This window comes from Corylus avellana, chromosome 2, assembly GCF_965113065.1.
Source record: "Corylus avellana chromosome 2, dhCorAvel1.hap1.2, whole genome shotgun sequence".
In the NCBI taxonomy this organism is placed as follows: domain Eukaryota; kingdom Viridiplantae; phylum Streptophyta; class Magnoliopsida; order Fagales; family Betulaceae; genus Corylus; species Corylus avellana.
In genome coordinates, this window is record NC_142491.1 from 14,593,834 (window position 1) to 14,662,030 (window position 68,197).

General features: G+C 34.8%; 3 protein-coding genes and 1 pseudogene across 5 annotated transcripts; 2 read left to right on the plus strand and 2 right to left on the minus strand.

Moving 5' to 3' along the window:
• Positions 1-1,278: 1,278 nt before the first annotated feature.
• Positions 1,279-12,317, plus strand: LOC132171397 (uncharacterized; annotated as a pseudogene). The gene is made up of 6 exons (XR_015911309.1): positions 1,279-1,611; positions 1,762-1,864; positions 6,900-6,937; positions 7,250-7,423; positions 7,581-8,008; positions 11,575-12,317. The product of XR_015911309.1 is annotated as an uncharacterized LOC132171397 (transcript).
• A 3,082-nt stretch (positions 12,318-15,399) lies between these two features.
• On the minus strand, positions 15,400-24,840 carry LOC132167674 (protein SUPPRESSOR OF K(+) TRANSPORT GROWTH DEFECT 1). 2 transcript variants are annotated; one of them, XM_088512971.1, is made up of 9 exons: positions 24,752-24,840; positions 23,682-24,479; positions 22,518-22,623; positions 17,958-18,156; positions 16,733-16,801; positions 16,559-16,633; positions 16,333-16,431; positions 16,089-16,244; positions 15,400-15,686 (listed from the first exon to the last, which is right to left on the minus strand). In XM_088512971.1, exons 2-9 carry the CDS (start codon positions 24,145-24,147, stop codon positions 15,561-15,563), a joined length of 1,296 nt encoding a protein of 431 aa, XP_088369097.1. In that variant the 5' UTR covers positions 24,148-24,479; positions 24,752-24,840; the 3' UTR covers positions 15,400-15,560. The 2 variants fall into 2 exon arrangements, with proteins under 2 accessions (XP_088369097.1, XP_088369099.1); XM_088512973.1 differs by lacking the exon at positions 24,752-24,840 and having other exon boundaries at positions 23,682-24,530.
• An 11,858-nt stretch (positions 24,841-36,698) lies between these two features.
• LOC132171317 (disease resistance protein RUN1) lies at positions 36,699-45,521 on the minus strand. Its single transcript, XM_088512583.1, is given in 6 exon segments — positions 36,699-36,839; positions 38,353-38,799; positions 38,947-39,867; positions 39,974-40,249; positions 40,913-42,014; positions 44,998-45,521. Coding segments are annotated over 6 exon segments (3,411 nt in total).
• Positions 45,522-58,323: 12,802 nt separating this feature from the next.
• LOC148587389 (uncharacterized) lies at positions 58,324-65,957 on the plus strand. The gene is made up of 5 exons (XM_088512585.1): positions 58,324-58,689; positions 64,131-64,160; positions 64,240-64,341; positions 64,438-64,876; positions 65,917-65,957. The coding sequence occupies exons 1-5, from the start codon at positions 58,324-58,326 to the stop codon at positions 65,955-65,957; spliced, it is 978 nt and encodes a 325-aa protein (XP_088368711.1).
• The last annotated feature ends 2,240 nt before the right edge of the window (positions 65,958-68,197 follow it).

Here is a 68,197-nt window from a genome sequence, read left to right on the forward strand (position 1 = left end):
GAGGAGATATTTTGTTAAATCGGGTTATCATCGTTTAATTAAAGAGATTTTGTAGAGTTAACTGCTGAGCTGCTTGGGGCAACCAGCTATAATACCTTCTTTCTAAATAGTGGCTGGCAAGCACAATTGCTAATAATAAATTTGAAGGTTAGTCCTCAGGTACAATCGATTTAAACTTTAGGTAACGTAGTAGAAAATTTCGTGGAATAATATTTCTAATTATAAATAAGGATATAATTTTCTTTGGAATTGGGTTGAAGGAAGAATCTTCTTTCAACCCAATCTATAAAAATGACATGTGTCTATTTTTTTAATAGCATGTAAGATGCACATGACTTTTTAATAAAATTTATTCAAACCTTATCTATGCTATTAGAGGAAAACTTTGTCTTTTTTAGATGCTGCCATCCAAGTTCGAAGAATAAGGAGGGATAGCATATATCACTAAAGAGGCTATTAAAATTTAACGATGGTTCCTTTTATATATTACTTCTACAATTAAATGCTGCCATCCAAGTTTGAGCATGTTATAAAGACGACGTTCTAGATAGGAAGATACTTGTCTTGACGTGGCATGCTTCCTGTGATAGAGAATATTAGGAGATTTGATTTCATTGTAATTGATTGTAATCTTCTATAATCAGATTTGATGATAAATCAAATCCGATTGATTTTATTGTAATTAGATTTGATATTGGTAATCAAATTCCTTTGATTTGACATGCATCGTCACCTAACATATCGTCTTTTTTAATTACCAAACTTATCTACTTCAATTCTCCTATAAATAGGAGTACCATGTATTGTGAAAGAAATTAAGCAATAAGAGCATAATGTAGCCCTTTGGACTTTATCTGTGGACGTAGGTCGTTGACCGAACCACTTAAAATCTTTGTATCTCTTTTATTTAAATTCTGCTATTTATTTATTTTTCATTAGATTATTTCCGCATTTAATACTCATAGTATTATGAATTTCTTCATCTTGTACATACGTACGTATGTTGGTACAAATTGTGATGGCCTCTGTATATAGTGTATATTTTTAGTTAATACTGAAATTTAAAATCAACAGAAAGATCATCCTTTCCTTCCATTTCGTTCAATGACAACAAAGAGAAACTTGGCAGGGAGGGACAACAATGGACATTTTGATCAATATAAACAATTTGTTAACTATGTGCAACGTGGAGATTGGTACTATATAAGGGAGTTCCTTGTGGATTATCCCAACGCATTGAATGAGAAGATCACAGCTCAGGGCAAGACAGCTCTTCACATTGCCCTTGCTTCGGGACATGATGATATAGTGTGGAGAAGTTGGTAGATAAAATGTCGGGAGAAAGCTTGGAAATACAAGATAATGATGGTTGGACAGCTCTAGCTGAGACAGCTTTTGCTGGTAACTACCGGATGGCAAAGTGCATGCTTACAAAGAACAAGCACTTGGCCAGCATTGGAAACGTGGATGGACGTCTTCCGGTTGTTCTCGCTATTGAAGGTGGTTATAAAGAATTGGCTTGCTATCTCTATTCTCTCACTCCGCTGGAAGATCTAAAAGGCATCAGCGGTGCTACACTTTTTACGAAGGCTATATATACCCGGACGTTAGGTAATTAACAACTTCTCCTTTAACTATCCATTGATGGCCGTTACTTATGATTTTCTTTTTATTGTTTTTTGTACTTACGCTATTACAACACAACAGCTATTGCTATGAATTTATTCGAGGATATTGGTCTACATTTGGCTCTTGCTCAAGACAAAGAGAAGGTCTCCCCTTTGTATGCCTTGGCTTCTACACCTAACGCATTCCCAAGTGAAAATCAGCTTGTGTTTTGGAAACGATGGATCTACTCTCGTTAGTATCGCTCTCTTGTTTCTTTTCATTAAATTGCTCTGGTATTATGCATGCACACATAGAATATATATTAATTTAATTCTATAATTAGGATTACGTACGTTACATGTAACACCATCCAAATGTACAGATGTTGCCCCAAATATCCAAAATTGAACAAAATGTTTTCTGTAAAAGGTTTTACACCCAAACAAAATCTCTATCACACGTTTTATTAAAGTAATGATTATGTGATTAAATTTAATTATTCCTATCAACTTAAGCTTTTAGAATAACTAGTAATTTAAATCACCCCATCTAAATTAAATATTTCACGTGTTGGGTCTGACATGTGGAGAGTGTTAAAATAATGATTAAGTGATTAAATTTACATTTTCTTATCAACTTAAAATTTTAAGATAATTGGTAATTTAACACATTCTATTTAGAAAAAGAAAAAACGAATGCCCATTATTACCAGTACTGCACAGGATGAAGGGTAAAGAGGTACCGGTTTGAGGAATTGAGACACCGGTTTAAAATTCCCCAAAAATAATATTAACTTCATACTGTAAAATTAATTAAAACATTCTTATAATTTCACATGCTATTTTTTTTTTTTTTTTTGACAATTTCATATGCTATTAAATATAAAAGGATGTGATCACCAATTTTAACAGTACTACACGCATAAAACATGATTAAATTATTACTATTAGTACTCTTAACTTTTTAATTATCGACTTAATGTGAAGATTAAAACTTCTACATATATAAGTGAATCCAAATGCTGATGTTAAATAGAAAAACAAATTATATAAACTATTATTACCGGTTATTGTTGGGGCAATTAATCAGGATGTTTTAAGATATACTTGAAATTATAAACAAACTAAAAAATCTGCTTTTCACATGATCAGTAATGCTATATATATTTTGTATACATATGAGCACAACTTTGCACAAATCTAAAACTGAAATAACCGACTTGTTTTATACATCAAATTTGAAGAAAAAAAAACTATAAGATCAAACTAATCTATATAAAGAGTGGTTTCTCATTAATTTCTTTATCTCATCAATATAAGAAGGTAGCCTCATTACATTAAACACATACATGACGCCAGATAGAACTAAGATTATTTTGACAGCATATGATAACAGCTGAAATTAAGATTCATATATGAATTGAAGATTGAAAATGGAATTCAGGAAAAAAAAAATTACAAATATGGAAGAAAAACATCTTAATTCTCAAAATAAGCAAACAGAAAAATAACTCTTGAAAACCTGAAATTTAATTAATACATCAAAACTTAATTTCAAAAGAATATAGACCTGCCATTTATATAGGCTAAGTTTGAAAATACTTGGAGAAATATAAAGAAATAAAAATCCAAAAATATCTCTAAATTAACTCAGAGACAAAACAAATTAAATTCGCAAATAAATATCTGCAAATATTATGGATGATCGATCTTATTCCCAAAATATTCTTCAAATATTATATCTGATTCTTTGCATCAAAATAGTAATCACTGAATAAGATAAAAGTAAAACAAAAAGATGAAGCAGGCAAGAGCATGAATTGTAGTTCATATATATATATGCATTGCGTATCTTGTCAATAAGAAATTCACGAAACCTGAATTTATTTCGTAAAACGATGCCTTGCTCGCATTTGTGTTACCTTTCGAACACTGCACGTACAACATACATATACATATATAGGGTAGGATAGGGCCAAATATAAAATATATTTTATATAAGTTTTTCCAAAAAAGGTATATTTTTAATTTAAAATTACTTTAAAGAAAATTGCTCATGCGAGATTTACTAATTAATGCTACAATCAAATTCTTACTTCATTCACCCTTTTTGCTGAAAGGTATATGCATTACCCTGGCGGATATGTTACCTATGTATCGTTTGAAGAATATTATTGAAGAAGTAGAAAGGCGCCAAGGATCCGGTATGTTTTTGCCCAAAATTTCTCTCCCTTATGTTTGGGTGGTTAAAATGAGAATGGTAATTTTGGCAACTTCATTTTTTTCGTTGTGATAAAATAATAAAACAACAAACAGTAATCGAGTAACGACTTTTATTTTTTATGCTGGCAACATCAGCCCAAAAATTTCTTTGCTCCTCTACAAAATATTGAAAGAATTTGGGAAAAGATTAACATTTAAACATAAAATCAAAAAAACACTAACATGGCTCCGGTCATTGTTGTTTAATTAAGTGCTGAAATTGAAGAGCCAAATCTAAATATTTGCGAATATGTAGAATCTAGTGAATCTATAGAACCTAAGAATCCTCACACTACAAAAATGAATGGGATTAATGACGTGGCTTTAGTGACGTTTTTGGGCAAAAAAACATGAGAATTAATGATGTGGCATCTTGCCCCTTAAACTTTTATGGGCTAAAAATGGAATTTTTATTACACTATAGCATACCTAAAAAAACGTTACCATATCGCCGATTAGTGATGTGGTTTAGTGACTACTTCAAAATGATAGTAATTATTAAGACTAGAAAAGGGGATAGCGACGTGCCCCTTGTCCACACGTCACCACCAGTAAAAACGTCACTATCCTTTAAAAAATTATTAAAAAAAATTAAGGATACTAGTGGTGAACAAGGGGATAGTTACGTGCCCCTTGTTCACACGTCACCACTAGTAAAAACGTCACAAGAATACTTTTTGAAAAAAATACGACTAGTCAAAACCTCATCTAGTTATCTAACATACCTTACAAATAAAGTGAAACAAAACTTCAATTTAAACTTAAATATGCACAAGGGATAAAGCATAGGCAAAATGACTTACCTAACATAAGGTGAGATCATCACCACTCCCCCTCAAGGGGTGAATGGTATCATCCTTCCTAACCCAAACTTGAGAAATCTTAGGTCTAAACTTATGACTTTGCTCAAACTTATCTAGCCTAGATAGCACTTCTCTCATCATTATGACCAAACCCTCACTTTCTTTCCTAGAATAAGAATTTTCATTTATATGCACATGAGGTTTCAAATTAAAACAGTGAGGTCGAATGTGGCCCACTTTTCCACCGTGATGACATGTAGGGACAAACCTTTGAGAAGGTAATTTCCTAGGAGGATGCACGACTCTAGGTGTAGGGTACGATACATGAGACTCAATGTAGATTTTCTTACCTTTCTTACCTTGAGGAGTCGGAGCAACTACTTGCTTTTCTTCACTTGAAGATTCTTTTACTTTCACTGGTTTAACAAAAACAGTATTTGAAGTAGAAGCACGGTTAGAAGAGAAAGAAGCAGTTTTATCAAATCCTAAGCCAAATCTGTCACTAGAATGCTTTTGAATATGCAACATTTTACCAAGCTTTTCACTACCGAATTTACTCAAGTGATTTCTAGATGCAATCAGATCATTTTGAAGGGATTTATTTTTAGCAATTAACACATGATTTTCAGATTTGAGAGTATATCAAACAGCATGTGAATCATTCAAAGATTTCAACAAATTATCCCTTTCAAACTCAAGATTCTTAACATCCTTAACAATTTTCAAGTTAGTATTTCTAAGCATAGAAAACTTTTCCATTAAATTGTTAAAGGAGTTTTGAAGATCATTAACCCTATTTGATACATTATTAAAGGCAGACTGAACATCTGATTGATAAGAATCATCAGAATCATAGGATGCAACAAATGCCACATAATTAGGAGTTTCTTCCTCATCAGTGTCACTCAAAGTAATATTGAAAGCTTTTTGATCTTTTGACTTATTACTCTTGAGGTTAACACAATCCTTTCGCACATGACCATAGCCAGAACACTCATAACATTTTGGACCACGTGGGTTTATTTCATTTCTATCCTTAGTACTCTCCTTACATTAAACCTTAGACCTGGGCCTACTAAAAACACGTTTTTGGGCATAATAGGTACGGGGTGTCCGAACAGGCTAATGGGCTGTCCGGACAGGGCCTTGCGGAGCAAAAACAAAGTTTCTAGAACTGCTGTCTAGACAGGGGAAGGGCCTGTCCGGACATGGACTGCAGAGGGTGAAAATCAGCAATCTGGAAATTCCGTCAATCCTTGATCAACAACTTCGATTAATGAGTGTTTGTTGTCCAATTGAGCTGAAAGTTTACAGGGACGTTCATGACACATGAATCTACATTATGAACAGTGGAGATTTGATTTTGAGCATTGTATATTAGTGTTTGAGCCGTGAACAGTAGCCTCTACATTTTGGAACCAAATTGAGCCAACAAAGATACTAACAATAAGCAAGCTAAGAAACCCAAAGAGTTTCCTCACCTTTTTCGTAGCATCTTTTGGGTCCTCTTGAAATCCTTCCCCAGCATTTGAATCAATTGAAACAAAAACCTTCACTTGCAGAAAATTTTACAAGAAGAATGAAAGAAATAAACCACATCGGGAAAATAAAAATAGAACCCAACGTCCCTAGCTACGAAGGCGTTCTGGAGGGGAGGTGAGAAAATAAGAGGGAGAAAGAAGAAAGGGAGCTAGGCGTGAGAAAAAGGGAGTCCTGAGAAAATAAGAGGGATAAAGAAGAAAGAAAAAAAAAAAAAAAAGGAAAAAGGGATTCCTCTTTTCTTGGTATAAAAACAATTTAGTTCTCTAGTTGGATTCCTACCATGCTATGGTTCGTTGGTTGGTAGTAAGAAAAAGGCTCAATACCCATCACAGGATTAATTATTTTGGCCTTTCACTGGATCTCAGTTTCCCTTTATGTTCTAAGGCCAATAAGAGCATTGATCATCTTCTTCTTTCCTATCCTTTCTCTGCAACGGTTTCGTGATTTCTCTTTGCTAAGTATAATTTGCCTTACCCTTTTTCTTGTTGGGATGAACTATTGGCTCAGAGTCACTCCTTTGTCTGGCTTTGGATTTTCTACTTTCTATAAGTGGTTATGTGCTATTTGGGGAATTTCGGTTAGTATTTTTGGTGTGAGTTAGTGCTTTAATATGTTTTGTTCTCCCTGCGTGGAGTTTTCTTTGTTTGTTTGTTGTTTTTTGTTTGCCTTGATTGTCTCTTTGTAGTGCTCTAAGGCGCTGTGCTTCTTTTGTTTCTGTGGAGGGTTGGTTGGCTGTTCTTTTGTTGCTTTTCTTCCTCCCTTTGTTTATTCATATTCATTAAAAAACATAATTCAGTTCCGTTTCAAAACTCAAATCTGCCCCAAAAGTGCACTCTAAATCCATTGATAAGCCATCTCTGGCCGTGTAACTAAAAGTCTTTGGGTTTGTGTCTAATAACAAATTTGAGGCTAAAAACTCGACCACTACTGCTTAGAACTACACAAAATTTACTAATAAATGATAGGTAACTGGTGGTGCTTTTCTTGTCTAGAGAAGGAAGCCAATCATATTGTAGATTATAATGTTGATTGTAGATTTAGCTGAATCTACTGAGTTGCTTATTAATTACGTACATATAGTTTATTTTATTCTTCTTTACTCTATTTCTAGCAATAATTTTCTAATGCTGATAATTAAGTGTTCTTTTTACTTTGCAGTACAAGCTAAACTGGGCCAACTAGTGTCATCTCCCCTTAACCTAGTTTTCGGTATACTGCATCTACTCAATTAATCTCATTTTTCGATGAATTTTATGAATTTCTTTATTATGCTTTTTGTTTTTGTTTTTATTTTTTGTTTTTTTGTTTTTTCTGCTATATATAGCTGAATTTGCGAAATAATTATTTTGACAATTAATTTGCAAAGGAATCAAGGATTTATATGAAATGGCGTTGGCCAATTACCAGAACCGTTTACTTATGTTCTTCATGAGCGGTGTGATAACAAGTTCAAATGATGAAGATAGGAAGACTGGTTGCGTTTATATAGCTGTCTTCCGTGCTATCAAGGAAGGGAATTTTGAGTTTGTTTATGAAATAGTGAGAGAAAATCCAGATCTCTTGTGGTGCAAAGATGACGAAGGCAGAACCATATTTCCGAGTGCAGTCCTATATCGCCAAACTAAAATCTTTAGTCTAATATACGGGCTTCATGTGAAGCTCCCGAAGGTATACTCTCAAGATTGCTTCAACAACAATATATTACATATGGCAGGAATGTTAGAAACTTCTACCCAACTTAATCGCATCCAAGGTGCAGCATTGCAGATGCAACGAGAACTACAATGGTTTAAGGTAATTTTTCTCGCTTTATATTTCTTTGGTATACTAGCACTACTACCTATAATGTTCCAAATTCTAGAAATTTAGAAGGGAGAAAGGAGAGTTATGTCAAAATTTTTATTTTTAACGCCAATTGCATTTAGCCCATTTCTGATACGAGGTAGTTTTCTTCTCTTTTTTAGAGGGATCCGGATCCTCTCCGGTTGTGTTGGACTGGAGAGATTTCCAGTTAATGGCCAAAATGGCCCTAGGAAAAATCCAAAGGCCATTACACTACCACGTGTCCTACTATTGAAAAAATAATAAAATATTTGTAGCACCCACACCCCAATGACACACAATATTGTTTGCTTTTGGCTCCCCTCGAACCAGGCTTCCTAGGAAGTGACCTATCCTAGTACTACTCCAGCAGAAGCACACTTAACTGCGGAGTTCTAATGGGATCATGACCATCACGGCTTTAAAACACATTGTTGTCATTAATGGTGTAATATATATTTAAGCACATCCCCATCTCTATACCAGACGATGTGGGACGTCACAATATTATTTACTATTTGTAAAAAAATAAAATAATAAAATAATATAATAATATATATTTTTTGGGTTTTTTTATATATGGCCCTTGGGGTGGTAAGGGCCACTGTTTGGCCTGGGCAAACACCTCCCCCTTCCTCCCTCTCTCACATGTATTCACTGCCACCACCACTTGAGCTCCAGCCCAAATGAATCCCGCCGCCTCCGCTGCCACCACCATACCCCTTCCTCTTCACCACAAACCCTTCTCTCCCTCATCACCAGCCTCCTCTCCGTCCTCCTCCTCTCATCCCAACGACCTTGACTTGCTGCTCCGATCCGGGGTCCTCCACCAGTCAAACGCCATCGTTCTCTCTCACCCAGGTCCTTGCTCTTCCAAAGAAGACTTGGTGTTTTTCATCAGGGACCTTTTTACTAGATTGCAAATCGGTGGGATCGAGTTCAAGAACAAAGCAACCAATCAAAACAAATATCCAATCGTTCCGCCATCCCCAATCAAAACAAATCAACCTATTATCCAAACCGATCAAGAAACCTAATCAGAAAATTCAACCCTTTTAGAAAACCTAGTAGCAATCCCAATCACCCCCATCCAATCGGCAGTCACTGCCATTCAAAACCCAAACGAAAATTCAGTCCCCACAAAACCCGTTCTTTTGGCAAACCCAGCAAGCCACTCACCTCAAGCAGTGATTTTGTTTCACAAGCTGTCAGCAGTGTAAGTTCGGCAAATCCCCATCACCGGATTCTTCAACCACTGCCGCCAACAGTGTAGGGCTGTTAAAGGGTAGTTTGGGGAGTGATTTGGGTGTTGGGGTTGGAGAAGAGGAAGAAGAGGCCGGATCAGGGAAAGGGTGAAGAGAAGGGTGGCGAGTGAGAGGAAGAGACTGGGGACTGAGCGTAGAGGAGAAGCGATAACGGTGGGGTGTCCTTGAGAGCCATGTTTGTTTGATTTGATTGTTTTCTGTTGGTGATTGGATCTCTATTCCCTGCTGTTTGAATGGTTAGTTAGATTGATGAATGCTGACTATGGAGGGAGAGACGGTCGATTGCAGCATCAAGGATCCCACCGGTTGCAGCATCATGGACAAACGGTGGGCATTGTCACCCAAGGGCCATATCAAAAACCGAATGAAAAAAAAATTTTATTTTATTATTTATTTATTTTAAAAACATTAAATCATATTTTATTATTTGTTCAATGGGCGGGACAGTGACACAATTATAGCCCTAAGATTTCTCCTAGGGCCCTCTCCTAGAGAGGATCCAGGAGAAGGACCCTCTCTAATCCGTTTGGACCAGAGGGGATCCAGTCCTTTATAATGTACTTAGGTGGAAAAGTTTTACTTTTTCGTTGCAATTAGAAGTAGGAGTCTTTCAAATGGGCAGCTAAAAACCACTCTATATTCACTGTCCGCCCGTTTGTATGGGTTGTAGGCAGATTTTGAGCACCTAATTCCAAGTGAGTGGATACTCTATTTGCTATCTGCACATATGTGGGCAGATAGGGGAATATGGGTAGGCAGAGGTGGATTATCCACCTTTGCATACCCGCACATTATAAACAAAAATTGTTTGGTTTAATTAAATTAAAACATCATTTAGGGAAAACTAATAGGGAAATTAGTGGGTTTTATTCACAAATTAAAACTCCATGTGTACAACATAGAGGCTTATAGGTGTTATAGTTTCATCAGGTAGCCAGAGAGAACCGTACCACAACAGCATCAACATCAAGTTGACCAACAACTCCCACATAAATTTAGTTCATAGATTTTTTTTTTTTTTTTTCTGAAAAAAAAAAAACTTAAAATAGCCAAAAATTCATTGTGGATGTCACAGGCGTTTAGTACAAAAAAAAAAAAAAGGGCCCATAGCTATGCGGTTATGGGTGGATTTGGCAAAGTGTGGATGCGGATGCAGGTGCTAAAATTCGTTATCCACAATGTGCAAATGTAAATGATGAATAAAAGTATTATCAGCCCATATGATGCAGTTTACAACCCTAATTAGAGAAGTGCCTCAATTTTTTTTTTTTTTTTTTCCCTCTAATTAGGAGTACCTCATTTTAAATACCTTAAAATGTGTTCTTAATTTTATTTATGATTTAGTTGTCATTTTATGAAAGTTTGGGACAAAAGTGTCAATTAAACTACCTTGGAGTTATATTTGTCATGTGTGTGTTTACATAATAAACTACCCCTATTGGTTTTATCACCCACAACCACTTTGATCGATCCCTTCAATGATTAATCATATATATTCTATTTTCACTCAAATTTTCAGATTTTAAATCTATACAGCATGTATGAATCTTTGTATAATAGTTAATTTTACATAATTAATTGTACTTGTATTTTGTTTCATTTCTTTTATAAAATCTGTATATATGAATTTTTTTTTTTCTTTTTTGTTTATTATATAACATTAAAATCCTTGGCACATATTTAAATGTCCAATATACACTTAGACGAATAGGTACGTATATGTATGTATACATAGATAAATTACATCTAGCAAGCCAGCTACATGCATCATGTAATTAAATTTTGTTTAAGTTTAAAAAAACTTACAAAATGAACCGTCCTGAACAAATTGTTTAAGTTCGAAGGATGGAACATTGGGTTAAGGTTTGTGATTGACAAATTATAGGAAAAAAAAAAAAAAAAAAACTTAAAATTAAGTTTTTTAAGGGAAGATTGGGTTATTAACGTTGCATGAAACTTTGATGTACTTGAATAAAGGAGTCAAAAATGTTCCTTTGTGTATCTGTGCTTTGGTTAGGATTAAAAAAGTGAGATTTATTTCTTTGACCGTTTGGAAAGCAGAAAATTTTGAAGCTTTTGATTATGATATTTTTTTTGGAATGGTTGAGGCCAGGTTCAAAATAGTAATTGGAATTGTTGCATTTAAGTGGATGAACGGATCTTCATCAAATAAAATTGTTTTTGGAGTGAGGAAACATCACTCTTTGACTGACATACGATGTATATATCTTTTGGTAGCCTTTTTCCTTCTAATACTTTGATTAACAAATGCAGGAGGTGGAGAGTATTGTTAATCCCCAGCTTAAGGAAGCTTTAAACAATGATCGTTTGACTCCTCGAGAATTGTTTACCTGCGACCATAAGGACATGAGGAAAGCATGAGAGCAACAAATGAAGGATACAGCAAGTTCTTGTACAGTTGTAGGCGCTCTCATTGTCACCATTATGTTTGCTGCGGCCTTTACCATTCCAGGTGGCAACGACCAAGCCACAGGCTTGCCAATGTTCCGAAATGAAAAATTGTTTAAACTCTTCATAATATCTGATTCCCTATCGCTCTTTTCCTCAGCAACTTCAATATTGATGTTCCTAGCGATCCTAACATCGAGTTATGAAGAAGAAGATTTCCTCAAAGTCTTGCCAACAAAGATGATTATCGGACTTTTCACTCTTATCTTTTCTATAGCATTTATGATGGTAGCCTTCTGCGCCGCTCTTTTACTTATGTTACGTGGACAAACATGGTTTGTCAATCCGATCATTTTTTTGGCTAGTGTTCCAGTCACCTTGTTTGTATTGATGCAGTTCCCCCCTTTGATAGGCATGATCAGATCAACTTATGGATCGAGCATCTTTGATAGGAAAATGGAATATTGGTTTAATAATTCATTGTGGTAGTATGTTGTTTTGTATTCCATTAATATTTAGCATACCAGCCAAAACAGACATTTTTATTTATTTATTATTGGACAGATGATTGGTAAATTTTCAGCTACCTTATGTTGCTTAATCATTTTGTGATCTTTCTGGTTTTATCCATATTTTTAGTTCCACAAATAAGTCGTTGATCCATTATCCGTTGTAAATTTTTACTCTTTTTTATTTTTTTATTTTTATTTTATAATTTCTCCTGTTACTTTGATAAAGGATAAAATACATTTTGATACAGTAAATTACATCCATAACATGTCCACCCTAGTAGATGACCTTTAAAACCAAAAGAAGTGACCTTGGGTTCCAAGTTTGTTGGGTGTTCTCCTCTATAAATCATTCATACATTAATATTCATTATCACAAATAATAATAATAATAATAAATAAGGAAATGAACAACATATTTCCAAAATTTGACCTTTCATATGTCGGCTAAATGTATACTAGACCACTAAAAGTCATCGCTAAAGGTCTTTAAGTCATTGTTAATAAGTATGGCGGCTATCTCGTAGACAATCCACATTAGTGATGACTCATGTAGTCCTTGCTGATAATTCTTATTAGCAATGACAAAATTCATCACTTATATCTAGCTATGAATGTGTGTAACGTCTCAAAAATTAATTAATTAATTAAAATACTTAATTTGGAGTATTGCTTATAATACTTCCACACAAATTAACTTATGCACTAGATGATCATGAGTTTCTTCTGTCAGTATGTTTTCTTTTTTTTTTAGATATGTCATATGTGATTAACTAAAAGCATTTTTTTTAAATTGCTATATGAGTTTATTGTCTGAACAAGTATTTATTTTCACTCTTCAACCCCACCTTTTTTCTTTTTGTCCAAATCTTCAACCCCACTTGTTAGTACATATCTCCTAGACCCTGTTTCATTCTTTTGTTTTTATTTTATTTTTAAGGGGAGAGTGGGAATAGACCACAATTGCACCCATTGGTTAGAAATTTCATGTAAAAAGGCAGAGCACAAGAGAGAGAGAGGATGAGGAAGAACAAGCTTTTCTTGGCACCTACCAACTCTTTCCCCCGATCGATCACGAGCCATAAAAGCTCGAATTTAAGGTCTGTAAAGAGAATTTCTTTTCATTTATCTTCGAGTCCGAGCTTACAAATTAAGGCTTTTAGGATATCACTATCATTAGTAGCAACAAATTCTTAGATTCGGATTTTTCATTTCTGTATAAATTGAGGTAGATTTAAGGGTTTAATTGTTTAAATGGCCTACCACTAATCTCACAACAAGAAGAAATAAATGAAGCAATAGATTTTTGAGTATTGGGATATTTAGTCTTTGGTTGATTTTATTCTCGTTTTTCAGGTTTCATTGTATTGTGCAAGTATAAAGAAAAATCTGAGGTGTATTGGGCTGTTGCTCGTTTGATTGAATTTGAAGTTAAAAGGGTGTGATTGCATTTGAAACATCATCAGTCTTAGAAGGTTAAGCAGAACATTTGAGAATTGGGTTTTTGAATGCTGATTGAATAGAATAAATGTTGGGGCCCTGATAGCATATAAAATATTACAACTAAAAAAATAAACGGTAAGCAAAAGATGTATAGCAATTTTAAGGAAGCATTCGATAGCGTATGTGAAGCAAGCAGTTCAAGAAGATGACGCTAGGTGATAGCCATTTTCATTCCCCATTTAGTTGTTGATATTATTCATCATCTAATATTTTGCCTAAATTTTATAGGTAGTTTCCTGCTAATGTGCGTGTATCTATTTACAGGGAACAAAAAAAAAATGGTCAAATTTTAGATTTGAAATGCTTGTTGTTTGGTTCACATAGTTCTATCATTTCACTTTGTACGTTGTCTATATCTATCTGTTCTTGATTAGTGCTTTCTTGACATGTATTCTGGCAGTTACAATGCAACCTCCTAAAGAGGTACCCCTGATTTGCAGTGCAAGGACAAAATTCTTCTTCAAAGTGTGGTTGCCCCGGATGGTGCGACTACGAAAGACATAACCCGAGAAATGGTCTGATGGTTTTGCTGCTCTTGGGCTTCTTCCTTTTTGGCTGTTGTGGTGTTTTGGGTTGTTTTTCTTCCATGGACTCAGACTTGGTGTACTGTGTTTATTTATTTATTTATTTTAAAGTTTAACAAAGAGGATGGTAAGGTCGTGGAAGAGTTCAAGACGAGGGTCATTTACATTCCTGCTAACCCCCCATCACCTGTCCCTGAAGAACCTGAAGAACCTGAAGAAGATTCTTCTCCCAGGGCATCAGTGCTTGAGAATGGGCATCAAAATCGCTCATTGTTTGATGCTGTAAGTTTTATAGTCTGTTGACATGCATTTTATAGTGGGAAAAAAATTTCAATACATTAAAGCTTAAAAAAAATTAAAATATGCCCAAAACACTAAAAATTCAGTCTCAATTATTTTCGAAATCATTTAAAATATGCCCTAATAGAGACCTAAAGAAGGTAAAAAGGACTAAAATAGGCCCAAAAAGTCCATTATCTAATATCTGAATAGCAGAGTCTTCCTAGAGTCTTTCCAAATATGATGTGCCTTTTAAAATTACATCACTTTCTATGTTTTCATTCATTTGTTTCTTCAAATAAAGCTTTTTCACTCCCAACCAAAGTAACCAGCACACTACTCCCCCACGCAGATTACATTACTAGCATCCAAATCAAGTTCTGCTATAGAGAAGCTAATTTTGTGTCAGATTGCCTCATTAAATATGGAGCCTCATGTCCTAACTTTGATGCAGTACTACATCATTCATTATTGTATATCACTTCTATTTGCATATCATTCTATAACTTTTGCTTTTGTCTATTTATCTTAACATGTTGAACCGAAAACAAAAGGGAAACTTTAAATCGCATTAAACACAAACTCATGAACACCATCCACAACAAATCTAAGGGAGGAGTCAACTGCTTGCCGTAGAAGGGCAGCAGACTGACCCCTTTTCCCGTCTCAATTCTCTCTAATTTGTCAATAGGAATCATTCTGCCATTGGATTCCTTGGAAGATTGGTTATCTAAATTTAACAATGAACAGTTCTATAATCCATGTGAAAGTTCATTATTTCTCTCACAACATGGAGAAATATTAGCTTTTTCATAACTCCGGAAAATTTCATTATGATATTTAGTGGCTAACTAGAAGGTGATGGATACCCAAAATGGAAAAGAAAAATGGATGAGATTATTAACATTTGAAGTATAGCGGACGTTGTTCTCTTAACCTTACTGAATTTCCTATTTATAATCTATAAGGATATCTATATGACATACATTACCTGTACCGATAGTTAATCAGTCCTTTTTTCAACTGATTAAAGCAATCAGCCTTCCTCCCCAAACTCCTTAGTGAATCTCTCATGCACCTCAAGGTCTGCTTTACTTACAGTTGGCTTCTGTCTAGCAAGCACTTTATCAAAATCTGTTCTTGTGATTGGTGGTGGCTGGATCTGTTAATTCATCAATTAATCCCAGAAACAGTTACATTCAGGCCATTAAAGAAATTGATGAATGAAGCTAGAAAGTGCAACCTCAAATTAATTTTCCTCTAAAGAAGCCTATTTTAGTCAAAGAGAAAATCAGAAGGAAAAAAAAAAAAAAAGCATCAACGCTATTGAATGAGGAATATATCAGGTGGCATGCCCTTTTTTCTTTTTACTTCAAACCTATTTTCTAGAAAATTTCTAACTGCAAAAGTAAAAGGAACAATCTACATCTTCCAGAATCCTATATACTGCTACTCTGCACCAACATGATTACAGTGCTCAGTTTCTAGAATAATTTCTTGTCTTGAACTGTATGTACTATCCAATGAAAACCATGGAGTGCCCAAAATCTTTCCAAATCCATACCTTTGAAGCTAGGCCTTGGGCATCAAGTTCCGGCAAGGTAATCTGAACAGCTCCAGGTTGAGTAGGTTCACAAGGGATCCACATGCCATTAGAGGTATTTGTGAAGAATTTAGCATCACTGGTTTTCCGAACAGGTTCAAATAGTACATCCTTAACCTATCAAAAGAGAGTAGGCAGTAGCTGCCAGTTTTCAGCCATAAAATCACAGAGACATGCTGCCACCTAATATAAAACAGATACTTACACAAACTGATATATCTGAACCTGAAAACCCTTCTGTTTTGCAGGCCAAATGCTCAAAATCACTTTCAGTTAAGTTATGAGGAGTGTCCCCAAGATGCACCTGCTCAAATCAAAATCCCTGTGAGGATAATAAACAAATTATAAGCTACAAATGCATCAGTCACAATGAGTCTATAACCGTATTGCTCTGATTCTCCAAATGCAGTGCATTACGAAAACCATAATACCTTAAACATGTGCTGCCTTGCCTTCAAATCTGGAAGAGGGATATATATTCGCTTATCAAAACGACGCCGGATGGCCTGCGTTTAGTTTGCATTAGCCTCAACGATCTCAACCATAGAGCAATCAATATCATAAAGCCATAACCCACAAGGTCTGAAAGATGAGACTTTTCTCACCTGATCCAAAGCATAAGGTGTATTTGTGGCTGCAAGAACCAAAACTTTCTCATCATCATGGCCTACACCCTGAAATAAATTGAGGAAACTGATCATTTCAAGATTACAAGTGGATTCATGGAAGGAGTCCATCAATGTTTACCGAAAAATTCTCATTGAGATAGAATTATGAAAAGTATAAATAAAAATTAAGAACTAACGAGGTTAAAAGATAACAGTAATAGGGAACAAGAGGAAGGAGCTGTTGGACTTGAGATGATGCACAACGAAATACAAGAAAAGGTAGGAGTTTGATCACTAGTCATTACAAATGTGTAATGACTAAGTTATGTCTTTGAAGTTTGACGTGTTTGAAATTCTACTTATTTGAACATCCAAAACTTATACTGCTGAAAACCAAACTCACAAATTACCCTAAACTCCATGTCAGTGTGGAAGTTTATAAGCATGTGATAAGTTAACGGCTAGTGCTAGGGAGCCAAACAAATGAACCTAGAAAATTTACCAAACTGATGTGGCAAGAGTTTTTAAATTAAAAAATGCAATTCTCTCTCCCATGTCTGCCACTCACAGTCTGCCACTTCAGTTCGGAAAATTTTCTGGGTTCATTTATTTGGCTCCCTAATAGTCCTCTAAGTTAACACCTTACATAAAACTAGCTTGATTCTTTAAACTAAAAGACCTACACACTTACTATCATTATCACCTTCATAAAAGCATTTATTGCCACAATAAATTTACGGTCTATAATTTGTTTTATTGCCATAAATAATTGTCTATATAGGCCTATGTTGTAATTATATATATACATGATCACCAGCTTGTAGTTACTATATCATAAAACCATTGAAAAAAAATTATAAAATAGAATGAGAAAAAAAAAAATGCATACCTCCAGTTTATTTTACTGTAATTTTATGAATGAGAAAAAAAAAAATGCATAACTCCAGTTTATTTTACAGTAATTTTATGAAGACCATAGTTTTGTTCACAGACGTAAGGAGAGGCCAAGCAATTTTAGCTCCAAAAAGCTCTGCACACCTATACAAGGTCCTTCCTTCCATTAGAAATACAAATACGAATAAAGCTAGGCATACTAAAACAATAATTGGATCACTTTCCATATTGCATAAATTACTAAAACCAGGTCTAAGCATGTCAATGATACTATGTAAAAGTGAAGCTTCAAAAGCATTATCATCCACTTCCTGTGAATTCAAAATACCTGCATCTGTACAAGCAATTCCGTTTTGATACGTCGAGATGCTTCACTCTCATTGCCTTCACCCCGTTGACCACATAAGGAATCAATTTCGTCAATGAAGATTATGGAAGGAGCACTATCACGAGCCATTTGGAAAAGATTCGAGACTAGCTTTTCACTTTCACCCATCCATTTTGAAACAAGGTCTGATGAAGAAATACTGGGTATGGACAGTATCTAGCACTTGTCAATGTTGGCATTCCATCCATATAAAGACATTAAAAGCAAATACATCTACATCCATGGGCAATCTGTACATGAGAATGTAATAAATGTAGCCCTAAACTAGAAAGTTGAATCAGTGGAAGCAGAATGGGACGTATATAAATGGACTTGAAAATCCAAATGCAGACTCCATATTAGTTCAAGCAGCTTAATTTAATAATGCAGCAATTGCAATGAAAAGCATATGAAGCAGTCAACTGCCTAACATCGAATTACAAATATATATATATATATATGCAAATGACAAATATAAAATATTAAAAACTCAAGGATGTCCATGCTTACTGAAACTCAGATAATCTTAAATATCAGCAAGAACATAATCAATCCAAATTTCAAAACTTTTTCTCTCACATCTCAATTATTGAACACCAGGCCTTTATTAATGTTCTTATAATTCAATCTGATGAATTTGCAAAGTCATGGCCCGATGATGTAATTTGATTACCATCTTCTTGACTTCCACTTATACAATGATCTGAAAAATAAAGATTTAAGCTGACTGTAGAACACACAACACCATTTTTTTTTTTTTTTTGAAGTAGATAGAACACGCATCACTATTAAAAGTCTACTCGTCTCTTCATTCCAAATAGCCCTCATTACAGACAGAGTAGCTGTAATGGGTCTAAAATAGATAGATATTATAGCCCATTTCTATTACTAGATTAGTTGTTAGTTAGGCCTAGTAGTTAGGCCCAAGTAGTTAGAACTGAGTCTATATAAGACTCCTTAGATAATTGTAAAGGTATCAAAGAATTTGCAAAATGTTTATTGTGAACTTTGGAGGTTTAAGCATCCTAGAAATGCTTAGTTTTCTATAAACAGTTTCCATTTCCATCAATTCATCATTCATCTTGATCCTTTTCCATCCATTTCAGTTCAGTATAGTGTGTTAAAAGTGCAACACTGTTACAAGTGGTATTAGCGCCTCTCGTTTTTTGATTCAGAAAAACCAGATCCAACATGGCGCAAGATGCAGACGTATATCAATACAGGAATAAACTCAAAACAGATGTGAGCTGATATGGTTCCCCGTGAAGAGATACAGAGAAGTCAGAATGATAAATATAGTGCATTGGAGAAAAGCATACAGGAGCTGACTGCTACGTTCAAACAAAAGGGAGGTAATCAAGATAGCTTGCAGAAAATTTTTTAAGAAAGTCAAGATAGGTTGCTGAAATTTCTCAAGAAAGTCAAGATAGATTGCAGAAATTTTTTCAGAAAAGAGCCAAAAAAATAAATTTGCCTTTGAATGAGAAAGAAAGGATCAAAGATTCCGAGTTAATCCCTATGAATATCGAATCCATGGAGTTTGAGAAGAAACATCCAGTTTCTGAGGAGGTAGAGACCCAAGAAGAATTCAAGAAAGGAGCAGAGGAGTGTGACCAAACAAACCAAGAAGAAGAAGAAGAAGAAGAATCCGGTTGAAGATACGCATCGTTCGTTCAATGAAATTCATCAATGAAGCAAAATGGTGCTGAGCATCTCAGAATCTATCATAGTGAAGGTAATCGGCGTGTTAACTCCAAATTCAATTTGTAGTACCAACTTCTCGAAAGAATTATGCATCTTTAACACCAAATCTTTAAAGAATATTCAAGATAGAGTTGGGCTTTATCAAGATGAAGAGAACGTGTTTGACGAAAAAGAAGAAGAAGAAAACAAGATGATTCAAGAAATAGATCCAGTTGAAGCTACGCACAGTTTGTTCAATGAAATTCATCAATCAAGCAAAATGGTGTTGAGCATCTCGGAATCTACCGTAGTGAAAGTAATTGGCGTGTTAACTCCAAATTCAATTTGTAGTACCAACTTCTCAAAAGAATTGTGCATCTGTAACACCAAATCTTTAAAGAATTTTCAAGATAGAGTTGGGTTTATCAAGATGAAGAGAACGTGTTTGATGAAATGTTGGACCAAAAATTGGAGCCAAGGAGGAATATATTTTGGAAATATGAATGGTGGGTCTTTAAGACAAGGTGGAAAATAAAGGAAGTGGTGGGTTGGCTCATTGTCAGTGACTCTAATTCTGTGGCGAAGCAGCTCCCTGATCTGAATAAATTTTTTTTTTTCTCTCCAAGCATAGATGGCATTGGAAGAAAAGAAAGAAGGAAGAAAGGTGCAAGGCTGCGTGTGTGTAAGTCTGGCTAAAACTGTGAGTAGACTTTAGCAAAGAGGAGGAAAGTCAGACTTGGGTAATGGGTTCACGTGAGTTGGTGTGCATGCTTGGGAAGTTGAACAGTGCGAATACAGAGTAGTGTGTAGTCAGACTTCTGCTTAACCATACGATGATCGATGGGCTGGTGGCTTTGAAAAGAAATAGGTCGGCTGGCAGTGTAATGTGTTGATGACAGGTGTGTTTAGTGGTGACAAAATTTGTGGGCCTTTGGAAGCTGCAGTGTGCTAGGTGTGTAGCTATGTAGTTGAAGATAATGCTGGCTGTGTAATAAATTTTTTCTTGGCTTTGTTTACATTGGGAATTGACAAAGCATACTGAGCATGTGTAACATCAGTCTTGCTCAGAGTGAATTTAGTTTTAGAAAACGTGGACTTTCAAGTCAAGGGATAGCTGGGTTGTCAGCTCAACGGTCAAGATTTGGGCAGATCTTTTTCAATTTGCACACCTTGTGGGCAAGGTGTTTTAAAGGAGTGGGTAATGTAATGGGTCTAAAATAGACAGATATTATAGCCCATTTCTATTACTAGATTAGTTGTTAGTTAGGCCAAGTAGTTTTTTTTTTTTTTTTTTTTATAAGTAATATTGTATATATCAAAAAAAAGCGCAATGCACCTCTAAGTACACAAGAAAGTATACATAGGTAGCCCAACTTAAAACCCAAAGACAAAACCCAAGAAGACCCAACCCACAAAACCCAACTAGGCCTAGTAGTTAGGCCCAAGTAGTTAGAGCTGAGTCTATATAAGACTCCTTAGATAATTGTAAAGGTATCAAAGAATTTGTTGAATGTTCATTGTGAACTTTGGAGGTTTAAGCATCCTCGAAATGCTTAGTTTTCTATAAACAGTTTCCATTTCCATCAATTCATCATTCATCTTGTTCCTTTTCCATCCATTTCAGTCCATTACAGTATGTTAGAAGTACAACACTGTTACAGTAGCATGTCATACTGGTCCATTACTATGCCTAAGGAACAAACTTTTCCAACAAAAAAACAAATCAATAACCTTCAAAGCTATGCCCCATTGACCACCAATTAAAGAATAGGAGAAAGATCACAAATCTTGGGCAATAGAGCAATGAAGCAATATGAATACAATGCCATGCCAATTGCAGAAAGAAGCAGAGGAGAAGAGACAAACTCTCCAATCTCCATAAATTTCCTTTAATAGTTTAAAACTACTAAAAATATCATCTTTCAAAAGTATAAACAAGAGAAGGAACAAAGGAAATCTTTGTATTGCAAAACTTTGTGTATTTTTTTTATAAGTAATTGCAATTCCAAAAAAAAAAAGACTATTTTGAATGAAAGTGTACCACATTTTCAAATGATCACAGAATGTGGTTCACAAGGGTAGTAGTGTCTTATGCTAACTATACATCGAGAATAAACCTATAACTGCAGCATCAGTTTTAAACCATCAAGATTCACTATCCAGATCTACAATTTCCCAAATAAGAAAAAACAAAGACATTGTGTCCTTCCATTTGGATGAGAATATCAAGCTTTTCCTAATGATTTTCACGATCGTTCGGGTGGTCTCATTTTATTATCATAAAAGAAACGATAATGACTACACCATTTAAAGCAATTGGCTGGTATACCCATATGCAATCTAACATAATGCAAGGATACCATTTTCTTGGATGTCTAAATGATTCCAATTAACCGTTGGGGATCCTACTACTATCTTGGACAGTCATTGTGAATTATTAGTTGTCAGTGGGCCAAAAGACCAGGTAAATTTACAAGTACTATTCTTCCAAATATTAGTCAATTACATCTCAGTGCATTGCTTAATTTAAACTATCCAAAAATGAAATTGTGAAATATTATCAAAAACCAGGCATGAAAGATCAAGTGATCCTTAGATAAAGAAAATTAGAAATTATGCAGCAACACTCAGAAAACGAAAAGAAGAATTAACCTAGATGATCATATAGACGTCAATTAATGGCATTTGGAAACATCTCACTGGGCCAAGAAGAAAGGGATTGTAATATGAGATACACAAGGAGGTCAACCTAATTCAAATATACTTTCCCCTAAAAGACTAGCTCTTCTATCTACTACTTTAGTCCAGCTACTTGCTATGTATTGGTAAAAATAGTACCTGAAGAAAGTTGAGTCTGCTTCTGTTGCAACGGCCTTTGCTAAATAGGACTTCCCTGTTCCAGGTGGACCATATAGTAGAAAAGCCCTCCATGGTCGTCTCTTCCCTGAACAAGATACCAAATGAGTTTTCTCCCCTCTCTTTGCTAGATCAGATCATATGCAATTTTTAACAGCAAAAAGTATCATACAAGACACAATATTTACATTAGTGATTACAGAAGGAAATAATACAGAAATTAGCATGTAAGTAGATTGCTAGCTCATTCATCACTCTTTTAGATTCAATCATGAAAAATGATGTCTTTTTGAATCCTAATGCTAGAGAGTTCACATCCCATCTTCCATTCCATTGACATAAATTTCACTTTCAAGCAGACAGGTGGAAAAAAGCAGTGACTGCTAAACCCCTGTGCCTTATTTATAAGTGTGAATTCCGGGGAAACTTGATAGGCAAATAGTTTTTCTCGAATGGGTCTTAAAACTTATAATAACTCTTGTTATTTTCTTAAATGTATCTGCACAACTGGAAGATAGACTAATTGGATAATCAAACAATCAATGAAGCAATGGCAAATATAACTCTTAAAATGGTCCTTTTCAACCAGCTCTGACTTGGCTGCTTCTTTCCAGATCAGGATAAAGCCAATACTCGGAGCAATGACAGGTATTTAAAATCTCTTTCACAGCACAAAGAATTGTAATGCCTTACTGTTACTACTATACACAAACCCTCTTTTTGCTGGTTTGGTTCCTTTTTTTTTTTTTTTGTTTCTAGGAAAAGACAATCCAGAACTTAGAAGGATGCCAATCTTTTAATGGATTCAACTGAAAGAATATAAAATATCAGAGTTTTCTTGCACTGTTATACCTAAGAGAGAGAAAGGGAGAGAGCAATTGTATAATTTATGCGTACAGTTTCCATAGAAGCATTAAATAAACAAGAATTACTAGAAACTGAAAGTCAGATCAGCACACATTCTTGGTTAATTGATCGACTTGCATTTATATCACAAGTGGCATGTTTTCATAAGGATCAAGTTTTACTATAAACCCAACCACTCTCATTAACATTGAAAGCATAGCTGAAGAATTGAAGAATGGTTCAACCAGCAAACGAAAGCAGATAAGCCAAAACTTAAAACACAATGATTAAGGAACTAACCAGTAAAAAACTGGGGAAACTTAACAGGCAGAATGACAGCCTCTTGCAATGCCTGTTTGGCACTCTCAAGACCAGCCACGTCACTCCACTTCACATTCGGTTTCTCCCTAATTATCGCAGAATCAAGGCCAGCCCGGAGCTTTGCTAGCTCCGGATCGCTCCCTTCTTTCCCTTCTCCACCCTTCGACTTTGTCTTTGGTTGCGTAGCAGCTGCTACAGCACCATTAGGCCCATTTCCTCCACAATCAAGAATGGCCCTTATCTCCTCTGCCCTCCTCAAATATTCCATAAATTTCTGAGTTATCGCTTCCTTAATCTTTGGATTCTTCTCATACTTCAAATGGGTCCTGAAGTACTCTAATGCATTCATATAGAGGGGAAATGCCTTACTATAGTTTCCATCGTCATCTTCTTTAACTGCTTGCTTCACATACGCAATCGCATGCTCCTTAAAATTGCTATACATCTTTTGCTTACAACAAATGCATAGAAATGAAATCCTCAAAACAGAACTTTCAAGACACCATTCCTTCCTTCTAGAAACCGAAATCCAACACTAAGCTTGGCATTTCAACCATTTATTTTTTTTAGTTGTAATATTTATATGCAATCAAAAGCCCCAAAATTTATTCTATTCAGTCAGAATTCAAAAACCCAATTCTCAAATGTTCTTCTTAACCTTCTACGACTGATGAAGTTTCAAATGCAATCACACCCTTTTAACTTCAAATTCAATCAAACGAGCAACAGCCAAATACACCTCAGATTTTTCTTTATACTTGCACAATACAATGAAACCTGAAAAACGAGAATAAAATCAAAATGGTTCAAATCAACCAAAGACTAAATATCCCAATACTCAAAAAATCTATTGCTTCATTTATTTCTTGTTGTTGTGAGATTAGTTTTAGGCCATTTAAACAATTAAACCCTTAAATCTGCTTCAATTTATACAGAAATGAAAAATCCGAATCTAAGAATTTGTTGCTACTAATGATAGTGATATCCTAAAAGCCTTAATTTGTAAGCTCGGACTCGAAGATAAATGAAAAGAAATTCTCTTTACAGACCTTAAATTCAAGCTTTTATGGTTCGTGATCGATCGGGGGAAAGAGTTGGTAGGTGCCAAGAAAAGCTTGTTCTTCCTCATCCTCTCTCTCTCTCTTGTGCTCTGCCTTTTTACATGAAATTTCTAACCAATGGGTGCAATTGTGGTCTATTCCACATCCAGACTAGAGCTTGTTTGTTTGTCAAGGCTTTTTTTTTTTTTTTTTTTTTTTTCAAAAAGAAATTAAAATTAAATATTAACAAATAATTCAAAATTACTCTCATCTTAATATGTGAATTAGAATATTTTTTTCAAAATAATAAAAAAAAAAAAAGCAAAAAAAAAAAAAAAAATTCTCTTAAAGATATTAACAAACGAAATCGTGTTTTCTTTATTAACTAAGGGTCTATTTGGAATTACAAGTTTAATAAGTATGATTTTAAAAGTTGCGTTTTAAAATCATTACTTTTAAAGTGGCAAAGGTGTTTATTAAAACATATTAAAAAATATATTTTTTATCAAATATTTGTTATGCGAAATCGTGATTTTGGTTTGAATTTGCCATTTTCAAATAAGACTATAAATGTTAATCCAAATCGACCATTTAATTAAACAGCTCAAACCCCTCAACTGTAACCCTTTAATTTTATATTGAATTTGTATCAAGTTCACAAGTCATATAAAAAATTATCATCCATTATATCACATGATTAAATGAGAAATACAAATAAGTCTTAAAATATATATAAAAAAAAATTTCTACTTTGAAAATTGACATTTATATACAATGACAACAAAAATTGCAATTCAAACTAAAGTTGTAGAAAGAATCGTGGCCGTTGATCACTTGATTGTCATCTAGCGTACGGTTTCATAATTCCTAATATAGTAATTGTTCATTGGTTGTCTAATGGTGATAACTTGAAAAATCATTAAAAACAGAACAATTGTTTATCTTAAACACTGCCGGCTAGGATGAAGAAGATGGAGTTTCTTTAGTATTATTATTATTATTACTATTATTATTTTTTTTTTTTTCTGTTTCTGTTTCTTTATTAAAATTTCTCAAGATGTTTCCTCGAAAAATTCTTTGACTTTAAATTATAAATAAAAAAAAAAAAAAAAAAAAAAAAAAAAAAAAACCCGCACAATGATGCGGATTATATGCTAGTAATTATAATATAAAATACCATAGACAGTCCACAGATAGAAGTAAATAACAAGTGTGTCAGTTTTATCAAAAATTTGTACTACTTTAGTAGTAGTTTGGATGTCCATATATTTTTCATATCAATAATGTGCGCAATTTCTTTTCAATATATTTTGTGGTCAAAATTCAAATAAGGGGAAAGTCCACTTAACCCCCTCAAACTACCACTCAATTGACAATGTCCCCCCCAAACTTTCAATTGTGACAATGTCCCCCCCCCAAACTACCAAAAATTGTCAATGTTCCCCCCAATGACAAAATTACCCTTAGTAAAATTTAAAAAAAAAAAAAAAAAAAAAAAAAAAAAAAAAAACTAAAACTTCTAGAAAAAACCTAAAACTAACAAAAAAGAAAAGAAAAAAAAAATCCAAACGATGGCCAATTTTTTTTTTTTTTTTTTTTTTAAATCAATTTTATAAGAAAAAAATTTCGATTTTTTTTTATTTATAAAAATTGAAAATTTTCGTTTTTTTTTTTTTTTTTTTTAATTTTTATTTTATAATTTTATTTAAATAGAAATTTACGTTTAATAAAATGAAATTTTTTGTTTTTTAAAACTAAATAAAAAAATTAGTTTTTTTTTTAAGAATAAAAATTTCCGTTTAAAAAAAAAATAAAAAATTTTGTTTAAAATTTTTTTTTTTTTTTAAATATTATCTTTCAATTAAAATTTTTTGTTTTTTAAAAAATCAATTTTTTTTTTGACTTTATAGGAGTATTTTTGTATTATTGAGAAATCTATAGGGGCATTTTTGTCCTATAGCTAGTCTTGGGGGGGACATTGACAATGTTTTGGTACTTTGGGAGGGACATTGTCACAATTGAAAGTTTAGGGGGGACATTGTCAATTGAGTGGTAGTTTAAGGGGGGTATGTGGACTTTACCCTTCAAATAATTTTTTTTGTATAATTGTGCCGCAAGAGAAGTAATTAGGAAGAGGTTGAAGGAATATAATCTAATATCCTAGTCTCTGACATCCCTATCCTATACTAGATAATGCTTGCTTTTAAATCTGTATCATTCATACAGATGTACTGTAATTTGGCTTTATTCTTGTTCTGTGTATTAATTATTTGTTTTCAATATGAGTCTAACTTGTGTTTTGGATTGGTTTATAGCTAATTAAAATACGTAATGGAAGCAGCAGAAGCAAACACACAACCTAAACATACACATTCTCTTTTTAGTCTTACCCCTGATCAGCTTGTAATTTATAGAATTGATAACATTGGAACCACTTTGGCCATAAAGAATTTCTTGTTGATAGTTGTGGCGAACAATTTATGGTTCGCAAGATGTGTTTTGGAATGAATTATGAGAAGGTCTATGAATTTCTTGTTTCCCAAATGGATTTTTCTGAAAAGAGGTGGATGAATGATAGTAGCTCAACATTGCCACGTCGAACCAAGAGGGCTCATCAGCCCAACCCAAAATACTTGGCTCTTGAGAATGATACAGCTAAGCAAGGAGCAAGGGGTTACGTGGATAAGCAAGAGAATGATACAGCTAAGCAAGGAGCAAGGGGTTACGTGGATAAGCAAGAGGAGATAGCAGCCCAAGGTGTCAACATACAGGAAGTCGGTGTGCAGTAGCTAGAGTCCTAATTCTACTTTACTTTGTAGTAGTAATCCTAAGTCTAGACGTAATAGTTTTACTTCTACAATTAGGACTAGTTTTACAAGTAAGTCTTACAGTAGTCGGTTATTAAGTAGTATAAATAAGAGGTCTTTGTAAAGAACAAGGCATTGAGAATTATTAAGCTAAAGCTTATTTGTGGTTTATCTCCAGCCCCAATTGGAGTATTTGTGGTCTCTCCTACCCGAAAGGAGCTATTATATCTAGCATATTTTTGTTCTCTGTTGTTGGGTTCCATCAACTTGGTATCAGAGCTATGTCGACCAATAAGGAGCGTATTGAGAAACTAGAAGCTGATATTCTTGAGCTGAAGGAAGGAATGCAAAAGATGGCTACGGAGTCGCAAATCCAGGCATCTTTCCGTGAGATTAAGGAATTAATCTCCCAATCGGCATTGAAGGACAATAATGAGAAGGGTTCAACGTCTCACTCACCAGAAGGGAATGTTGGCCATTCTAGTGGGCCCAAGGTGACGAGTGGGGATAACCATTCATACATGCCGCGCCCAACCAAGTTGGATTTTCCTCGATATTCAGGAGATGATCCTACGGTTTGGTTGGATCGGGTGACGCAGTATTTTGACTATCAACGGACACCTGATGATCAAAGAGTAAGATTGGCGGCCTTTCACTTAGAAGGGGAAGCCAACCAATGGTGGCAATGGATGAAGAATGTGTATAGGGATGAACAACTTGCTATTACATGGGAAGGGTTCGAAAAGGAGATAATGATTCGTTTCGGTCCCACCGAAATAGAGGATTATGACGAGGCGTTATCAAGAATTCAACAACATGGGACGTTGAGAGAATATCAACGTGACTTTGAAAGATTAGCCAACAGAGTGGTTGGATGGCCTCAGAAGGCTCTTGTGGGAACCTTTCTTGGAGGGTTGAAGGACGAGATTGTGGATGTAGTTCGAATGTTTAAACCGCGAACTCTTCGTGATGCATTTGAGCTTGCCCGTATGAAGGATGACACAATTAATAAACACAGAAAGCATCAAAAAGGTGAGACACGACCTGCTCCTTTTACCAAACCTTCACATGTACCAAAGGCAACAAATCCAAGTTCTATGGCAAACACCAATTCACGATTCAACTCAACATCCAAGAAACTCTCTTGGGAAGAGATGCAAAAAAGAAGGGAGAAAGGACTTTGCTTTAGTTGTAATGAAAAATTTACTCCGGGCCATAGATGTCAAGTTCCACAGTCGTTTTTTATTGAAGCATATATACCAAATTCAGCTTTGGAAAACCATGATGCCGATGAGGAAGAGCTAGGCGATGAGTTGCTCAAAATTGACGAGGGACCATTAATCTCTCTCCATGCAATTTCAGGATGTACTGGGCCAAAGACCATGCGAGTGAAAGCCATGGTGGGTCAACGTGAGTTGATTATTTTGATTGATAGTGGGTCAACCCACAACTTTGTGGATCAAAAGCTTGCTCAAGCCCTCCATCTAGCTGTTACACCCATTGAAGAATTCATGGTCAAGGTGGCAAATGGGGAACGACTAGCCTGCAAGGAAAGGTATGATAATGTGTCAATCAAAATACAAGATTTTAAATTCTCTACCACATTATTTTCCTTACCATTACATGGACTAGATATAGTATTGGGCATCCAATGGCTTGAAAAGCTTGGGCCCGTGGTATGCAACTGGAAGGATATGACCATGGAATTCAAAATAAATAATCGTTCACTTACTCTGGCTGCCTATTCAACGGTCCCTACTCGAGAGGTTAACATGCAAGTCCTAGAACGTGAAATACAAGCTGGGGCAACATTGTTTGCTATTTGTCCTAAGGAGGGTCAAACTGCCACCAGAATCGTGGGACCTCCAGACTTGACAATCATGCTTAAGGAGTTTGGTCATTTAATGGAGGAATCAAAGGAGTTGCCGCCACCAAGAGAATTTGACCATCGAATTCCCATGAAGGAGGGAGCAATGCCGGTCAACGTGAGGCCTTACCGCTATGCCCACTTTCAAAAAAATGAAATTGAGCGGCAGGTAGCAGAGATGCTAAACACAGGCCTTATTCGTCCAAGCACAAGTCCGTTTTCTTCGCCAATCTTGCTAGTAAAAAAGAAAGATGGATCGTGGCGTTTTTGTACGGACTATCGGGCGTTGAATGCAGTAACCATTAAGGATCGGTTCCCAATTCCCACGGTCGATGACATGCTAGATGAGTTGCACGGGGCTATGTATTTTACTAAATTGGATCTGCGTGCGGGCTATCACCAAGTTCGAGTGCATCCCGACGACATCCATAAAACAGCATTCCGAACCCATAGCGGTCATTATGAATACTTAGTGATGCCATTTGGGTTATGTAATGCCCCATCCACATTTCAAGCTGCCATGAATGAGGTATTTAGACCTTACTTGAGAAAATTCTTGTTGGTATTCTTTGACGATATATTGGTCTATAGCAGAAAGTGGGAGGAACATCTGTTTCACCTGAGAATAGTCTTTCAAATTCTAAGTGAAAGGAAGTTCTTTGTGAAGCCTTCTAAATGTGTTTTTGGAGCACGAGAAGTGGATTATTTGGGTCACATTATTTCTCACGAAGGAGTGCGGGTGGATAATCGGAAGATAGAAGCAATGCAGTCATGGCCCAAGCCAAAAACCATCACAGAGCTTCGAGGGTTTTTGGGTCTTACTGGATATTACCGCAAATTTGTGCAAAATTATGGGCTCATAGCCGAACCCTTAACTAACCTTCTTAAAAAGGGGAATTTTCTGTGGAACCCAAAGGCAGAACAGGCTTTTGAAGAACTGAAACGAGCCATGATCACAACACCAGTTCTAGCTCTACCTAATTTTTCTGAGATTTTTGTTATAGAAACGGATGCATCAGATTATGGAATTGGAGCAGTTTTGGGTCAAAAGGGACGTCCTATTGCGTTCCTAAGTAAAGCCCTTGGCCCATCCAAAAAGAATTGGTCTGTATACTCTAAAGAAATGTTAGCTATTACAGAGGCAATCAAGTTGTGGCGATCATATTTATTGGGCCAACGATTTCAGATTCTAACGGATCAAAAAAGCTTGAAGTTTCTATTAGAACAACGTGTTGTTACCCCGGAACAGCAAAAGTGGGTCTCGAAACTAGTGGGCTTTGAATATGAGATTATTTATCGGCCAGGGAAGACCAATGCGGTAGCAGATGCATTATCGCGAAGGGTTGACAGCCCTATGTTACATACCTTACACGATGCTATGTGTGAAGGTATTTCAGCACCTCAATTTAGCATATGGGATGACTTAAAAGAGGCAAATACACGTGACTCATACCTGGTAGCATTGCACCAGAAACTCGCAAGTCAACCTGAGAGCATGGCTAATTACATGGCAAAAGAAGGTTTGATGTATTTTAAAGGGCGACTTGTCATTTCCCCAACATCAATTCTCAGACAACATCTACTTCGAGAGTTTCACGACTCAAAAATGGCCGGACATTCGGGAGTGTTACGAACATTAAAGAGGTTAACCCAGAATTTTTACTGGGAGTCCATGAAGAAAGATGTACAAAACTATGTCGCTGCTTGTGATATCTGTCAGCGGAATAAATATGAAGCAAAATCACCCTCGGGCCTTCTCCAGCCATTACCAATTCCTAATCAGATATGGGAGGATATCAGTCTTGATTTTATTGATGGCTTGCCCATGTCTGCTGGAAAAAATTCAATCTTAGTGGTTGTCGATCGTTTGACAAAGTATGCTCATTTTTTTGCATTAGCCCACCCATATTCTGCCAAAACGGTTGCAGAAGTGTTTGTAACTGGGGTTATGAAGCTACATGGGATACCGAGATCCATTGTAAGTGATCGTGATCCCATATTTATCAGTTCTTTTTGGAGGGAATTTTTTAAGTTGCAGGGGACGGAATTAAAAACTAGTTCCGCATATCATCCGCAAACTGACGGCCAAACGGAAGTCATTAATCGTTGTCTTGAACAATACTTGCGGTGTTTCACCAATCAACATCCCAAACAATGGAAGTCATTCTTAGCCTGGGCAGAATATTGGTACAATACCACATACCACCAATCAACCGGGACTACACCATTTCAGGCTCTCTACGGACGGCCACCGCCACGATTGATTAATTATGTGGGAGAATCTTCGTTAGTAAGTGAAGTTGATCAGAATTTACAAACTAGAGATGCAGTGTTACGGAATCTCAAACAACACCTATATCATGCCAATAATAGAATGAAACAGTATGCAGATGCCCACCGCAGAGAGGTCAAGTTGCAGGTTGGTGAATGGGTGTATTTGAAGTTGCAACCCTATCGCCAAAGCAGCCTATTCAGACGTGCTTATCAAAAGTTGGCTAGTAAGTACTTTGGGCCATTTCAGGTGTTAGAAGAAGTGGGTGCCGTGGCCTATAGACTTGCCCTACCAGATGATTCTAAAGTGCATCCAGTCTTTCATGTCTCACTCCTAAAGAGGAAGATTGGGGATTCTCACATAGCTTCATCTATTTTGCCTCCATTTTCAGAAGACAACAACCCAATCATCGAACCGCTACACTTCTTGGATTTTAGGTGGGTTAAACGAGGAGCTAAATTTGTTACGGAAGCACTAGTTCAATGGAAGTATTTGGCACCTGAAGACGCAACATGGGAGGAGGTTGAGCAGCTGCAGCAACAATTTCCTTTGGTTAACCTTGCGGACAAGGTTCCACTTCAAGGGGGGGCGAATGATAGTAGCTCAACATTGCCACGTCGAACCAAGAGGGCTCATCAGCCCAACCCAAAATACTTGGCTCTTGAGAATGATACAGCTAAGCAAGGAGCAAGGGGTTACGTGGATAAGCAAGAGAATGATACAGCTAAGCAAGGAGCAAGGGGTTACGTGGATAAGCAAGAGGAGATAGCAGCCCAAGGTGTCAACATACAGGAAGTCGGTGTGCAGTAGCTAGAGTCCTAATTCTACTTTACTTTGTAGTAGTAATCCTAAGTCTAGACGTAATAGTTTTACTTCTACAATTAGGACTAGTTTTACAAGTAAGTCTTACAGTAGTCGGTTATTAAGTAGTATAAATAAGAGGTCTTTGTAAAGAACAAGGCATTGAGAATTATTAAGCTAAAGCTTATTTGTGGTTTATCTCCAGCCCCAATTGGAGTATTTGTGGTCTCTCCTACCCGAAAGGAGCTATTATATCTAGCATATTTTTGTTCTCTGTTGTTGGGTTCCATCAATGAACTTGAAGAGTATTGGAGAACGAACTATTTTTCTATCTCGGCATCATGGCATTTCTTGTTTGGCAGCAGAATTGGGAATTAAACCAAATTCAATCTACTATACGAGGTGGGATGATAGACTTCTTTATGTGTTTGACTTGGAAAATCAAAGCATTTCAAGGTCTTTACCTTGTCCTATTGTAAGTTGTGATTCAATACTAAATTGGATAATGTTGTAGTCCTGTTATGATTTAATTAAAATCCATTTACATGGTGTTACTAAACTCTTAACTATTTTTCAAGTGCTTTTGTTTTTTATTATTATTATTATTGGTTGGGTATAAACTTCCTACATATTCATATACAAATATACAATTGAATATGGCTGAAATAATTGTTAGATTTATGTATTTAATTTATCGTTCAAAGAATGGCAAAATATATTATATATATATATATATATATATATATATATATATATATATTGTTCAATTCATTGCTCTTTCTACTTGCTAATGCTCTTGAACTGTTCTCCTGTTGTGACTTGTCTTGTCTTCAATCATCTGCAAGTCAGAGATTTGTTGCCAAACTTGTCGCCCACTTGGCAGAGATGGGTTTGGAATTATGAACAATGTGATTTTCTTCAATCCTTTTACAAAGGATTATTGTATTTTGTTCTAATTCTAATTTATTTTAAATTAATCCTTTCATGAAAGATCAACCATTAACCCAAAAAAAAAAAAAAAACAAAAAACAAAAAACAAAAAACTAAATGAGTTTAATTGTAAAGGTAGCCTTTTTAAAAGTGAATACGAATTCAAATAGTAGAAAACTTGTATTAGGGGTTGTTTGGGATTCATTGCATCGATATTAAATGACATTGATGCTGATTGTGGGTTTACATCAGTTTAGGTGGTTTTAGGTTGTGATACATAAAGAAAGTTAAATTAGGATTGAGGCTAATTATTGTTCAAATTGATAGTAATTTAGGCCGGTAATATAAGAGATTCTATATAAAATTCATTTGCTCAAATAAATTTTTGATTATCTGATTACTTATTCAGATATGCGAGTTCCATCTAAAATCTTTCACATTACATATTCGGTATCTGATACCCTATAATTTAATTTCCTATATTTTTATGGTAATTCAATGTAAGAACCATTTTTAACCTTAGGCATCTAAGAATCTCTAGAATGGTCTAATTTTCTATTTTATGTGATTTTAAGGAGCTTTCATAAAGAAAGATGATTTCAAAATAAACTATAAGAATTTGTTAGGTGTATTCAAAACTTTAGTTTTTAGTTTCATTAGAAAGGAAAGGTTATTGGCAAAGATTTTTGGTTATTTCCATAGTCTTTGATGCGTAGTTGATATTAGCTCCTCAAATGGCTGTGGAGAAACGATCAAATTATCTTCCATAATATGATTGTCGAACTACAAATTATGCAAATTTTATTTATTTATTTTTATTTTTATGTATTTATATATTTAATATATTTATTTATTTATTTTTATTAAGAGTGACATGTGTCATTATTTTGTTGGAATGACGTGATACACTAACAGAATCTATTAAGTGTTTCTATAGAATTTGACTGCATAGACTAAATTATTATTTTAGACCTCTAAATTATTTTTTATAACACAGAGTAATTTGTAATTTAGGAACTAATTTTTTGCATTTTAATTTTAAGAACACATTAATCCTTAGCTTTTTTATTTTATTTTCAATAATTTGATTCTTAGGTTTTTTAAAAATTAGGACTAATTTTTCTTTTTTTAAAAAAAAATTAGGACTATATATAACCCCTTTTTCTTTTCCCCCAATTTATTTCAGCCCTTCACTTTCACGAAAACCAAAACCCTTGACTTCCATAGTGCAACCATGGAAGCCGAAGCCCAACTCCAACTTGCGAGCAAAGAAGGCAAAAAGGTTTATCTCTTGATTTTATAATATAATATTTCCTGGATCTAAATCTTCATTAAGAAATCGACGTAATATATCCAAACAGTAGACACTCCATCATATGTTTTTTTATTCTGCAGCATTTCAGCAAACATTCATATATCCAAACAGTAGACATGTCTAAATATGCGTATCATATTTTTTTAATTTACGAATATGAATTAATAATAAACTACTAAACAGAGATTCTTGCGGCTATGTTCTGCAGCATTTCAGCAAACATTTCTGATAGGAAATTCTTTTTTGCAAATCCATGTATGAGCTCAAAATAAGTAAATTCAATTTTTGGTCGGTATTCAGGATACTCCTCCTCCATCTTGCTCCCCACATTTCTTTTGGCCCAATCTCTTGATTATTGGCTGTGGACAATGGGTGCTGTTTCTTGTTCCTGTTCCGTATTTCCTTCCTCTTGAAACTGAATAGGAGAACACTTTACCCTAGTTAAAACTGAACTTGATGCTTCACTATTCTCCAGAGTTGAAACTCCAGTTGGTGAGGATTTAGAAACTGAAGTAGAAGTCCATTGACCACAGGGTTGACAACCATTTGTCTAAGCTGGTCTTCTAATCACTTGGAAATTCTGTAACAATGCAGACTTTGGTGCATAAGTTCTTGTTGTGATTGTGGATGTGGGCAAATTTGTATTTTTCTGCACTTTTATGTCTGGGTGCATCGATTGATTTTTTTTTTTTTAAAAAAAAAAATGTTAATTGATTCTAAAAACCTTAATCTAATACTAACTTTTTTCTAACATGTTATGATTTATCCTTATCAGCTTTAGTGAATGACAAGGAAAACGGAAAACCCTTGGAAATGCAGCCTCTGTGGCGCAAAGTTGCACGCACTGACGATGGAGAAAATAAATGAACATCGCATGAAGTGCGTGAGGAGATACAAATAAGGGACATTGTGTTATGTTTCTTTGGGTGATTTTTAGTTTATGATATTTTAGTAAAGACATTGTGTTATGTTTCTTCTTCGAATACTGTAAAGACAGACCTATGTTATTGCTCTGCTCTAAAACTATAAAGACAGATCTATGATGTTTCTTCTATGTTCCTTCCTTCTTCTTTTGTTTTTTTTTTTTTTTTTGGATGAATGAATTATTTCATAAGAATACTAGTCGATCCTAAAGGTAAGAGTAGGTTGCTCCTCTGTTCCCTACTAATTGCGTAAGAGTCTAGTTTTCTCTTCCCTACAAATTTCTCTTTTTGGTATAAAAAAATAATTCAAACGTCCTCGGGTTAAGCCAAAATAATAATTTAGTCCATGCACTCAACATGATCCTATAAACTAAAGATTTTCTTGTTGAGATCTTATTGGTGATAAGCTCTTAAAGGAGATAAGTTTTTGTTAAAAATGATTACTAATTAATTTCATTGAGGATATATATATATATATATATATATATATATATAGAGAGAGAGAGAGAGAGATGAATGGCAAGGTCGATCGGTCTACACGCTCACATGAGAGACAAAGAGAGCTTGAGAGAGAGAGAGAGAGAGAGCGCCTGAGAGAGAGGGAGAGAGTTACTGGGCAGAGGGCGGCAACAAAGTCTGGCGTGGCGGGCAATAGGCTGAGATGGTGTTAGGAAGGTTTTGTTTTTAAAAATAAAAGAGGGTGAATCCTGTTTTGTTAACATGTAATTTTTTGTTCCAAGCTGATGCGTCAGCTTCTGCATGGTGAGCACAAAACCCTTGGTTTGTGCCAAGATCCCATTGAAATTGAGGATAACTTCTATAAAGAGGTAGTGTAAACCACCTCTTTTGTGCCCACCAATGAGCATTTGACAACTATGATTATTACACCAACTAAAATAAGATGCACAACACCTGATTAAAAACTATTTCTCTCAAAATCACAAAAACCTTCATTTTTCCCTCTCCCTCCCTCTCTTTCTTTCTCTCTCTCTTTCCAGCGGTGAGCTCTCTCACTCCCTTTCTCTCTCTGATCTCTCCCTCTCATCCATCTCTCTCTTTCTCCGACAGTAGCAGAGGTCTTGCCGTTGAAGACGCCGGCGTCCAGCCTAGATTTTGCCGGAGAATACGTCGGAGCCCAGCCCGACGCCGGAAACTAGACGCTAGAGCCCAGATTATTTGACACTAAAACCAGATCCAAAAGAACGAATTTATGAACTGAAACTTATAATTTCTTGCATGATCTTAATACTGATTGTTGTGGTGCTTTTTTTTTTTTTTTTTTTTCTTTTACAAAAACAAAAATTTTGCCTCAACCAAACCAGATTTTTTTTTCTTTGCTGGTGAGAAGGAGAGAGAGAGGGGCTCCGGCATCTTCTCCAGCAACTCTGGGCTGGGCTCCGGCGTCTTCTCCGGCAGCTTTAGGCTGCACTCCGGCATCTTCAACGGCAGCTGTGGGCTGGGCTTGGCGGTGGTCACTGCTGCCACCAGAGAGAGAGAGGGGGAGAGAAAGAGAGAGTACGGAGAAGTGAGGAGAGAGAGAGAAAAAGAGAGAAAACGATGGGTTTGAGGTTTTTTTTTTTTTTTTTTTTTTTTTTTTTTTTTAATGATGGGAGAATGGATTTTAATCTAGTGCTTCTCATCTCATTTGAAAATGTGTGATTTTCCTAGTTGTCAAATGCTCATTGGTTGGCACAAAGGAGGTGGTGTAACCACCTCCTTATAAAAGTTATTCTCATTGAAATTATAGTCGGACTCCAATTCCATTCGCTAGCCCTTATAACAACACTAGACAAGAATTAGTGGGTTGGTCTGGATTAGTGGGCTGGACAGGTTTGGTTCTAATAGTTAGTAGTGAAGCCCATTCTAATATTAGTTAGTTGAATTGTTAGGCCCATTCCAATTGTAAGAATTGTTACTTTGTTTGTTAGCCTAGGGGCTATGTGTATATAAGGCCCAATATATATATATATATATATATAAACAAAAACTATGTTGTTTCATGTATTTTTATATATAAATATAATATACATAAAGACAGTTAACAGTTTTTTCAAAACTTAAAACTGCTAACCGCCTAGGCGGTTAGCGGTTTTTCCTAACCACCTTTAAAAGTGGTTAGCAGTTAGGGGGCGGTTAATAACCTCCCGCCTTTTCACCTCTAATTTTCCATTCATCATCTCTAGAATTTACAGTATTTAACCTCAAACCACCCTCATCTTTCAGCATACTAATGAAATCCCAAGCAAGCTTTGCCTTGGTTGAACCAAACTCACTCCTACTCCACAAAAACCTATTTAATTTCCTTTCAATATCCTTTATCACCTCTTTTGATAATATAAAAATGGTGAACTAATAAACTTGAATGCTGTAAAGAACTGATTTCTCTGTGGTTTGTAGCTACAAAGATTATTTGCCTACAGAGAATTTAGAGTGATAGCATATATAGAAACCATAGAGGAGGAAACTTGCATTGACATTCACTTGGGGGCATGCCATATTTATAAAAGTATACAATACGTGTGAGAGGAGATTACATATATTTTAGAACTATTCAAAATGAAACTAACTTAGATATCTTGCCAATAAAAAAAAAAACATTATAGTAATCAGATACCGCTGTAATAATCTTTTTGGGCCTAATTAGTGAATCATTAATTTTATTTGGAGATCCCCTTTTTCTCTTAGAGGAGCGTACGTTCTCTTTATTTTTATTGGCATCCTCATCATCTATAACAACAGTGGCATCCTCGTGACATATGACCCCCATCTTCTTAACAATAATGTCTGGTCCCCAATCTATAACAACCTCTGCTTCGTCACCGTCTGTAAAATCGTTGGTTATTACATTACATATCCATAGGTGATCTCCACGAGGGATTGTCTCAACAATTTTTGGTGCCACAAAGGTCTTAATAGTATTTTTGGTATGGTTGATAACTAAAGTCTTAGTACCATAAAAGGATAACACCTGAACACGTGTTGAATAGACAATGCATAGAGCAAACCCTTTCAATGTTTCATCAATAGTACATACTTCAAAACGTAGTGAGGCTCCTTCACCTTTATATGTGAACCAATCAGGAATTTGATTGCTAGGGAGGAAAATGTTGAGCACACAACCAATTCAATGCATAACCCATCCCTGTTACAAAAGAAAAGAGATTACGTGTGTTGAAGTTTTAATTAAAGAAGGTCAAATAAGTGTTGACTTAACATAATATCATATGAGAGAATATTAGTTCGAGCCCGACTTCCATTTTAATTAAATTAAGAGAAAAGAAACATGTACCTGTAGCAAGCTTTTCTTAAAAGTATATGTCAGATTTCTGCACCCTCCCGCGTCAAAATATATAATAGGATTCGACCTCTTATCTAGACCTGGAATTTCAACTAATTTGCGACAGTTACCAAGGAGCAAACCGAGCATATTTGAGAGCTTTGATAGATTTGGCATTCTATCCAGCGCTGTGCAGTTCCTTGCATCTAGAAAAATCAAACTTGATGGTAAATCTAGAATCGATTTAAGCTTTTTGCAATGGTTCAATCTAAGATCTTGAAGGTTTGAAAGACCACCTAGCCTTGATGGTAGGCTTTCAAAACTATTGCATCTTAAATCTAAAATTTGGAGAGAACATAAACTCCAAAGATCTGTAGGAATTACGTCATCTGATAAATTACACTCCCTGAGACATAAGTGTGTTAGTGAGTTCAAGCCTTGTAGTGTGATAGGCAATAGATTGACTGGATTGGGACTTTTCCTTAATGATATCCAAGACCAAAAAAGTGAAGGCAATGACTTGGACGGTGATCCTTTACACCCACATAGAGATAAATACTTGAGGTTCTTCAATTGCACTATGCTAAAAGGCACACGTCTTATTGCAGTTCTGTCTGCATGAAGAGTTTTCAATGATTCCATTTCCCCCAAGTTGTCAGCCAAATTGTCAAATTTAGAACACCCAGAAAGAATGAGAGTTTCTAAAGACTTCAACTTATAAAAATTCCTCGGTAGACTTTTAAGGCATTTGCAATCTTTCAAATTCACCAAAACAAGATTACTAAGATCTCCAATAGAGTGGTGAACCTCAAACAAACTCGTACAATCTTCAAGAATTAATTGCTCAAGATTGGGGAGTCTTGAAAAGTCAGGGGTCTGACTTAGATGATGCGAGTGACTAAGATTTAGAATTTTCATCTTTTCAAGTAACTGCTAAACAAATGAGAAAATAAACAATAAAAAATGAAGGAAATCACAATATTGGAGCCTAAAACATAAAACAAAAGAAAAAAGAAAAAAAGATCGTTGATTATTGTACCTTGGGAACTTTCCAAACTCTTTTAAGATTGCTATATTGCAAGTCAATCGCAACTAGATTTCTCGGATAAAAGTTGTTTGGCATAAACTTTAGAGGGAATCCACGCCAACAAAGCCACCTTAATTCTTTTGAAAGATATTTGTGGTCTCCGGTGAGTCGTACATTATCAACTTTGAGTAATCTCAATCTTTGCATCTTTATAAATGCTCTTGAATTGAAAGACACCTTATTTAAACTTGGCAATTCTAATGTAAGCCCTTCAATTGATTTCGTTCCCTATAAAAATACAAAATTTGCACGAGACAAGTGATTGAAACCTCATACAATAAACTTTCCAATATTTCTCATATGTTTGATCCTTACCAATATTTGTGTTAAATCATCACTTATTCAAAAACTTAGGACAATTGATAATTTAACATGCTATCAAGCTTTTAGGAGTAATTAATGATTTATCATGATATCAAAGCAAAAGTCATGAGTTTGAATCTTGTCTTCATAATTCCACATATTGGGCTTCACTTATTGAAATGTTAGAATAGTAATTAAATAATTACTATTCTAACATTTCAATAAGTGAAGCCCAATATGTGGAATTATGAAAATAATTAAATTCTATGTTTCTTATAAACTTAGGCTTTTTGGATAAGGAGTAGTTTTAACAATTTCAGCCAACCAAGATGCTTTCTTGTTAACTACTTCATTTATATTGCCCATCTTCATATAATGTAATCATGTTTGCAAATGCAATAATTGTAGAATGATGTTAGCAAAGAAAACAAGTGTTCCTATTTTCATATAAGAAACATAGGGATTACAAGTGATCAAAGTGAATTAGTATGAATTTGCTTCCCAAATATTTAGCACATGTATTAGAAAACAAAATGTATTTTTATCTTTAATTTTTTTTTTTTAATTAAAAAAGTTCTTAATAATTACCTCGTTCTTTGTCAATATATCAAATGCATCCTCATGCCTCCATAATCTACTCCATTTTCCAGGTTCATTAGGGTGTTTTTCACGAACAATTTCTCTTCCCATGTCTCGAAGCAAATCATGCATCGCAAACTCGTTTGTCCCACTAACTTTAAGAAGACACCGTTGAATGAGGACATTAATTCCAATCTTTGCAAAAAACCCACAGCCATCCAATATTTTTACAACATAGTCTTTGTCCATTCCGATGAAGAAACAAGATATATCAAGGAATATATCCTTTTCGGTATTGTCACTTAGTCTATCGAAGCTTATTCTAAGTTTTTTTTGAATTTGCTCATGAGAAATCCTTTTCAATTTATCTAATGCACTTTTCCATTCTAGCATGCTCCTAGAGAAAAGAAATGAGCCCAAAACTTCAAGAGCTAGTGGCAATCCTCCACAATAAGCGACAACACTTCTTGACAAGTCAATGTAATCTTCCGTAGGAAAAGAATTCCGAAAGGCATGCCAACTAAAGAGCTCAAGAGATTCATTATCATTCATTAGTGTAACCATATATACGCTATCCACTTCTAGCTCCTTTAACAAATGCTCATCTCTGGTTGTTATAATAATTCTACTTCCCGAACCAAACCAGTCACGCCTTCTAACTAAGGCATTCAATTGCTCCATCTGATCTACATCATCAAGTATCACAAGCACTGCTTTATTACAAAGTCTTTCTTTTATTATACTTATTCCTCTATCAACACTATTTATCTTTATCTCACTTGTCTTCAAGATATCAGAAAGAAGTTGTTCTTGAAGAAGAACCTGACCCTTAGGTTCCTTGGAAGTTTCCCTAACATTTGCAAGAAAACTTTTACCTTCAAAACCTTGAAAAAATTGGTTATAAATGGCTATAGCAATTGTTGTTTTTCCAATTCCGCCCATTCCCAAAATTCCTACCATGCGAATATTGCCGGCTCCAACATTTAACCAAAAAGCCATGTCTTGCACACAAGAATCTACTCCAACTGGGTAGAGTGCTATAAACAAGTGTGTGCTATTCAGTTTTCTTAAAATCTCTTCAACAATTTTCCTGATAAATTTGGCTTCATGCCTATAAATTATTTTAAGAAGTTAGGTACGATCAAATTATACAAGGGAAAATTGAAATAAAAGTTTCATATACACAAATGTATAAAAAATTAGAACACATTAGTTTTGGCCGTTATCCTTAACTCATTAACATTTATGATACTACTAGGGAACAATTTGAAGAAACTAAACTTTTATACCATATAATTATGTTATAAGTACATGAATTTATAACAAATAGGTGAGTACCACATGGTTAATTAGTTGGTAAACTTTCTATTGTGGGATAGATCATAATCACAATAAATAACACAAAATAATTATACAATAGTACAAGAATTTGTGATTCCCTCGATGTAAGGTATGTCTATGAGTGGAGACTAGAAAGAAGAAATCCATTCACAAATTGGAGTACAAAAGCATGGTAAGGAAATATCATTCAAACCCAAAATTCAATTACTCAAAAGCTCATTATCTCACACAAGACATGGAAGGAGTTATTCTTTCTTTTAATTCTTTGATAAAATAATTTTTCTCCTACACAACAATCTTTTCAAACCTATAGTGCAGCTGCCAAAGTAAGATTTTCTATATCGCAGTTCCATTGGGGTTTCTTCATTTTCTTTTTCTCAAAAAATGATGGAAGTATGTTATTTGTTATTGTTTGTTCCTTCTATTTTATTGGATTTTTTTTTTTTTTGGTGATTTACTCGAATTTTCTAGCATTTTTTGAAAGTGTTGAAAGAGATTTATTTGATTGCATAGTAAAATATTTGTTTTATTTTGTATTAAAAAGAAAAGAGAAAGAACAATAGTCGTGTTTGGGGTGAGTTCACCCCCCGTCTGTTTTGCTACGTCTTGCGCAAGAGCAAGTTGCAGCATTTGATCAAACAGAACAGAGGACGCATGGCAGACGCCCAACACCTAGCATTCCCAATGTAGAGGTAGCATTAAACCTAACTAGCATGCAGCAGTGAATCCACACAACAAAAAGGTAGGGTTGGGGATTATCGCGAGAGACTCCACGGGACAGGTACTAGCCATGCAGTGTACGACATGACCATATATCAGTGATCCAGCTACGGGCGAGGCATTAGCAGTTTGGACAACAGTAGAACTAAGTATAAACTTGGAGCTACGCAACATTATTCTTGAGGGTGATGCCCTAGAGGTGGTCCAAGCACTATGCAAAGAGGGTAGATGTTTGGGAACGTACGGGCAAATTCTTAACGATGCCAAATATCTTCTCACTCATGTCCTGATTGGCGGATAAACCACGTTCGACGTACGGCCAATATGGCTGCACACAAGCTAGCGAAACTGGCTTTGTCCCAAAATGAGAACAAGGTTTGGAGAGATGAGTATCCTTCATGTATGTGTGACACTGTACTTGCTGAGCAAGACTTTTGATTAAGCAATGAAATATGATAACCAATTTTTTTTTTTTTTTTAAAAAGAAGATTTTGTTTATTTTGCTCTATATTTTTCTGAAATGATTAGGACACACACACACACATATATATATATGAGTTTTATTTGTAATGAAATATAATAGTTATGACACCAACAATATTAGAGATTGTTACTAATTTTCTATTAATGCTTAAATAATTAGAATCTAAGTTTTATTTTTGCTATTTTTGACTATTTATACTTCTTTTCATTTTAAACTTCTCTAACATGAACAAAGATTTTACCATGTTTTAGTCTATACGAATTAAACCAAACCCAGTGGTTTTTTTTTTTTTTTTTTATATTAATTCATCTATATGTGATTGTGTCATTAAGTACACTTCAAAAAAAGAAAAAAAAAAAAGAAGAAAGTACATGTTCAATAATATGCTGATGTATAATCTTTAGTATGTCATTTCATTGAAATTTTGAAAGAGGCTTAATAAATTTTTGCTTTACAGTTTTAACCCTTTATAATTGTTTTAATTAAGTCCCCAAAAGTTTAAGATATTTATACAAATTTAGCATAGAAATAACTCACATATGGACAAAACAGTCCCCTTGCAGGATTGATCATTTGAAAAGATTAGTATAGAAATGATTATTAATGATCAATATGCCTTATTTTTCCTGTGGATCGGAACTCATTACACCTTCTGGAGACCATATTTCCTATACGTTTTGCCCATATCTACTGTCAAAATCTTAAATATCTGGGCCGCCCAGACTGGGCGAATATTATGTGGGACATGCATGAATTGTCCTATCTATGTCGATAAGATAGATTTGTTCAAATTCAAGATCAAAATACAAGGAATTAGAAAGAAAAAAAAAAAAAAAAAAAAAGTAAAAAAAGATCAAAGTACAAGCAATATGGTTAATTCCTCATATATATTATTAATATTATTTTTTTAACAATACAAAATTTATAAAATATTGATTGAAATAAAACAAAAACAAGAAAATATGTGAAAAATGAGAAAGGGATAGGCAAATAGTTTTGAGGTGGTTCAATTAGGAGTGGCAATTTGTGTTCGTATATTAGGTTCGAATCGTGTCAATATACGAGTATAATACTATATATGTTAATCTTAACTTGACCCATCTAATGAAAGGGTGAAACTCCTAAACTCTAATCCTTTAATTTTATATTGGGTTCGCGAAATATGTTAAAAAAATGCTAGTTATTACGTTACATGTTGGGTTAGGGTTGTGTCGAGGTGTGGGTATATATAAGATTATATAAGTCAATTATAACTCGACCCATTTAATTAAACGGATCAAACTCTTCAACCCTAACTCTTTAATTTTGTGTCAAGCTCGTAGATCATGTAAAAAATTGCGAGTCCTAAGTTCAGCCCCCAAAACTTACTTCCATTGCTTATAACGTTGAATATATATGACTGTACTTTGATCATGGTCATTTTTATTTTTAAAAAAATATTTATATTATAATATATGTATTTATAGAAAATATATTTTAATTTGATGCTAGTAATAAATGTACTAAAATATTGTAGTTGTAAGATAAAACTATTGCTATACGAACTTACCCGTCTGTAGTTTTTCTTAGATTCCACCCTGACAAATTAGCAGCTTCACGCAGAGCTCTTCTCCACTTGAGAACTTTGTCCATGTCCAACATGTAATGCTCTTCATATTTTGTGAATGCTTTTGCAAAACTACCTGTTTGGTTTCTTACATCCGAGGGGTCTACATCATAGAATATAGGCAGAACCAATTGTGTCACAATTCGTCGGCACTCTATGATCGCTACAAGCTCCTCTAGACACCACCTCGAAGCTGCATAATTCCTTGAGAAAACGATGACAGAGATTCTGGACCTTTGGATTGTCAGTAACAACTCGGATGCAAGATCTTCTCCTTTCCGGAGCTCCTTGTCATCTTTGAAGATTTTGATTCCAGCATCTCTCAAAGCGAAGTAGAGGTGGTCGGTGAAGTTTGTGCGTGTGTCCTCGCCTCTGAAGCACAAGAAGACATCGTAGATCCAGTTTGAATGGGGAGAAGAAGATGAAGAGAAAATGGCTTCGGGAGATCTTGATGTTCCGGCAGCCATGGCCCAAGGGATAGTTGGTGAGAAGTGAGAAATAGGAAAGGAGGAGTTCACAAGGCAGGCTCAACTCCCAAATACTTGATGTATGCCTATCATTTATTGATCCAATAGTTTAGGATTCCGACTGTAATAGTTGAAAGTTTGTAAAGATAATTTATGAAAGTAAAATATCATTTCAACAAAAAAAAAAAAAAAAAAAAAAAAAAGCTCTAAATGAGACAAAAAAACACTTTTTACCCTATGGAAGTCATAGTCACCGTTTGTTATACGCATTCCCCTTCCTTCAATACTATTCACTTTTTTTCTTCAAAAAAAATTAACATCAAAATATTTATATTTTTTATATCACATCATTTACTTTATATTGCTATTTAAATTAAAAAAAAAAAAATCACTAAAAAACAAAAGTTTGTCACTTTTCCATACCACTTTTTTACTTTTTTATACCAATCTCTCTCTTTTTTTTTTTTTTTTTTTTTCACATCAATCCATGTCAAGTATAACGTATAAGAAAAAAGGGTTTAAGAAACACAACCATAAAGTTGTTCCCCTCTTACACGGGAGAAAGAAAAACCTCTATGATGGCATGCAAAAGAGTCAAAGTTGCCGTGTTGAAATTGGATGAATAATTTGCACTCATAGTGACCGGCGTTAACCTTGTGGATTACATTGTTTGCCATTTTGCAAGTCCATCAATTCGTTTTTCTTAGCACTTCATTACCCTATAAAAGTCATAAAGTTGTTCCCCTCTTATACGGGAGAAAGAAAAACCTCTATGATGGCAAAAGAGTCAAAGTTGCCATGTTGAAATTGGATGAATAATTTGCACTCATAGTGACCGGCGTTAACCTTGTGGATTACGTTGTTTGCCATTTTGCAAGTCCATCAATTCGTTTTTCTTAGCACTTCATTACCCTATAAAAGTCATAAAGTTGTTCCCCTCTTATACGGGAGAAAGAAAAACCTCTTTGATGGTAAAAGAGTCAAAGTTCATGTGTTGAAATTGGATGAATAACTCGCACTCATAAAGCCTTGAGAGCTACCATTTTCACTTCCATCAATTCTTCTTCCGCCATCATCGTTGCTAAGCGTAGAAAATTGTAATGAAATATCAATTGAGAGAAAAACAAGACAAGAAAATTTGGAATGATTCGGTCTTAGATGCGTACTTTCACCATTAGAATTGTTTTAAGGACTATATTGTGCTTTTTTTGCTTCATTAAATGACTACCATTTTTAGGTTAACTATATATGGTACGTAGAGAGAATACAAGAATAATAATTAAAACGATCAAACCTAAATGGTAAATATTTTAATATGAAAAATAAGTCAAACCTAATGCGGATCGAAAACTTCCATATTTTAACATGAGTAATGCTATGAACTATATTTTTATCTCATAATGCTGATATGAAAGTCTTAAGAGTTGGTTGAAACTGTCACACTCATCAATATTATGTGATAATTGTCGGATAAAAATATAGTATATAACATTATTATTTGAACATCCCTATCAAATTCAAGGTGTGTTTGGCTTTTAAATTGACTCATTCGGTGTCAAGAACTTGTTGTTTATGTTTGTTTTGGGACTATGCGGTATCAAGTGTTTCAAGTCTGAGATCAGAAAAGGTGAAGCTTGTACCAAAAAAAATCATATCAGACTTAGATGTCGAGACAGCTTGTGTTCGTGTTCGAACACCAATTCTAGAGAGGTCCGTTCTATGTTTTAGCATTGACCCAGCTAGAGTAAAATGATCATAACTTTTAATTCTGAAATCTGATGGAGTCAATTGGTGTCCTTTGGAAGCTAATTCAAAATTATACAATTTTTGCTTTCATGAAAATTTTCCAATTGCGGCTTTAGGGGGTAAAAAAGGCTGTTAAAAGAAGACTGAAAAGCTGAATAGCTGGAAAGTGTGATGTCCGAACAGACCACTTTCATGTCTGGACATGAGTCAAACCACAAAAGAAATGCATATAGAAAAAGAAATATTTTATATTCTTGGATGTCCATTGCTACTGTTACTGTTCGTAAGATCTATTATGTACAAGTTTTTTTTTTTTTTTTTTTTTTTTGGGTAATTGGCCGAGATGTTAGTGTAAATATTTTAGTCAGTTTTAATTCCAATCATTCAATATGTTTGCTTTATTTCTTACAATATATATATATATATATATATATATATATATATGTGTGTGTGTGTGTGTGTGTGTGTGTGTTTGCTTTGTTTTGAGGGCTATCATGCATGATCATTGTTTCAATAAGATAAGTTTTTTTTTTTTAAAAAAAAAAATTTAATTGTAATATTTTGATAAATCTAATTAAAGATTAGTTAAGTTAAGCTTTACTTTATTTTGCATCCGCGAGGTATAATGAATTTTTAGGACCTTTTGATTGCTTCAGCCTTGGACCCTTTATAGGTTTAAGGTTTGAATTTTTTTAAGTGTAAATAATTTCTTAGAACTATGCATCAAAATGGAGTCATACTTGATCATGTGAGAGAGGACTTATACCGATCCAAAGTTTGCCCATTAGGGATGACTACATGAAGTAGGCTGCCTTGAGGGGCTCCCCGTCATAAAATTAAAATAAATTAAAAAAAAAAAAAAAAAACATAGTCAATAATAAATTTTAATATTACAATGTTTTTCTATCTTCTCCTTTTTTCTTTTTTTTTAAACAATGTTTTTTATCTTGAGAAAAGCTTGGTTGCATTCTTTTGTAACAGAGATATTGTACAATATGAGAAATGCCAGGTCTTCTATTTATTTATTTTATTCAAAAATTTGGTTCAAAAAATGTGTCACAACCCTATTACTTTATGCTACTAATCTATTAAGAGCATTCACAATGGAAGAACCAAATGTTATTTTTATCTAAAATGGTTAATCAAATTTGTAAAAAACCCCTACATTGGATTAGCCAAAAAAAAAAAAAAAAAAAAAAAGCAAAATGTAGCAGAACTTTTCAATGGAGGCATTTTATTTTTTGTTGTTTCTCTCACTTGTTTTCTCTTTTTCCTAAAACTTTTTTTCCCAATAAAGAGTAAAAATAATAATATTTTAATAGAATAGATAGAAATATAACTAATCCGATGTAGAGGCATTTAAAAATTCATTAGTAAAACTAGATAAAAGTGAGTTTTGATGAGCTATTTTGCATAAAAATTTGACTCATTCATTGTAACACATCATTTAAAAACTAATTTTTTTCTTAAAAAAAAAATTAAAAATCTGGCACAATAAATATACAAGATAACGTAACCAAGCCTTCTCTTATCTTTATTAATAGGATGTTAAATTAGTATCGTATGCTTTCAAACACTTGAAGCATATTTATGAACGATTTTATTTGCTTTGTCCTCACATTCGTTACATAAGGGTGCGTCTAATCTTGCTTCATTGAACACAAAACTGTTGCACTAATTTGTTTCTCTGGCCTATCTTTTCAATTAAAAAACAAAAAAAAGCAAGCATGAGAGAGAAATCAAGGAGCTGGTTAACGTCAAATGCATTCGCCTGACAACTGTAAGTACTGTACGTAAAACCACTTTTCAAATTCACCTGAATTTATATTTTCATCCGCCAACTCTTTCTCCTATAAATTACCACACAACCGCTATCAGACTTACCAACCCATCAAACCCATTTATCTTTTTCTACTTTTTATTTTCTTCTATTTTCTTGATATATAAGAGTCTCTCCATATAAGCCATCCTATACAAAGTCTATTTCTTCCTCCTTCTACAAATCTTTTTCGGCTTTTTTGGTTATTTTCAAAAGCTCAATTTTAAATTCTCAACATCTGAAAAAACATGAAGCCAAAGCTACTAAATCCTATCTCTCTTGCTTATTTTCACATGAAAGATCGCAAAATGCAATAATGTTTTTAACTGGAATGGGCGGTTTTGGGAATACATATTATGTGGGTCTATTCTTTAAATTTCAGAAATAACATAATCAGATCTACTGTCAGAAATGTGGATGCTACCTTCACATTTAGAACAATGCTCTTGATCTGTTGCTTGGCCTCCCATCATACTCTATATTATGTCTTTGGTCTTCCACATAAATACCAGGTGCTTGAATGTGACGATATTACCGAAAGTTGTATATGGTAACATCTACTTACCCGGTTGAAGGAAATGTTCATCATCTTGTAGTTAATTTCAATCTTGTTCTTATATATAGTGAACTAAGCTTTATGCTTAGTTAAGACAATTACAATCAAAACTCTATTGGTGTGTGGTGTTTTCATTCTTGACAATGAGTATGTGGAGCGGTCTCTTGATAGTTACATAAATGGAATCCTTTTATTTTATTCTTTTTGGATATCCAAAAGTTGCACTACTTCACAACCTTCTTCCTCAGGTCCCTTTTCCTCCTCCCTTTTCTGCCTCTTTCTCTTTTTTATTCTTGGTTTTCCCCCTCTCATTTGTGCTCTTTGATTTTTTTTTTTTTTCCTCCCTCTCCCTCACCAATTTTCTGTCTTTCTTTGCCGAAACTCTTGAGATACCTTCGAAACATAGAAATTAACATAATAAGACTAAATAAAATATAAAATAATCCTAACAAAGTATAAATTAGGCGTATAAAATATACACTATAACACGCACATCACATGCAAGGTTCCTATCCTCAAATCACTTCGTAACAAAATCTCATTCTACGCTCTTAATGAATGTATAAAAACATAACACATCATACCATCATGCAATCCTCCTTATAAATATGAAAAAATCTTAAAAACTCACCTAGCGCCTACAGCACACATTGTCCGAAATCTAAATACCCTTCTCATCAAAAAGTTATTGCACTCATGACCCGAAATATGCCGTAAATATGAACATATTGACTAATTAATCTTTTGAAATAACATATATGACCTTGAAAAAATTTTGGGTGGTTATGATAACTCTTTATTGGAGGTATTTTTTTTAAATTATTTTAATATTTTTAGGTTTTTAATTATTAGTTTTTAATTTGTTTATTTCTATTAAGTTTTTTATTTTCTTATGCCTAACTTTTTCATTGGGTTTAAGAGTACTAACTTTGCTTTAATCAATAAGCAAGGTACAAGTACCATCTGTGATACGACATGAAAGTGATGTGAGTAAAAATAAAATCATTAAACTATAGGAGACAAAAAGATGTTTAACCCTAATACTTAAAAAGATGTGTAAAAAAAGATGAATTGTTTGGTAAAAATGGATTTTAATTAAATCATGACAATTTTTGTAAACCTATCAGGACTACAACATTATCCAATCTAGCATTGAATCACGGTTTACAATAGGACAAGGTAAAGACCTTGAAATGCTTTGATTTTCCAAGTCAAACACATAAAGAAGTCTATCATCCCGCCTCATATAGTAGATTGAATTTGGTTTAATTCCCAATTTTGTTGCTGAACAACAAATGCCACGATGCCAAGATAGAAAAATAGTTCGCTCCCCAATACTGTTCAACTTCACCCACCTCTTTTCAGAAAAATCCATTTGGAAAACAAGGAATTCACTAACCTTCTCACGAACAACTCCAAAACACATCATGCGAACCATAAATAGTTCACCACAACCATCAATAAGATACTCTTGCTTGTTTGTGATTTCTAATGAATCTGGCCAAAGTGGTTCCATTGTTATCAATTCTATAAATTGAACTTTCGAACCTATAAATTCAACAATAAACAAACGATTCTTCATTCTTTCCATCAATTCGAGTTGTCATGCAATAAATAGTTTTTCCAACCGTCGTCGCGTGCAATAGTTTTGAGTTATCACCACATTCAAGGTCTTGTTCAGTAAATTCAAGATCACCCGGCTGGCAGAATAGAAAAGAGCTTGAGCAGGTTTCGAAGAACATGATATGACATGTAGGATCACTTGGAGGCGATGATAGAACACAAAGATCGCAATTGAAGGATTCCAGTAGTTGTGGAAGCTGAATTTTTTCCAAAGAGATTGGATTCCAAAGATAACAATCCTCAAAGTTAAAATCAACCAAAACCATCCATCCATGAAAACAAGCGTGTATGAATTTGTTGCACATCTCAGGAATGCTTTCTGTGTAATAACGATCTTTTGATACATCAAAAAAAGTTTGCCGTTGTCTCTGCTTACCGTCACGAATTACAACCTGAGGGATAAGACTTTGAAGAGAATGGTGGGCATGCCCAGGTTGTGTGTCTTCTATAGCTGGTTCCATTGTGAATTGGCTATAAACCAATCCAAAAGAGAAGTTAGACTCATATTTAGCATATATATCAACGTATATGAAAAACAAAAAATGACAAATAACACATGAAACCATTAAAATGTAGCCAAATATTTAGCTATTTGAATGAAAATTAAGCTATCTAGTATAGCATGAATGGTATAGATTTTAGAGCATTATCTAGTATTGTATAGCGATGTTGACGACAACAATAATAGATTTTATTCGACCTTATATGACTCTTAAATTACACATCTCATTACCTTACAATCTTGCCTACCTATTATATTCTTGCGGCACAATTATACAAAAAAAATTATTTGACAATGAAACATTATAGAAAAGAACTAATAAATTATAAACGTGAAGTTTTATGTGATTTTTCTTCAATTATAAACAATTTATACACCATAACAATTCTGATCGATTCCTGTAATATTATCTCACACAAACTAATAAATCATGAAACTAATCAAAGAAGAAAACAAAACTCTTAGCTCTTCTAGAGACCAAACAAGATGATTCACATCAGCAATTACCAATTAAACCTCACAAAATACTCTAAAATCAACTCAGAGAAGATCGACAACCAAAGATAAAAATAAAATAATAATAATAATAAAAGGAAACAACCCAATGCAAATTCATAATCAACACACCCATACAACCATAACAAGATCGAAAAGACACTAAAACACCTCAACAATTTGACGACAATCAATTCAATCCCACATCGAGCATCGATTGGAAGCGAAAACTTGATTCTAATGGCTTAATCGATCATGTTTTGCATACAAATTACAAGAGATAAAAGTCAGAGAAAGTAGGAAAAAAAAGTTTTAATTTTTAGTTCAATACGAAATTCAAATTTAATTTTTCTCCGATTAATAATAGAAACAAACAATTTAAATTAAGTTTAGATCAATACGAAAAGTGAGGATTAAGAAATAGCTAACCTTTTTTTGGGAACATTATCCTCTCCAGTTCATTTTGGACCGGAGAATATTCAGTTAATGATCATGATCTCTTTAGACGGATCCTAAAGCCATAAATAAGACATATGTTTATTAAAAAAAATAATATATATATATATATATTTTTAAAAATAATTAAAAAAGAAAATAATTACAAATTTAAAAAAACTAAAGGATGGCCGGCCACCCTCAGCCACCCCCAAGGGCCAAATCAATTTTTTTTTTTTTTTTTGATTTGGCCTTTGGGGGTGGCCGATCCACCCCAAAGCCCTTAGGGATGGATCAGCCACCTCCAAGTGCCAAATTATATATATATATATATATATATATTTTATTTGGCCCTTGGGGATGGCCGGACCACCCCCAACCCTAACTGGGGTGGCTGAGCCACCCTTTAGTTTTCTTAAATTTTCTTTTTTAATTATTTTTAAAAATATATATATATTATTTTATTATTTTTTATTAACGGGACATGTGTCCCATTTATGGCCTTAAGATCTCTCTAGAGAGATCCTGTCCATTAACTAGATATTCTCCAGTCCAAAATAAACTTGAGAGGATTCTGATCCGTTTAGGTGTGCGTTTAAGGAGCCTAACAGTGAATTTAATACTTAAAAAGTCTGTTTAAAGAAAAAAAATACATGTTTGTTAAAAAAAATTGAAATCGCTTTTAAGGGTCTAAAAATTCAAAAAAATGGTCAAAACGCATTTTTGGCAAAAGCTTCATTTTTAAGCTTTTGACAAAAAACATTTATTGACTTAAAAGCTCAATTTCTCAAACATAATCCCAAATATATATACTCTTAGATAACTGCAAGCTTTTTTTTTTTTTTTCTTATTTATACAAGTTTTAAACTTATATATATTGCTAGGGATTGTTTTGTGCAACCACGTTATTCTGTTTACCAAATATTGAAAAATATTTGGGTTACAAATATTTATAAAAAAAAAATTTACAAAGTGAAGTGTCACAATAAATGATTGAATTTTTCAAAATTTAAAAATAAAACTCAATTTAAACTTTAGAATAGAGTAAAAATAAAAAATGTTATCAGTCAGACTTCTAACAAAAAGGTTTTAGACTTTAAAATAGAGTGTGTGTATATATATATACTTAAAAGGGATGTCCCGATGTGTGTATGTTATCTCTCTCTTTTTTTTTTTCTTTTTTTTTTTTATTATTATTTTATTATTTTATGTTATTCAGTATGAAGAAGGGGAAAGGGATGTGTTATATATCTCTTGTTCATTATATATCTTCTTGTTCCTGATGTGCTGTAAAAATTTGCAACGTGTACGGCTAGCAGTTTTTTCTTTTTTTTTTTTGTTAAGTGACATGGCACAATTATCTTAATTTTTGAAAAAATAATGCTACATTTACACTCAATTTTTTTCACAATTTTTTCATTCACGTGACTTTTAAAACTATCATTGAATATAAAATAAATATCATTAAATATGAGAAATTTTTTAAAATTTCAATCTAATAATAATTTTAAAAACCACTTGTAAATATAAAAAAATCAAAATAAATGCAACATTGGGCTTTCAGAAAACCTCAGCTTATCTTTGTTGTGAGAGCAAAATCCAATAAGCAGAACATAATACAACATTTACACAAGGCTGGAATATATATATATGGTCGACAGCGTAAAATTTACTAAAACAATTATATATATATATATATATATATATACACGTAATGTGCTCCCAGCTGGCTCCCGGCCATCTCCTCCGTCACTGGCTCCGGTGTCCTCATCTCTTGCGTCACCAACGTCCATCGATCTCTCCTGGGCGTGGTCCCATGTCTCCCTTGCCAGCTCATGTTAGACCCGTGACTACTCCCATTAAGTAACTCTCGTGCTCTGCATCTTTTCTTAGTCAGCCAACTGTCGGAAATTAAAACATATTTATGAGTTTTTAAAGGTTGGAAAAAAAAAAAACGCACTTTCTCTCCATTTCAAAATCCTTATATTTTCTCCGCTTAGTGCATTTTGAAGGGTAATATTGTCCAAAAATTTTAATAATAGTAATGCATTAAATACAATACCCTTCAAAATGCACTAAATTAAAAAAATGAAGGAATTTTGAAATGAAGACGATCCTATTCCCACTTTTTATTATGAGCTTTGAAAAAGTCAACAACTCACTTCTATAAACGAAAATATCTTCATCAATCTCAGGGGTGCATATACGTTTTTACTCATTTCTTTGTTTTTTTATTTATCTTACGGTGTTATCCTGAATTGTACCAGGCCGGACAAGGTAATGGTAAAGGCTCTCGATCGTGCTTGCTTTGAACTTCTTGGTTGTACACAAGTTGTTTAGCTTGTTTTATGGATTTCAAGGATACATATGAAAAATAAATAAATCAATAAAGTGAAAATGAAAAGGGAGGGCTAGAGAATGCTGTAGCGGATAAATTGAAATTAATAAAATAATGCTTTGGTACTATAACAATTTTTTTTAAAAAAATTATTGACGAAAAACAAATTCAAGAATTTTTTACAAATAAATGTTCAGTCTTAAACTATTTTTAATAACTAATAAATGCTCATTCTTCTAACTATTTACTTCCAAATTCTCATTCTCTAGCGTGGCAGCAAAAATTATATTTGAATGAAATTATAAATAAAAGTACATATAGCATTCATTGGTGATTTTTATTGCCACACCATGGAGTGAGAACTTAGAAGTAAACTGTGAGTAATGCTAGAAGGATTAGAGTTCTCATTGTATCCTCGTAAAACTTTTAAAATAGTCAAAATTTAATAATGATTATCTCAAATTCAATTGTAATTTTAAAAGTCATGTCACATTTAGAAGGACACAAACACTACAAAAAACAGGTCATTTTTTGACGTGGCAAACAATGTCTTTTTTTTGCCACGTCAGTAAATACTGACGTGCCAATTAGACACGTCAGGAAAATTAATTTCTGACGTGTCAAAAGTAACCCGTCAGGATTTACTGACGTGTGAATTCTTGACACGTCAGTAAAAATTTAGTCAAATTTAATTTTTAAACAATTTATTTAATTAGAAATAAAATTTATTAATTTCTGACGTGCCGAATGTTGGCACGTCAGCAATTTCTGACGTGTCAAAACGACACGTCAGAAATTTTTATTTTATTATTATTATTATTATTTTTGTTTTCTTTTGGTTTTTTGTTTTTGTTTATACAACTTATTTAATATTTATATACTTCAATATGCCTAATGCATGTTAATTACTTCATTTTATTATTTTAAGGAGATTCCAAAATATTGAACGAGCTAAATTATAGGATAATGTTATATATCCTTAATTTAGGTTTGACGTACACGTACATGTCATTTTTATAGCTTTGATTTGGAAAATTTGCTTTACAAAACCAATCATTCCAAAATATATTTTATATATATATAAACATGTCGATTTACTATTTTTTTATAAAATGACATTTTCAATTAATTTGGAGATATTGCAACTTCAAGGATGAAAACACAAAATCTTTTGTGATTAAATACTATATATTAATTTACAAACCTTTTTTCTTCTTCTTTGATTTTTGAAAAATACTTAGAATATTAGAACCTTTGCTATAATTAATTAAGTTAATTACAATATATATTATACTTACAATAATTAAATACTATATACTTAGAATATTATATTTATAGGATATAAGTATATTAACGTACTTAATTATATATATCATACAATTATATTTATAAATATAATTATACAATTATATATATAATTTTATATATATATATCCTGACGTGCCAAGTGGCGCGTCAGGCGTGGCCTTGGGAAGGCCAGCGCCTGCTGGCCGTCCCATCGGCCACGCCCTGCATGCGCCAGCAGCCTCCAGCTGCTTTTAAAATTTGGGATTTCTCCCACTTTTTTTTTTTTCGCCCTCTACCTCTCCCGCCAACCTGCACCTTCTTCTTCCCTCCCATTCTTTTTTTTCTTCTCTCCTCCGGCGCCCACAGCTCCCTCTCCCGCGCTCTCTCTCTCTCTCTCTCAACTCTCTCTCCCGCGCTCTCTCTCTCTCTCGCTCTCTCTCTAGCTCTTTCCAGCTCACTCCCCATCTCCGGCCATCTCCATCACTACGCCGTTGCCGTCTCTGGCGGTTCGCCGGCCGAAACTTCTCCGTCATCAACTCCAGCTCGATCTCCTGCAGGTATATATATATATATATATATATATATATATATATATATATATATATATATATATATTGTGTTGTTTAATCAAATTTATGTTTTATTTTGTCATGAATCCGTATGATGTTTGGTTAATATATTGGATTGATCGAGCATTTGTGAATAGGTATTAATTGATGGAGGTGTTTGATTTTTTTTTTTTTTTTTTTTTTTTATATATGTTATTTACTTATTGTACGTTCGCTGTATATGCACATGCATGTATGCAAGATGATGTTTCTGATGATAATTAGGTTTTTGTTTCATAATATAATAGTTTTTTAAATGTGGCTTGTTGTTTTATTTTTTTTATTTTTTGTTTGTTTAGCTGAAAAATGTTGGCTTATTAATTAGTAAATAATTTATACAACATTATTTCAATTTTAATCATTTGACCTTCTAATTAAGTACGTGTAGTACGTAGTGATAATTATAGAGATTTAATTCCATACTTTGTTTAATTAATACTTAAATTGAATGAGTCTTAATATTGAGACGTACATTAAATCTCTTATTAATTTGTAAGTTATACATTCTCATGGTAGCGAGGATTCAATTCGAATTCCATGGATTTAATTGGAAAAAAAGTTGGCAAAAGTGCAAACATTGTGAAACTTAGAGAGAGTACTCCAAATGAATACACACTTTGGTACTATCCCCTTATTTTTTCTAACAAATTCATATCCATGAATATTGGATATGAATATTAATTAAATAACTAACCTAGTTATTTAATTATTTTAGAGTCCTCGATCATATATAACAAATGCACACACTACTAGGTATATATTAATACCTATACATTATCACGAAGTTTGCACTTTTGAATTGCAAAACTGCAAACATTGTGAAACTTAGAGAGACTCCAAATAAATACACACTTTGGTACTATCCCCTTAATTTTTCTGATAAATTCATATCCATGAATATTGGTTATGAATATTAATTAAATAACTAACCTAGTTATTTAATTATTTTAGGGTCCCCATATATATATATATATATATATATATATATATATATATATATATATATATATATATATAATGCATGAATATGCATTATATTTGCACATAAAAAATTTAAACCTATATGATAATGTATATATAGGTTTATATTTTTAACGTGGTTGAAATATTTAGGTTTATATATATGCATGTGCTTGAAATGAGGTATATATTTTTTAAGTCTTTTATATTGATTCGTAATTTATGTACGTAGCGAAAAATGGACAAGAGTTGGATGACAAAGTCTAGGGGTACGAGGGAATACAGAGACGGGTGTAGACTGTTCGTGGAGTTTGCAGTTAGTAACTGTAGAACCCCTGATGGAAAAATCAATTGCCTTTGCAAGATTTGTCGAAATTACCGGCGCCACCCACCGGATTTCGTATTCGACCACTTGACAGGGGGAAAAGGAATGATGCCGGAATATACATTATGGTACTATCATGGTGAGAAGCATGTACAGGGTCCTGATACAGGGTCTAATTCGAATCGCCCGGCTTCAGATGCAGGTGCAACCGCAAATCAGGGTAGAGACATGCACGCAATGTTGCGTGACTTATTCGGCATGCACGAAGTGGTCAGGGAAGACAATTGTGAGCCTCAAGTCGTAGTGCAAGGGGGTGAAGAAATTGTAAACGAAGAAGCCGCTGAAGGTGACGCAGTAAAGTATTACGACCTTATGAAAAAGGCGGAGAAACCACTTCATAACGGAACAAAACATACCAAACTAAGTGCGACTGTACACTTGTACAACCTGAAGTGCGTTGGTGGATTTAGTAACGCAAGCTTCTCGGCCTTCCTAGAGTTCATCAACCAGTTGCTGCCTGAGAGTGATGAAAAGCTGCCTGGTAATACATATGAGGCGAAAAAGTTTTTACGAGATATGGGACTTGGGTATGAGAAGATACGGGCGTGTCGTAATGACTGTATGTTATTCTGGAAGGGCACAAAGGAGTTGGATTCATGTACCGTATGTGGAAAATCTAAATGGATGGATGCAATCAATTTAGATGAGGATGGTCAACCTATATCGTCGGGCAAGAAACGTCCAGTAAAGGTGTTGCGGTGGTTTCCACTTATACCACGACTACAGAGGTTGTTTATGTTAGAGCATACTGCACGCTTTATGAGGTGGCATGCAGAAGGCTGCACAAAGGATGGCGTATTGAGGCATCCGGCTGATGGCGAAGCATGGAAGTCATTCGACAATTTGCATCCGGAGTTTTCAGCAGACAGCAGGAATGTAAGGCTCGGACTAACCTTGGATGGATTTAATCCATTTGGAAACATGAGCACATCTCACAGCACTTGGCCTGTACTACTTATGCCCTATAACTTGCCTCCTTGGATGTGCATGAAACAGACATCTTTTATACTATCATTGATTATTCCAGGCCCAAGTTCACCTGGAATGGATATAGATGTCTACCTTCAACCCTTAATTGAGGAGTTACAAGAACTATGGAATGTAGGGGTGCGCACATACGACGTCTCAAAGAAAAAAAATTTTGTCCTACGAGCGCAGTTGATATGGACAATTAATGACTTTCCAGCATATGCAGATTTGTCTGGATGGTCTACCAGGGGTGAGAAGGCATGTTCGTGCTATATGAACTCGACATGGTCGAAGTGGTTAAAACATGGTCATAAATAGTGTTATATGGGGCACAGGCGATACTTGCCCATGGATCATCCATGGAGGAGGAACAAAAGAACATTTGACGGCAACGTTGAATTAGAATGTGCCCCTGATGTGCCAAGTGAAAACGAAATCATGAACCAATTAGAAGGGATGGTGTTTGGGGATGAGAACGCTGGTCAGGCAAGGGAGGCTGCGAAAGAAAAAGGAAAGAAGCAGAAGACGAATACTTCTAATGTAGTATTCAAAAAGAAAAGTATTTTCTTTAGGTTGCCGTATTGGAAAGATAATTTATTACGCACAACCTTGATGTTATGCACATAGAGAAAAACGTGATGGACAACATACTTGGTACAATACTGGACATTCCAGGAAAAACGAAGGACAACTTCGCCGCCCGCTTAGATTTGCAAGAAATGGGTTTGAGACGTACACTTCATCCCTACACTGGCGAGAATGGTAAGACATATATGCGGCAAGCTACCCACACGATGTCCAAGGATGATAAGACACATTTTTTGAAAGTGTTACGAAATGTAAGGGTGCACGATGGATATGCCTCGAACATTTCCCGTTGTATACGACTTAAGGACTGTACGATATCGGGGTTAAAGAGTCATGACAGTCACGTATTGATGCAGCAGCTTCTACCTATTGCATTGCGTGGATCACTTCCAAGCAACGTGGTTAGACCACTTGTTGAGATGTCTGCATTCTTCAGGGGACTATGTTCAACAACATTGACACAAGAGGATATTGACCGACTACAGTGTGACGTCTGTATCACGTTGTGCAAGATGGGACAGGTTTTTCCCCCCAGCTTTTTTACAAGCATGGTTCATGTGGTCGTACATCTTATCGGTGAATGCCGACTCGGTGGACCAGTACAGTATAGGTGGATGTATCCGGCAGAGAGGTAAACTTTGTTTACGAATATTTCATATTTTATGGTTTAACTATAATACAAGACAAGTACTAACTGCACTGATTGATTGTATATTCGTTCATATGTAGGAGCCTTGGAGTTTTCAAATCTAATGTGCGTAACAAAGCGGCCCCTGAGGGCTGCATTGCGGAGGGCTACATAGCTACTGAGTTGGTAATGTTCTGTTCGAGGTATTTAGATAATACACCAACATTTCACAATAGGATACAAAGAAATCCGGATGGTTCAAAGGGACATGGAACACGAGTTCGGCTCGATCGAATCACAATGACACAGATACACCGGTATATTATGTTCAATTCGGACGACTTCCTTCAATTGCGAACGTAAGTCGATGTCATTCTTCGCCATATTGTATGTTCAATGAACTTGTAACATTTCCCGTATCGAATTATAATTAACTTCATCATCGAATTGTAGAATGCACATGGATACGCTTAGGGGGCGAACAACAGAGGATCAGTTGGAAACCCAACATTATGAGCTGTTCTGCGACTGGTACCGTGACTACGTAAGAATGACGTGATGTTAACAAAATCACTTGTCGGATTATATTTGCATGCATAATGTTTTCCAAATCAACTAAAACACTCTTTAACCAAGTGTTAACATTGTATTGTAAATATTCACAGGTCGATCGATTGGATGATCGATCTAGGAAGGAACTTGGTGAGAAATTGATAATGCATTGTAGAGGGTCGCAGGAGTCAGCAGTCAGATACAATAGATATGTGGTTAACGGCAGTTGTTTCGCACTATTGCATCTGATGCCGGAAAGAGGACTCAGAACAGCGGGGTATGTGTGCCGACTGTTGATGGCGAAACGTACTACGGGAAGTTGACGGAAGTACTTGAGATTGAGTACTACGACAGGACTACATACGTTATGTTCAGGTGTGATTGGGCAGACACCACGAGGGACAAGGGGTACAAGGTGGATGAGTATGGCATGATACTTGTGAACTTCAAAAACCTTGTTCACACGGGAGAATTGGTTACTGATGAGCCGTATGTGCTAACTTCACAAGTTGATCAGGTATTTTACGTATAATTCGATACATTTCCCGTATCGAATTATAATTAACTTCATCATCGAATTGTAGAATGCACATGGATACGCTTAGGGGGCGAACAACAGAGGATCAGTTGGAAACCCAACATTATGAGCTGTTCTGCGACTGGTACCGTGACTACGTAAGAATGACGTGATGTTAACAAAATCACTTGTCGAATTATATTTGCATGCATAATGTTTTCCAAATCAACTGAAACACTCTTTAACCAAGTGTTAACATTGTATTGTAAATATTCACAGGTCGATCGATTGGATGATCGATCTAGGAAGGAACTTGGTGAGAAATTGATAATGCATTGTAGAGGGCCGCGGGAGTCAGCAGTCAGATACAATAGATATGTGGTTAACGGCAAGTTGTTTCGCACTATTGCATCTGATGCCGGAAAGAGGACTCAGAACAGCGAGGTATGTGTGCCGACTGTTGATGGCGAAACGTACTACGGGAAGTTGACGGAAGTACTTGAGATTGAGTACTACGATAGGACTACGTACGTTATGTTCAGGTGTGATTGAGCGGACACCACGAGGGACAAGGGGTACAAGGTAGATAAGTATGGCATGATACTTGTGAACTTCAAAAACCTTGTTCACATGGGAGAATTGGTTACTGATGAGCCGTATGTGCTAACTTCACAAGTTGATCAGGTATTTTACGTAGAAGATGGTAGATACCCGGATTGGGTTTGCGCAGTAAGGACCAAACCAAGAAATATATACGACGTTGGTCAGAGTGAAGGGCATCAGGATTCAGGTGCCAATTATCACGAGTGTGAGCCGCTCATATTGACCAGAAATTGTGATCAGGATCTGCAGGATCATATCCAATATGTCAGACCCGACTTAGATCCAATTGAAGCGTATGTGATTGAATAAAAGCTATATATATATATATATATATAGATTGGTAGTTGTTCACTATATGCCCACCAACGCACTTAATATAGTTGTTTAATTGGGTAAAATCCGGTATATATCTTATTTCATACGTGTGAGTCATGCATACATAACGTAGTGAATATTTCATACATTGTATACCTGATTAATTGAATTTGTGGTATTTTTCGCAAGTTACTATGAGCCATAGGGGGAAGAGAAGAGCACGCAGGGGCTCGTCTGTAGTGCGACAGCCTATGTCGCTTGGGTCTCCGTCAGACCACCTTGATGATAGCGAGCAACAAGACATTGCTCAGCTTCTGGGCATTCAGGACGGATATCGACCGGTATTTCCAGGCGATATGGAAGGGGAGATCCCTCTCCATAATCCATACGGTCGGGCAAGCATGGCCCAGATGGGGTATCTGCCAGCCAGCCAGCTTGGACAGAGTATGCAGGGACAGGTAGAGCAGCTATACAGCCAGTATAGCGCAGGTATGACCGAAATTTTTTTTGGAAAGATTGCAAGTTTTTTGGAAATTTCTAAATGTATTGGTGCGATATCAATTATATTATTTAACTACAACTACAACTTCATATAATTCTAAATATTCTAAAAAACATAGCAGGTCTCGACGACAGTGACACATCGGCCGAGGAGGACTGTATTGGTGCGACACAGGACACGGCTGACCCGCAGCCAACCGACCCTGCTCTCGGCGACCACTTACTCCCTCGGCAGGTCCGCACCATAAGTAAGTGGATATGTTCGAATGTTGTGTATATATGTCTTAATTTAGTTGTAATTAGTATTGAATTCGACATAACTTACATCGGTAATTTTTTAATCTATTAGGTACCGATTCAGAGGGAAACGAAGTTATTGAGGTGTTTACCATTCGTGACTCGCACAGGTTGCCGGGAGTCCCCGCCGGCAAGCGGATCATAATGGAGTACAATGCTGCATGCCAGCCCGTCGGCTTTAGCTCCATGAGGTTTAAACGGATGGCTGGAGATGTCATAAGGAGCTCCAATTATGTCCGAATACCGGACGATTGGACGAAGGTACCGCAGCGTACCAAAGAAGATATTTGGGACGCCTTGATGGTATGTGTTGCATATATGTTAAAACACTCATAATGTATATATATATATATACGCTCTAAGTTGCACACATATATTTTAGATTTTTGTAATTTAATAATTTTGAACATGTGCAGGCATACTTTTTCGTCCCGCCCGAATTCAATTTGGAAGCCATAAAGAATGAAGCATTCAAGGATATGGGATCAAAGCTGCGGACTTGGAGGTACGAGCTTAAAAAACGTTGTGCAATTACGGAGGAAGATACTCCGGATACTGTACGGGCAAGAGTGGGGGAAAAAACACTTGACGAGTACAATGCCGAAGACGTGGAGATCTTATTGGAGAGATGGTGTACTCGTCAGAATAAGGTAGGTCATGAGTTAAACTCTTCATTTTGTGTAGTGTCATTATATGGTTTTATTAACATCTACGAGTGTCATGTAAAACGAAATTGCATCTTTATTGTGTAGTGTTGCATATAAAGAGTACTAAAACCAAATTTCCTTACATTATTAACATATCAATATGGTAACAGTGTAGGACTATGCGAACAAAATGAAGCGCTTGCGAGCATTAAATAAAGAGCCCCATTGCACCGGATCGAAGAGCTATGCCAGAGCGACACATGAGGAGGTAAGTGTGTAATTTAACATGTAAACAACAAATCATTTGATATATTTAAAAATATTTGTATGTCCTATTTTTTCGGCAGGCCATACGTCTGGGCAAGTATCCTACTCGTGCAGAGAGTTACATCAGCACGCACACGAAGGCGGACAAAAGCTATCCGAATGAGATAGTGGAAGAAAGATGTGTATGCTACAATTTAATTCTTTGTTTATATACCTTAAAATTATTTGCAATTAACAGTTGTATGACCCACTGACCCAATAATGAATGAAACATACAGAAAAGGATGAAGGAGCTGATACCCACCGACCCTGCAGCGTCGTCTAGCATCACAGAGGGAACGGTCAAGTGGGCGCCAAACGACGCGTATGCACAGGCGCTTGGAAATAAGCCTGAATACGCCGGTAGGGTTCGGCAGGCTGGATCGAATATTTTGCCCGTGCGGGGCTCCATACGTTCATACTATACACCTTCACAAGCATGGTCAGAAAACACCAGCCACTCCATGATATCACAAGAAACGCTTGACAGAGCTCTTGAGGCGGAGAGGGCGAAGCACAAGGAAGAGATAGATGCATTGGTGGCCGTGAACAATGCACGTCAGGCAGCGTTTGACGCCCGATTGCGCCAGATTGAGGCAATGATGCGGTTCAGCTCTGCACCAGAGGGAGCTTCCCCACACATTGCAGTGGTGCCATCGTCGATCGACGGCGAAGCAGGTACTGACATTTTTTAATGGTCAAATGTGTTTTTAGACCTTTACCTATATATATATGTGAACTTCTATGAGCTAGTTATATATGTCAACTTATAACTTTAGAGTATGGAATTGTGTTATCTTATGGCCTTTTAAGTTTTATGGAGGGACCTACTATTTCCTAGATTAGAGTAGCGGGGCCGAGGATCCCTCCCTCATGTATTATTTTTGAAGAAGAAATCTCTCATGTGTATTAAATCGGAAATCATTGTTACCCATATACTAATTCTTACATTAACCTTGTCACATACAGCATTCCAATTGGGCTGACCTTAGGAGATAGAAAATAGTGGCCACCTTTTCTTGAATTAACTTGCTTGCTTATATTTTTAATGGTCAAATGTGTTTTTAAAACTTTAGCTATATCATGTGAACTTCTAAAACCTATATATATGTCAACTTATAAATTTAGAGTATGGATATATATGTTGTAGTCATTCTCTTAATTAATGATGTAAATCCTGTTGAATTTGGTTTATATATCATTGTTGGTTTGGTGGTGGATGTGGGTACGTACGAGCTTTGCTTTTGAACTGTTTTATTGGTATTATGAGATCAATGTACAACTATGGTCCTTGTAGAATATTAACAATCTAGTGTATGTGATTGTGTGAGAGTATGAAACGATCAAGTCTTAACTAGATGAATATCATAATTTTATGGAAATAATATAACATGATTTGAATATATGTAAAGTCCTATGTGTTAATATCCTCAACAAATTAAAATGTTAATATATATCTCACATAATTGCCATGGCAAAAATGAAGCGCATGAGTCTATAAATTTAACGTCAACATTGATTGCTCTGTGGAATAAATTTTAGTTTTTTTTTTTTATATGCATTTTTGGCTAATTAACTTCATCATCGTTTTACCTATTGTTGTTATATCATTTACTGTGTTAGACTCAACAACTGAGTTTGGTGAATATTTGGACATAAATCAATTGCCCTTACATAGTGAATATTATTTGGTGATTGTTTGTTTTTATCGTTTGCAGGTGATGGAGAGGATGCTATGAATGTCAATAATCAGCATTGACCGTCTGGTTCGCCATTCATACTTGTATAAAAGTTACTTTGTTGATGTAATTGTATTTATGATATCCTTTTTTATGATAACAGAGATAATTTTTTGGTAATTGTGGTTGGTTATTGGCACTTGGTATATATGTTATTTTGTGTGTGTTAAGATTGATGGAAAAATAGTTTGATGTGTTAACTTATTAGGATATGACTTATGTTATTTGTATAGATTGATGGAAAAATAGCTAGAATTATTTGCAATGATTGATGGATAAATTGTATATCAGGTTAATTGTAATCCAAAATTCGGGTATAGTCTCGAAAAAACTAAAAAAAAAATATATTGGGGGTGAAAAAAAATAAAAAAAATTAACCAATTTTTCTGACGTGTCAAATTGTGACAGGTCAGAAATTTCTGACGTGTCACAATTTTTCTGACGTGTTACCAATTAACACGTCAGAATTTTTTCTGACGTGTCTAATTGTGACACTTCAGAATTTTTCTGACGTATCACAATTTGACACGTCAGAAATTATTCTGACGTGTTACAATTTAACACGTCAGAATATTTTCTGACGTGTCAAGTTTCAACACGTTAGAAATTTCTGACATGTCGAATTTCACACGTCAGAAATTAATTTCTGACGTGTCAATTTGTAACACGTCAGAAATTGCTGACGTGTTGAAACTTGACACGTCAAAAATTTTCCATTTCTGACACTTATAATGTTCACGCGCGAGACACGTCAGAAAGGCCACGTCAGGGACGTTTTCTGACGTGTCTGACTGTCTGACACGTCAGAAAAGACACGTCAGAAAAAATAGGATTTCTTGTAGTGAAAGAACGCTCTAGTCCTCCTTCCGGCATTACTTCTCTTTTTATATAACTTTTAAGGAGATGGATTCGGTGCATAAAGCATAGGACATATATAATAGGGGTTTAAAATATGCTCATCTTTATATTACTATTTATTTCTCATGCCCCATAATTTTGATTAATTTAGATAAATATTGCTATGGGATAAAAATCATTATATTATTTGTCATATTTCTTATTTTGAATATTTATTAATTGGAACAAATCATAAATCATTCATCAATCTCTTGTCCCATGGTTTGCAATCAGATCTATTATTTATAATAATTATTTTAAAATTTGGAAAAATTACACTTGGGGTGGCCATCCCCAAGGCCATCCCCAAAACCCATTGGGGGTGGCCGATCACCCCTGAGGCCCATTGGAGTGGCCGACCACTCCAAGGAGCAAACCCTTTGGGATGGCTCGGCCACCTCTAAATGGCCAAACAGGGTAGCAGTAAAGGCCGGATTGGGGGTGTTGCGCCACCCCCACGACCCATGGGGGGTGGCGGACCACCCCCAGGGACCCAAATGGGGGTGGCCGAAACCACCCCTAAAGGGTGGCTCTGCCATCCCCAAGTGACCAAAGGGGGTGGCTCGCCCACCCCCAAATGGCTGGCACCCCAAAGGTATTTATTATTTATTATTATTTTATTTTGGTTTGATTTTGGGGTAATTTTTAGAATTTGTTAAAATATATGTGACAATTTTAGAAATTTAAGATAAAAAAATACATGTGCCTGACACATGATCAATTTTCAGTCAAATTGGACAGAAATAGTTAACAGATGGACGACATTGAAAATTTTTGAAACTTTGATGGGGTGCATTGTAATTTTTGAAACATTTGAGGTTAAATTGAAAATTACCTAAAACTTTAGGGGTAAAGTATAATTTTCCCTTAAAATTTTCAACGACAAACTTAATTTGTCGCTGATTTAATCATTATAATTGTCGTTTTTAATTGATAAATTAATCATCTTTATCCTACTAAATAATTTGAATGGTATGGATATAAGATGCACCATACTTATGATTTTTATTTTCAGTAGATAAATTAATAAATTTTGACTCACACTAATTAAAAAAAAAAAAATGTCCTCGCTAGAAGTCTTTTAAGTATCATTTATGACTTTTACCAACGACAAGTTGTTGTGGATAAGTAGTCCTCGCATTATCAGTGAGGCCAAAAGCTATTGTTGATAATGCGTAGGGTCGTCATAAATAATTTCAGAACCTAAAAGAGATGTCGTCACTAATAATATAAGTTGAAATCCAATTTTTGCTTAAAGAATTTTTTTTTTAAAAAAAATAATAATTACTTCAATGTTCATTATTCCCATCCACTGGTCCAGTTTTTGGAAAGCTTAGTAGACCTACATCTGATACATATTGAT

Coding starts and splice junctions, on each gene's coding strand:
- LOC148587389 (XM_088512585.1), top strand. CDS start 58,324: ATGCCGGAATATACATTATGGTACTATCATGGTGAGAAGCATGTACAG. Junction 58,690..64,130: donor GCGTTGGTGGATTTAGTAAC/GCAAGCTTCTCG, acceptor TGCACCGGATCG/AAGAGCTATGCCAGAGCGAC. Junction 64,161..64,239: donor CCAGAGCGACACATGAGGAG/GTAAGTGTGTAA, acceptor TTTTTTCGGCAG/GCCATACGTCTGGGCAAGTA.
- LOC132167674 (XM_088512971.1), bottom strand. CDS start 24,147: ATGTATAGCAATTTTAAGGAGCATGCGATTGCGTATGTGAAGCAAGCA. Junction 16,802..17,957: donor AATTGCTTGTACAGATGCAG/GTATTTTGAATT, acceptor AATTTATTTCAG/GGTGTAGGCCATGATGATGA. Junction 16,634..16,732: donor CACCTTATGCTTTGGATCAG/GTGAGAAAAGTC, acceptor AACTAAACGCAG/GCCATCCGGCGTCGTTTTGA.